This window comes from Drosophila obscura, unplaced genomic scaffold, assembly GCF_018151105.1.
Source record: "Drosophila obscura isolate BZ-5 IFL unplaced genomic scaffold, ASM1815110v1 contig_75, whole genome shotgun sequence".
Taxonomy (NCBI): Eukaryota; Metazoa; Arthropoda; class Insecta; order Diptera; family Drosophilidae; genus Drosophila; species Drosophila obscura.
In genome coordinates this window covers 258,826-330,914 of record NW_024542867.1, presented here as the reverse complement: position 1 = coordinate 330,914, position 72,089 = coordinate 258,826, and the positions used below count along the sequence as shown (strand labels likewise).

General features: G+C 44.3%; 2 protein-coding genes across 2 annotated transcripts; one reads left to right on the top strand and one right to left on the bottom strand.

Moving 5' to 3' along the window:
• The first annotated feature begins 32,672 nt into the window (after positions 1 to 32,672).
• LOC121405150 (putative leucine-rich repeat-containing protein DDB_G0290503) lies at positions 32,673 to 34,235 on the top strand. The gene is made up of 2 exons (XM_041595756.1): positions 32,673 to 33,014; positions 33,297 to 34,235. The coding sequence occupies exons 1-2, from the start codon at positions 32,673 to 32,675 to the stop codon at positions 34,233 to 34,235; spliced, it is 1,281 nt and encodes a 426-aa protein (XP_041451690.1).
• A 135-nt stretch (positions 34,236 to 34,370) lies between these two features.
• On the bottom strand, positions 34,371 to 35,099 carry LOC121405134. Its single transcript, XM_041595743.1, has 2 exons — positions 35,011 to 35,099; positions 34,371 to 34,953 (listed from the first exon to the last, which is right to left on the bottom strand). Exon 2 carries the CDS (start codon positions 34,945 to 34,947, stop codon positions 34,423 to 34,425), a length of 525 nt encoding a protein of 174 aa, XP_041451677.1. The 5' UTR covers positions 34,948 to 34,953; positions 35,011 to 35,099; the 3' UTR covers positions 34,371 to 34,422.
• Between the last annotated feature and the right edge of the window lie 36,990 nt (positions 35,100 to 72,089).

The following is a 72,089-nucleotide window of genomic DNA, read 5'->3' as shown; positions in this document are numbered from 1 at the left end:
TTATCGTATCTTTAAAACTGTGCCTGCCACAGATTTTTCGTTCTTTGTGTGGGCGGAAGGGGGCGGGGCGAAATTTTGAAATACACTTGTAGCAGTGTGATATCACATGAGTCTGGAAACCAAATTTGGTTTCTCTAGCTCTTATAGTCTCTGAGATCCAGGCGCTCATCAAGACGGACAGACGGACGGACAGACGGACGGACAGACGGACGGACAGACGGACATGGCTATATAGACTCGGCTATTGATGCTGATCAAGAATATATATACTTTATGGGGTCGGAAACGTTTCCTTCTCTGCGTTGCACACATCCACTTTTACCACAAATCTAATATACCCCTTAACTCTTTTTTGAGTACGGGTATAAAAACCTCCTACAGCTCCGGATTTCCGCGAGGAAGCGCTTCATCGTCGAACACGGAAAATAAGGGTGAGTGAAATCGGCAGAATATGCAAATTTAAATTGTGAAAAAGAAAAGCTCAGAGCAGCACCCCAGCACTCTCCGTCGAACTTTTCGGCTCTCTCACATTCTGCCTTGTCCGATGATTCGCAGTGCACGCGAAGAAGATCCATCTCAGTTCGTTTTATTAGCCATTTTTTTTAGACATTTAAAATTATTTATTTCTTTTACATAGTTTACGTTAATTTATTTATTATTCTTCTCAATGTTCATTTTCGGAATTAGTTTGTTGGTCGGAATTTTATGTTCAGGTTAATAAATTTTAGAATGTTTTAATTTCCCTATTTGTTTTGCCTTCGGCTAGCTGATGTCCCCATAGGAGCTCTCGGAAAGCCATGGGGTCATTCTGGCCAGGTTAGGTGATTCGGGAATGACCAAGGAAGGGAGGGTAGATACCCGTCATGAGACCTGAGGGGGGAAGAAAGGCATTCCGAGAGCAACCGAGAGAGTCATACGTTGTGTGTTTTTGGTAATGTTAGGTCCCCGTATTATTTCGTCGCAGCACGCACACATTTTAGCTTTCGCAATGAGGAGAATAGGCACACAATGGGGGAGGGCAAGATCACCACCCCACTTGCCGACGAGCCTCCCAGACGGGACTAGAAGCGTGCGCCCTTCTCCCATCTTATTCCATCGCGCCTGAATCGTTACACTGGCCAGAACTGGTACAACAATCCCCCTTCTCCATGATAAGGAGGATATTCGTATGCCAATGGCCACCTGCAAGCTCAAAATAAAAGAACATTTTAAGAAACTAATAAATGACAGATGGCAAACAGTGCCGCTATGTCGCATAACTCGGCAAACATGGCCTAACATTACTAGGAAGCGCACCGATGAGCTTTGTAGGAGCAGGTGCAGCTCAGTCATACGCTCCCTTCCGGGACATTGGCTAATAGGCACCCATGCTAACAGGCTGAGTGCCCCCTATAACGACTTCTGTCGGAGCTGTAGAGATGAGGACGAGGAGGAGACTGTGGAACACCTGTTCTGCTCCTGTCCGGCTCTCTGTAGAAGGAGACTTCAATACTTGGGTGCACCTTTCCTAATTGACATTTCGGACATGTCTACAATCAGTCCCAGACGGATCGCAGGCTTCATAAGGGCATCCGGATGGGACAACGGATAACATAGTGTCTCACGAGGGAACGATCGATGCGGTATTACAACGGGCCGAAGCCGGTGTGTCGGGTTTCTGACGATCCCGACAGCCGCCTTAACCTAACCTAACCTAAATGCACAGCCGAGAAATCTCTTAAAAAGGTCCCACGCTGACAGATGTCTGTGATGCGTTAGTCGCCGATGTCACACCAATTGTACACACATGTGTTATGTTATTTTGTTACCAGAGCTCCAGTGTGCTCACACACAAACACATACCACTGCGTTGGCACTAGACCTAAGCCTAGTTTTTGCTTCACAGTAGAGCTACCTAATCTCATACAATGTTAATAAAGATCCAGTTTTAATATTGAACTCAACAAATGTAATGTAGATCCAACTGCGAGGACGAACCACAAAAAGCGAAGCAACACGCATCACCAAAAGGGTCGTGTGCTCAGAATTGGCCCAAATCTTTGACCCACTGGGTCTCTTTGCCCCAGTGATAGTCAAGGCAAAAATATTTATGCAACAGCTGTGGGAGATTAAACTCGATTGGGACGATGAACTGCCATTACAACTCCAAAACGAATGGATGGAGTACCGGGAGGACCTACAATCATTAAACTCAATGGAGATTCCCCGGCACGTATATGATGGAAAAGTGCCAGTCATCCAGGATCTACATACCTTTGTAGACGCATCGGAACGAGCCTATGGCGCGGCAGTGTACGTACGAGAAACCTACAAAAACAATCAGGTCTCTGTACGACTATTATGCTCAAAGTCTCGAGTAGCACCCACCGCCAAACAATCCCTATCACTTCTAGAACTGTGCGCTACAGTTTTAGGTGCCGAACTCACCAATCGAGTTAGAAGGGATCTCCATATGAATCTTGACACAGTATCAGGAAGCTTCTGGACTGACTCCACCGTTGTACAGTCCTGGATTAACGCATCGGCGTCCGCATACCACACCTTTGTGGCAAATCGAATCGGCATTGACTAACCAATTACAATGGCGTCATGTTTCATCAGCCAACAACGCAGCAGATGTCCTTTCAAGAGGAATCCTAGCAAGCAAGCTAAGGGATCATAGTCTATGGCTATACGGACCATTATTCTTGCACGGATCACGAGATAAATCTTTTGGGTATTTGCGATCATATATTTTATCTAAAAAACCCCCTACAGCTCCGGATTTCCGCGAGGAAGCGCTTCATCGTCGAACACGGAAAATAAGGGTGAGTGAAATCGGCAGAATATGCAAATTTAAATTGTGAAAAAGAAAAGCTCAGAGCAGCACCCCAGCACTCTCCGTCGAACTTTTCGGCTCTCTCACATTCTGCCTTGTCCGATGATTCGCAGTGCACGCGAAGAAGATCCATCTCAGTTCGTTTTATTAGCCATTTTTTTTAGACATTTAAAATTATTTATTTCTTTTACATAGTTTACGTTAATTTATTTATTATTCTTCTCAATGTTCATTTTCGGAATTAGTTTGTTGGTCGGAATTTTATGTTCAGGTTAATAAATTTTAGAATGTTTTAATTTCCCTATTTGTTTTGCCTTCGGCTAGCTGATGTCCCCATAGGAGCTCTCGGAAAGCCATGGGGTCATTCTGGCCAGGTTAGGTGATTCGGGAATGACCAAGGAAGGGAGGGTAGATACCCGTCATGAGACCTGAGGGGGGAAGAAAGGCATTCCGAGAGCAACCGAGAGAGTCATACGTTGTGTGTTTTTGGTAATGTTAGGTCCCCGTATTATTTCGTCGCAGCACGCACACATTTTAGCTTTCGCAATGAGGAGAATAGGCACACAATGGGGGAGGGCAAGATCACCACCCCACTTGCCGACGAGCCTCCCAGACGGGACTAGAAGCGTGCGCCCTTCTCCCATCTTATTCCATCGCGCCTGAATCGTTACACTGGCCAGAACTGGTACAACAATCCCCCTTCTCCATGATAAGGAGGATATTCGTATGCCAATGGCCACCTGCAAGCTCAAAATAAAAGAACATTTTAAGAAACTAATAAATGACAGATGGCAAACAGTGCCGCTATGTCGCATAACTCGGCAAACATGGCCTAACATTACTAGGAAGCGCACCGATGAGCTTTGTAGGAGCAGGTGCAGCTCAGTCATACGCTCCCTTCCGGGACATTGGCTAATAGGCACCCATGCTAACAGGCTGAGTGCCCCCTATAACGACTTCTGTCGGAGCTGTAGAGATGAGGACGAGGAGGAGACTGTGGAACACCTGTTCTGCTCCTGTCCGGCTCTCTGTAGAAGGAGACTTCAATACTTGGGTGCACCTTTCCTAATTGACATTTCGGACATGTCTACAATCAGTCCCAGACGGATCGCAGGCTTCATAAGGGCATCCGGATGGGACAACGGATAACATAGTGTCTCACGAGGGAACGATCGATGCGGTATTACAACGGGCCGAAGCCGGTGTGTCGGGTTTCTGACGATCCCGACAGCCGCCTTAACCTAACCTAACCTAAATGCACAGCCGAGAAATCTCTTAAAAAGGTCCCACGCTGACAGATGTCTGTGATGCGTTAGTCGCCGATGTCACACCAATTGTACACACATGTGTTATGTTATTTTGTTACCAGAGCTCCAGTGTGCTCACACACAAACACATACCACTGCGTTGGCACTAGACCTAAGCCTAGTTTTTGCTTCACAGTAGAGCTACCTAATCTCATACAATGTTAATAAAGATCCAGTTTTAATATTGAACTCAACAAATGTAATGTAGATCCAACTGCGAGGACGAACCACAAAAAGCGAAGCAACACGCATCACCAAAAGGGTCGTGTGCTCAGAATTGGCCCAAATCTTTGACCCACTGGGTCTCTTTGCCCCAGTGATAGTCAAGGCAAAAATATTTATGCAACAGCTGTGGGAGATTAAACTCGATTGGGACGATGAACTGCCATTACAACTCCAAAACGAATGGATGGAGTACCGGGAGGACCTACAATCATTAAACTCAATGGAGATTCCCCGGCACGTATATGATGGAAAAGTGCCAGTCATCCAGGATCTACATACCTTTGTAGACGCATCGGAACGAGCCTATGGCGCGGCAGTGTACGTACGAGAAACCTACAAAAACAATCAGGTCTCTGTACGACTATTATGCTCAAAGTCTCGAGTAGCACCCACCGCCAAACAATCCCTATCACTTCTAGAACTGTGCGCTGCAGTTTTAGGTGCCGAACTCACCAATCGAGTTAGAAGGGATCTCCATATGAATCTTGACACAGTATCAGGAAGCTTCTGGACTGACTCCACCGTTGTACAGTCCTGGATTAACGCATCGGCGTCCGCATACCACACCTTTGTGGCAAATCGAATCGGCAAAATCCAGGCATTGACTAACCAATTACAATGGCGTCATGTTTCATCAGCCAACAACGCAGCAGATGTCCTTTCAAGAGGAATCCTAGCAAGCAAGCTAAGGGATCATAGTCTATGGCTATACGGACCATTATTCTTGCACGGATCACGAGATAAATCTTTTGGGTATTTGCGATCATATATCAAATTTGCGATCAAAATCAAGAGTGCTAAAAGTGAGCAAACCGGAGAAACCACTAGCAGCGAGAGGAAAGAAAAATTGGAAGTGTAAAGTGCCAATTCCCAGCAGAGGTAAGCTCGGGACGACAAGATTGTGATGCAGCCCGTTAAATGCCACTTTTCGTCCCGCAGAGGGTGCGGCTTTGGAGCAGCTCGAGCTGCGGAAGGAGGAGCGGAAAAAAAAAACGGAGATCGGCCATCCGAGTGCATTCAAAGCCCGGCTGGGGGCAGCGAGGCCCAAAAGGAGTATCTGGAGGGAAAACAGCCTCAACAAGGGGTCAGGGAAGATTGGGAAAAAATAACAGCAAAAATATAGAATTATTGGATTGATGCCTTAGCGAAGAAAAAACAGGCGAAGAGTGCGACGATCGCAGCGTCATTTTGGTGCTTTCCTACGTTTTCGTTTTAGTTAAAGTAGTAGAAAATGCAGCAGAAAAGGTAGCAGCAGGGGCCGTAACGAAAGCAGCCAAAGGAGACTCACTCGTAATCGTCGATTTGTGGGATGGGGAAATTCTTGGTTATTGGGGGTGAAAAAATATGAATTAAGGGAGGAAGAAATTTAGGTTTAAAGAAAAATATGTTTTAAAGTCTAAGATACGTGAATAAGTGCCGTCTAACCGTTTTGTGTAGAGCGTGAGTGTCGGTGAGCAGGGAAGAAGGAGAGAGAGGAAAAAGTTGACATTTTTTTCTATGGAGATCTTTTGGGTATTTGCGATCATATATTTTATCTAAACGAGAAGGAACGTGTGAGTCGCTTCTGGGGACGCGACTCTACTTATACCCGTACTCAGTCAGTATATACATTTTTGAGCATGATTTTTTAGAATTTTAGAATTAAAAAAAAAATTTTACATTTTACATTTTTTTGCTACATTTGTTATCTACATCTCATCTACAATGTCTATTCTACATCTAACATGTAGATTGTACATTTACCATTTAGATTCTACATCTCCTCCGCTAGGGGTTGCTCGCGCACTGAACGCGGCAGAGTGTGCGAGCGAGAAGGAAAATGAGTTGCGTTGTCGTTTGTGGAGGAGGGGGAGGGGAAGCAACTGAAAATGAATTTCTTCATTCTGGCTATAATTATGATCCGATCTAATTCAGATTCGGCAATCTGGTAGATATGGGCATTTTCTACGATACTGCGCTTTTAGTTTTATCGTATCTTTAAAACTGTGCCTGCCACAGATTTTCGTTCTTTGTGTGGGCGGAAGGGGGCGGGGCGAAATTTTGAAATACACTTGTAGCAGTGTGATATCACATGAGTCTGGAAACCAAATTTGGTTTCTCTAGCTCTTATAGTCTCTGAGATCCAGGCGCTCATCAAGACGGACAGACGGACGGACAGACGGACATGGCTATATAGACTCGGCTATTGATGCTGATCAAGAATATATATACTTTATGGGGTCGGAAACGTTTCCTTCTCTGCGTTGCACACATCCACTTTTACCACAAATCTAATATACCCCTTAACTCTTTTTTGAGTACGGGTATAAAAACCTCCTACAGCTCCGGATTTCCGCGAGGAAGCGCTTCATCGTCGAACACGGAAAATAAGGGTGAGTGAAATCGGCAGAATATGCAAATTTAAATTGTGAAAAAGAAAAGCTCAGAGCAGCACCCCAGCACTCTCCGTCGAACTTTTCGGCTCTCTCACATTCTGCCTTGTCCGATGATTCGCAGTGCACGCGAAGAAGATCCATCTCAGTTCGTTTTATTAGCCATTTTTTTTAGACATTTAAAATTATTTATTTCTTTTACATAGTTTACGTTAATTTATTTATTATTCTTCTCAATGTTCATTTTCGGAATTAGTTTGTTGGTCGGAATTTTATGTTCAGGTTAATAAATTTTAGAATGTTTTAATTTCCCTATTTGTTTTGCCTTCGGCTAGCTGATGTCCCCATAGGAGCTCTCGGAAAGCCATGGGGTCATTCTGGCCAGGTTAGGTGATTCGGGAATGACCAAGGAAGGGAGGGTAGATACCCGTCATGAGACCTGAGGGGGGAAGAAAGGCATTCCGAGAGCAACCGAGAGAGTCATACGTTGTGTGTTTTTGGTAATGTTAGGTCCCCGTATTATTTCGTCGCAGCACGCACACATTTTAGCTTTCGCAATGAGGAGAATAGGCACACAATGGGGAAGGGCAAGATCACCACCCCACTTGCCGACGAGCCTCCCAGACGGGACTAGAAGCGTGCGCCCTTCTCCCATCCTTATTCCATCGCGCCTGAATCGTTACACTGGCCAGAACTGGTACAACAATCCCCCTTCTCCATGATAAGGAGGATATTCGTATGCCAATGGCCACCTGCAAGCTCAAAATAAAAGAACATTTTAAGAAACTAATAAATGACAGATGGCAAACAGTGCCGCTATGTCGCATAACTCGGCAAACATGGCCTAACATTACTAGGAAGCGCACCGATGAGCTTTGTAGGAGCAGGTGCAGCTCAGTCATACGCTCCCTTCCGGGACATTGGCTAATAGGCACCCATGCTAACAGGCTGAGTGCCCCCTATAACGACTTCTGTCGGAGCTGTAGAGATGAGGACGAGGAGGAGACTGTGGAACACCTGTTCTGCTCCTGTCCGGCTCTCTGTAGAAGGAGACTTCAATACTTGGGTGCACCTTTCCTAATTGACATTTCGGACATGTCTACAATCAGTCCCAGACGGATCGCAGGCTTCATAAGGGCATCCGGATGGGACAACGGATAACATAGTGTCTCACGAGGGAACGATCGATGCGGTATCACAACGGGCCGAAGCCGGCCTAGGTGTGTCGGGTTTCTGACGATCCCGACAGCCGCCTTAACCTAACCTAACCTAAATGCACAGCCGAGAAATCTCTTAAAAAGGTCCCACGCTGACAGATGTCTGTGATGCGTTAGTCGCCGATGTCACACCAATTGTACACACATGTGTTATGTTATTTTGTTACCAGAGCTCCAGTGTGCTCACACACAAACACATACCACTGCGTTGGCACTAGACCTAAGCCTAGTTTTTGCTTCACAGTAGAGCTACCTAATCTCATACAATGTTAATAAAGATCCAGTTTTAATATTGAACTCAACAAATGTAATGTAGATCCAACTGCGAGGACGAACCACAAAAAGCGAAGCAACACGCATCACCAAAAGGGTCGTGTGCTCAGAATTGGCCCAAATCTTTGACCCACTGGGTCTCTTTGCCCCAGTGATAGTCAAGGCAAAAATATTTATGCAACAGCTGTGGGAGATTAAACTCGATTGGGACGATGAACTGCCATTACAACTCCAAAACGAATGGATGGAGTACCGGGAGGACCTACAATCATTAAACTCAATGGAGATTCCCCGGCACGTATATGATGGAAAAGTGCCAGTCATCCAGGATCTACATACCTTTGTAGACGCATCGGAACGAGCCTATGGCGCGGCAGTGTACGTACGAGAAACCTACAAAAACAATCAGGTCTCTGTACGACTATTATGCTCAAAGTCTCGAGTAGCACCCACCGCCAAACAATCCCTATCACTTCTAGAACTGTGCGCTGCAGTTTTAGGTGCCGAACTCACCAATCGAGTTAGAAGGGATCTCCATATGAATCTTGACACAGTATCAGGAAGCTTCTGGACTGACTCCACCGTTGTACAGTCCTGGATTAACGCATCGGCGTCCGCATACCACACCTTTGTGGCAAATCGAATCGGCAAAATCCAGGCATTGACTAACCAATTACAATGGCGTCATGTTTCATCAGCCAACAACGCAGCAGATGTCCTTTCAAGAGGAATCCTAGCAAGCAAGCTAAGGGATCATAGTCTATGGCTATACGGACCATTATTCTTGCACGGATCACGAGATAAATCTTTTGGGTATTTGCGATCATATATTTTATCTAAAAAACCCCCTACAGCTCCGGATTTCCGCGAGGAAGCGCTTCATCGTCGAACACGGAAAATAAGGGTGAGTGAAATCGGCAGAATATGCAAATTTAAATTGTGAAAAAGAAAAGCTCAGAGCAGCACCCCAGCACTCTCCGTCGAACTTTTCGGCTCTCTCACATTCTGCCTTGTCCGATGATTCGCAGTGCACGCGAAGAAGATCCATCTCAGTTCGTTTTATTAGCCATTTTTTTTAGACATTTAAAATTATTTATTTCTTTTACATAGTTTACGTTAATTTATTTATTATTCTTCTCAATGTTCATTTTCGGAATTAGTTTGTTGGTCGGAATTTTATGTTCAGGTTAATAAATTTTAGAATGTTTTAATTTCCCTATTTGTTTTGCCTTCGGCTAGCTGATGTCCCCATAGGAGCTCTCGGAAAGCCATGGGGTCATTCTGGCCAGGTTAGGTGATTCGGGAATGACCAAGGAAGGGAGGGTAGATACCCGTCATGAGACCTGAGGGGGGAAGAAAGGCATTCCGAGAGCAACCGAGAGAGTTATACGTTGTGTGTTTTTGGTAATGTTAGGTCCCCGTATTATTTCGTCGCAGCACGCACACATTTTAGCTTTCGCAATGAGGAGAATAGGCACACAATGGGGGAGGGCAAGATCACCACCCCACTTGCCGACGAGCCTCCCAGACGGGACTAGAAGCGTGCGCCCTTCTCCCATCTTATTCCATCGCGCCTGAATCGTTACACTGGCCAGAACTGGTACAACAATCCCCCTTCTCCATGATAAGGAGGATATTCGTATGCCAATGGCCACCTGCAAGCTCAAAATAAAAGAACATTTTAAGAAACTAATAAATGACAGATGGCAAACAGTGCCGCTATGTCGCATAACTCGGCAAACATGGCCTAACATTACTAGGAAGCGCACCGATGAGCTTTGTAGGAGCAGGTGCAGCTCAGTCATACGCTCCCTTCCGGGACATTGGCTAATAGGCACCCATGCTAACAGGCTGAGTGCCCCCTATAACGACTTCTGTCGGAGCTGTAGAGATGAGGACGAGGAGGAGACTGTGGAACACCTGTTCTGCTCCTGTCCGGCTCTCTGTAGAAGGAGACTTCAATACTTGGGTGCACCTTTCCTAATTGACATTTCGGACATGTCTACAATCAGTCCCAGACGGATCGCAGGCTTCATAAGGGCATCCGGATGGGACAACGGATAACATAGTGTCTCACGAGGGAACGATCGATGCGGTATCACAACGGGCCGAAGCCGGCCTAGGTGTGTCGGGTTTCTGACGATCCCGACAGCCGCCTTAACCTAACCTAACCTAAATGCACAGCCGAGAAATCTCTTAAAAAGGTCCCACGCTGACAGATGTCTGTGATGCGTTAGTCGCCGATGTCACACCAATTGTACACACATGTGTTATGTTATTTTGTTACCAGAGCTCCAGTGTGCTCACACACAAACACATACCACTGCGTTGGCACTAGACCTAAGCCTAGTTTTTGCTTCACAGTAGAGCTACCTAATCTCATACAATGTTAATAAAGATCCAGTTTTAATATTGAACTCAACAAATGTAATGTAGATCCAACTGCGAGGACGAACCACAAAAAGCGAAGCAACACGCATCACCAAAAGGGTCGTGTGCTCAGAATTGGCCCAAATCTTTGACCCACTGGGTCTCTTTGCCCCAGTGATAGTCAAGGCAAAAATATTTATGCAACAGCTGTGGGAGATTAAACTCGATTGGGACGATGAACTGCCATTACAACTCCAAAACGAATGGATGGAGTACCGGGAGGACCTACAATCATTAAACTCAATGGAGATTCCCCGGCACGTATATGATGGAAAAGTGCCAGTCATCCAGGATCTACATACCTTTGTAGACGCATCGGAACGAGCCTATGGCGCGGCAGTGTACGTACGAGAAACCTACAAAAACAATCAGGTCTCTGTACGACTATTATGCTCAAAGTCTCGAGTAGCACCCACCGCCAAACAATCCCTATCACTTCTAGAACTGTGCGCTGCAGTTTTAGGTGCCGAACTCACCAATCGAGTTAGAAGGGATCTCCATATGAATCTTGACACAGTATCAGGAAGCTTCTGGACTGACTCCACCGTTGTACAGTCCTGGATTAACGCATCGGCGTCCGCATACCACACCTTTGTGGCAAATCGAATCGGCAAAATCCAGGCATTGACTAACCAATTACAATGGCGTCATGTTTCATCAGCCAACAACGCAGCAGATGTCCTTTCAAGAGGAATCCTAGCAAGCAAGCTAAGGGATCATAGTCTATGGCTATACGGACCATTATTCTTGCACGGATCACGAGATAAATCTTTTGGGTATTTGCGATCATATATTTTATCTAAAAAACCCCCTACAGCTCCGGATTTCCGCGAGGAAGCGCTTCATCGTCGAACACGGAAAATAAGGGTGAGTGAAATCGGCAGAATATGCAAATTTAAATTGTGAAAAAGAAAAGCTCAGAGCAGCACCCCAGCACTCTCCGTCGAACTTTTCGGCTCTCTCACATTCTGCCTTGTCCGATGATTCGCAGTGCACGCGAAGAAGATCCATCTCAGTTCGTTTTATTAGCCATTTTTTTTAGACATTTAAAATTATTTATTTCTTTTACATAGTTTACGTTAATTTATTTATTATTCTTCTCAATGTTCATTTTCGGAATTAGTTTGTTGGTCGGAATTTTATGTTCAGGTTAATAAATTTTAGAATGTTTTAATTTCCCTATTTGTTTTGCCTTCGGCTAGCTGATGTCCCCATAGGAGCTCTCGGAAAGCCATGGGGTCATTCTGGCCAGGTTAGGTGATTCGGGAATGACCAAGGAAGGGAGGGTAGATACCCGTCATGAGACCTGAGGGGGGAAGAAAGGCATTCCGAGAGCAACCGAGAGAGTCATACGTTGTGTGTTTTTGGTAATGTTAGGTCCCCGTATTATTTCGTCGCAGCACGCACACATTTTAGCTTTCGCAATGAGGAGAATAGGCACACAATGGGGGAGGGCAAGATCACCACCCCACTTGCCGACGAGCCTCCCAGACGGGACTAGAAGCGTGCGCCCTTCTCCCATCTTATTCCATCGCGCCTGAATCGTTACACTGGCCAGAACTGGTACAACAATCCCCCTTCTCCATGATAAGGAGGATATTCGTATGCCAATGGCCACCTGCAAGCTCAAAATAAAAGAACATTTTAAGAAACTAATAAATGACAGATGGCAAACAGTGCCGCTATGTCGCATAACTCGGCAAACATGGCCTAACATTACTAGGAAGCGCACCGATGAGCTTTGTAGGAGCAGGTGCAGCTCAGTCATACGCTCCCTTCCGGGACATTGGCTAATAGGCACCCATGCTAACAGGCTGAGTGCCCCCTATAACGACTTCTGTCGGAGCTGTAGAGATGAGGACGAGGAGGAGACTGTGGAACACCTGTTCTGCTCCTGTCCGGCTCTCTGTAGAAGGAGACTTCAATACTTGGGTGCACCTTTCCTAATTGACATTTCGGACATGTCTACAATCAGTCCCAGACGGATCGCAGGCTTCATAAGGGCATCCGGATGGGACAACGGATAACATAGTGTCTCACGAGGGAACGATCGATGCGGTATTACAACGGGCCGAAGCCGGTGTGTCGGGTTTCTGACGATCCCGACAGCCGCCTTAACCTAACCTAACCTAAATGCACAGCCGAGAAATCTCTTAAAAAGGTCCCACGCTGACAGATGTCTGTGATGCGTTAGTCGCCGATGTCACACCAATTGTACACACATGTGTTATGTTATTTTGTTACCAGAGCTCCAGTGTGCTCACACACAAACACATACCACTGCGTTGGCACTAGACCTAAGCCTAGTTTTTGCTTCACAGTAGAGCTACCTAATCTCATACAATGTTAATAAAGATCCAGTTTTAATATTGAACTCAACAAATGTAATGTAGATCCAACTGCGAGGACGAACCACAAAAAGCGAAGCAACACGCATCACCAAAAGGGTCGTGTGCTCAGAATTGGCCCAAATCTTTGACCCACTGGGTCTCTTGCCCCAGTGATAGTCAAGGCAAAAATATTTATGCAACAGCTGTGGGAGATTAAACTCGATTGGGACGATGAACTGCCATTACAACTCCAAAACGAATGGATGGAGTACCGGGAGGACCTACAATCATTAAACTCAATGGAGATTCCCCGGCACGTATATGATGGAAAAGTGCCAGTCATCCAGGATCTACATACCTTTGTAGACGCATCGGAACGAGCCTATGGCGCGGCAGTGTACGTACGAGAAACCTACAAAAACAATCAGGTCTCTGTACGACTATTATGCTCAAAGTCTCGAGTAGCACCCACCGCCAAACAATCCCTATCACTTCTAGAACTGTGCGCTGCAGTTTTAGGTGCCGAACTCACCAATCGAGTTAGAAGGGATCTCCATATGAATCTTGACACAGTATCAGGAAGCTTCTGGACTGACTCCACCGTTGTACAGTCCTGGATTAACGCATCGGCGTCCGCATACCACACCTTTGTGGCAAATCGAATCGGCATTGACTAACCAATTACAATGGCGTCATGTTTCATCAGCCAACAACGCAGCAGATGTCCTTTCAAGAGGAATCCTAGCAAGCAAGCTAAGGGATCATAGTCTATGGCTATACGGACCATTATTCTTGCACGGATCACGAGATAAATCTTTTGGGTATTTGCGATCATATATTTTATCTAAAAAACCCCCTACAGCTCCGGATTTCCGCGAGGAAGCGCTTCATCGTCGAACACGGAAAATAAGGGTGAGTGAAATCGGCAGAATATGCAAATTTAAATTGTGAAAAAGAAAAGCTCAGAGCAGCACCCCAGCACTCTCCGTCGAACTTTTCGGCTCTCTCACATTCTGCCTTGTCCGATGATTCGCAGTGCACGCGAAGAAGATCCATCTCAGTTCGTTTTATTAGCCATTTTTTTTAGACATTTAAAATTATTTATTTCTTTTACATAGTTTACGTTAATTTATTTATTATTCTTCTCAATGTTCATTTTCGGAATTAGTTTGTTGGTCGGAATTTTATGTTCAGGTTAATAAATTTTAGAATGTTTTAATTTCCCTATTTGTTTTGCCTTCGGCTAGCTGATGTCCCCATAGGAGCTCTCGGAAAGCCATGGGGTCATTCTGGCCAGGTTAGGTGATTCGGGAATGACCAAGGAAGGGAGGGTAGATACCCGTCATGAGACCTGAGGGGGAAGAAAGGCATTCCGAGAGCAACCGAGAGAGTCATACGTTGTGTGTTTTTGGTAATGTTAGGTCCCCGTATTATTTCGTCGCAGCACGCACACATTTTAGCTTTCGCAATGAGGAGAATAGGCACACAATGGGGGAGGGCAAGATCACCACCCCACTTGCCGACGAGCCTCCCAGACGGGACTAGAAGCGTGCGCCCTTCTCCCATCTTATTCCATCGCGCCTGAATCGTTACACTGGCCAGAACTGGTACAACAATCCCCCTTCTCCATGATAAGGAGGATATTCGTATGCCAATGGCCACCTGCAAGCTCAAAATAAAAGAACATTTTAAGAAACTAATAAATGACAGATGGCAAACAGTGCCGCTATGTCGCATAACTCGGCAAACATGGCCTAACATTACTAGGAAGCGCACCGATGAGCTTTGTAGGAGCAGGTGCAGCTCAGTCATACGCTCCCTTCCGGGACATTGGCTAATAGGCACCCATGCTAACAGGCTGAGTGCCCCCTATAACGACTTCTGTCGGAGCTGTAGAGATGAGGACGAGGAGGAGACTGTGGAACACCTGTTCTGCTCCTGTCCGGCTCTCTGTAGAAGGAGACTTCAATACTTGGGTGCACCTTTCCTAATTGACATTTCGGACATGTCTACAATCAGTCCCAGACGGATCGCAGGCTTCATAAGGGCATCCGGATGGGACAACGGATAACATAGTGTCTCACGAGGGAACGATCGATGCGGTATTACAACGGGCCGAAGCCGGTGTGTCGGGTTTCTGACGATCCCGACAGCCGCCTTAACCTAACCTAACCTAAATGCACAGCCGAGAAATCTCTTAAAAAGGTCCCCACGCTGACAGATGTCTGTGATGCGTTAGTCGCCGATGTCACACCAATTGTACACACATGTGTTATGTTATTTTGTTACCAGAGCTCCAGTGTGCTCACACACAAACACATACCACTGCGTTGGCACTAGACCTAAGCCTAGTTTTTGCTTCACAGTAGAGCTACCTAATCTCATACAATGTTAATAAAGATCCAGTTTTAATATTGAACTCAACAAATGTAATGTAGATCCAACTGCGAGGACGAACCACAAAAAGCGAAGCAACACGCATCACCAAAAGGGTCGTGTGCTCAGAATTGGCCCAAATCTTTGACCCACTGGGTCTCTTTGCCCCAGTGATAGTCAAGGCAAAAATATTTATGCAACAGCTGTGGGAGATTAAACTCGATTGGGACGATGAACTGCCATTACAACTCCAAAACGAATGGATGGAGTACCGGGAGGACCTACAATCATTAAACTCAATGGAGATTCCCCGGCACGTATATGATGGAAAAGTGCCAGTCATCCAGGATCTACATACCTTTGTAGACGCATCGGAACGAGCCTATGGCGCGGCAGTGTACGTACGAGAAACCTACAAAAACAATCAGGTCTCTGTACGACTATTATGCTCAAAGTCTCGAGTAGCACCCACCGCCAAACAATCCCTATCACTTCTAGAACTGTGCGCTGCAGTTTTAGGTGCCGAACTCACCAATCGAGTTAGAAGGGATCTCCATATGAATCTTGACACAGTATCAGGAAGCTTCTGGACTGACTCCACCGTTGTACAGTCCTGGATTAACGCATCGGCGTCCGCATACCACACCTTTGTGGCAAATCGAATCGGCAAAATCCAGGCATTGACTAACCAATTACAATGGCGTCATGTTTCATCAGCCAACAACGCAGCAGATGTCCTTTCAAGAGGAATCCTAGCAAGCAAGCTAAGGGATCATAGTCTATGGCTATACGGACCATTATTCTTGCACGGATCACGAGATAAATGGACAAAACCACCCATCATTGAGCCCAGCAATCTCGAGAGAAAGGCTAAGCGTGTTAGCTTGCCAATCGCATCTAGCTCTCTCGGAGAAGAGTTATACACATGCAGACATAGCAACTCGTTCAACAAACTACAACGTATTGTACCGTACATGTTTCGCTTCTGCTACAAAACTAATAGAGCACCTACAACGACACTCTGCGCAGGAGAACTAAGGCGTGCTCGCACTATGATCCTACGAACGATTCAACAAGTTGAGTTCACAGCGGATTTAAAACAGTTAAAACGCTATAAAACAGTGGATAAAAAGAGTTCGATCAGTTCGTTATCTCCCTTACTAGGAGATGATGAGCTCATCCGAGTTTGCGGAAGACTCGAAGAAGCTCAAATTCCGTTCAACGCAAAACATCCAATCCTGCTACCGTACAACGACCCAATAGTCAAAATGATTATGCGAGAGCTTCATGAGGAAAATCTGCATTGCGGTGCCCAAGCATTAAGGGCAATCGCAAGACAACAATATTGGATTATCAACGACAAGACGATGGCTAGAAGCATCATACATAGCTGTATTAGATGCACCAGAGCCAGACCAAAGCTGATGCACCAGATCATGGGCAATCTTCCAGCACAAAGAGTAACGCAAGCACGCCCTTTTCCAATTATGATCCACCATAAAATCCGAGGAAAACGGCCAGATAAGGCGACAACGCAACAAATTTCGTCGGCGCAAATAACAAGCTAAAGGAATTGAAAGAAGCAATATTTAGCGAAAAGGCATATGCTCTGATCACAAATCATTGCAACAAAAAACAAGTGGATTTTAAATTCATTCCTCCTCGGGCCCCATCGTTTGGCGGCCTCTGGGAAGCTGCGGTAAAATCAGCGAAAAGGCTGCTAGTTACAATCACAGAAACAGCATCCTTCACGTTTGAGGAGCTGAACACAGTCATAATCGAAATTGAAGCAATTCTCAACTTCCGACCCATAACTCCAATGTCAAATGATCCAACGGATACAAGTGCGCTTACTCCAGGGCATTTCCTGATCGGTGAACCTTTGACCGCAGCACCTGACGTCAACACCGATCGTCAAGAGAAAACTCTGGTTAAGCGCTGGGAATTGGTTTCACGCTTAAAACATGCATTTTGGAAACAATGGTCTACGGAATACCTCCACGAACTACAAACTCGGCATAAATGGAAAACCACCGCTCCAAACGTGACCGAAGGATTATTAGTTTTGGTGAAGGAAGACAACCTTCCAGTAATGAAGTGGCCAATAGGTCGCATCATCAAAACTTATCCTGGGCAAGACAACCATGTACGAGTGGTTGATGTCAAAACATCGTCCGTTGTATACAAACGCCCCTTCAGTCGTCTCGCCCCATTATTCTCAGAGGAGGTAGCAACAAAACGCTCCAAAAATGCTATTCAAGATATTGCTGAAACAGAGGAGCCACCAACACAGCGAAAAAGGTTATCATTACCTACACTAACATCCACATTGTTAGTGTTACTTCTCATGCTGCCAATAGCATTTTCACAATCAATAAATGTGACGCAATTTGCAAACAAGCCTGGAATATTCTATGAGAAACTTGGAACCTCAAGAATGACCACTTCCGAATGGACCATGATTGTATACTACGACTTGAATCCATATTGGAAGGATATGCAAGTCATGTCAACCGGAATGTCCGAACTAAGACACATGTGCCCTGATCTAAAAAATGTTCCAGCGTGCAACTCCATATTTCAACACTTTCAACATTTGTACAAAGAACTACAAACAGGAAATATGCTAATGAAGGCCTCTCGACAACGCAGATCACCGCTGGATTTAGTAGGAAACGTGTCACACCAGCTTTTCGGTGTACTTGACTCTACATATGCTGAGAAAATGGCCAAAGTAATCGAAAAGGTACTGTTTAAGCCGCAAAGTAGGCACCGATGCAGCCCATAGGCTGCAAGCTCATGCTCCCGAAGCATGAAAGCTTTTGGAGCGGCCTCTTCAGTGCTCATTAGATTTAAGCTTAATCATACCAGAGTTAGTTGAAATCAGACCTTGGAATAAAGCACAACGCGCACGCGCATCATTTTCCGCAAATACCTACATCTTCTTCTTATTGTTTGGGCACCTAAATCCCACGAGCCACCAGAAGTGAAGGACGAGAAAAGCAGGCAAGGATCTCCCACTACAATCATTGGTCCTTCGAGCCGGATCCTCATCATTGGATTTTTTATTTTTCACCGAAAAATCACGGAGATCATCCCCCCAATCCGCTCGCCCCAGCTTGCTCAAGAGGAATTGCCAGCTAAGTATATAAAAACGTCCAATTTGCAACCAAAAAGGTTCTGTGCAGTGTATAGTGTGTGGAGAAACTCCATAGTGAGGAAGTGCAAGTGAAGACGAAAAAAACCGCTATTTGTTTCCCTTTTTTTTTCTTTCCAAACGTACCTGGCATATGTACATAACGGCCTATTTCCATATATATAACCTCGCCATCTTTTTTTCCGCCAAAAATCGGACAAGTGCAACGACCCATCAGGCGCACATATGTACGTACTTATATACATAGGCACACGCTGATCTCCGCTAATTCCATTCCGCTTAGAGAAGCACTGCATCGAACCTAGTGCATCGAACATGTTGGATCGCGACTAGGGTGGCGAACATACATATGCACATACATACGGTTTTTTTTCTTTGGCGCTCTCGTCTCTTGCACTGTACACACATATGCATAATCCGCACAAATTATTTTAAATAAGAACCAAACAAAAAAAAAAATTCATAAAATAAAATAACGTTTAAGTGCATGTACATAGTACCACCTTTTTTGTAGGTGTACTTTATGTTTTTGTTCCTTTTCCTCCGCCAAAACTAACTCCATTCACCCAATCACCTTATATTATTTAAGTGCATGCTACATCCATTTAATACTTCAGCAATTTTGAACCATCCGCAGCCTGCAATAAAATAAAATATACACAGCGCTTTTCCTCTATTAAAACAACGCATATCCACACAGTACGGGACCAGCCTCAAGCATTTACATACGTACATACATACATACCGCGAGCTTAGCTTACAGCAGCTGCTCCATTCCTCTTTGTGCTTATGGTGATACCCTGTACGACGCGGGTATATAGTTTTCATGAAAAGGTACGGCACTTGGGACATTTCCAAATATTTTTTATTTTTTTTTTTTAAATGAATTTTGTTGCCAATCGTGTACCTCTTTGAACGTTCGATTCCACTGTTCCGGAAGGAATAATAATACGAAATCAAAGAGGGCTTTCGGAAAAAAAAAAAGAACTAAACTAAAACTTTGTGCCAAGTACTTTTGGGTGACACTCCATAAATCTCTCACTCGAACGGTACATGTTCCATTCCATCGTTCCAGAATTTTTGGTACATATACAATATAAATACAAAACATAATTGTAACATAATAACCTCTCGTTTTTCCAAATTATTGCTCATACCATCTCCGTTTCGTTTCCACCGTTCCACTTTCATACGCGTCGCGGATAGCTTATTATGTCCAGTGAGCGCGACGCGAAGAAACGCCTCACAGTTCCAAGCACGCGACCATCGCCACATTCCAAGACTCCATCGTCCTCCGTTAGGAAAGATCCTTCGGGTTCATCGAAAGACGAATCCAAACTTACTCCAGTCAGCATTACTCGCGCCCTGGGACAAAGACTTGCGGAGGTCAAGAGAATGGCATTAGCGGACTTTATAGCGGCATCAGACCGACTCGGCAGTTTCGAGGCGAGGCTCGCTACTCCATCCTCTGTGGTGGTGTCCACGTTTACCCTTAAGATCCGCCTAGACGAAGTGAGGACCTTGTGGGAAAAGGTACGGCTAGAGTGCGAGCGTTGCACCAAGGCTCTCAGTGAAACTGAACCCGATGGTGATGCTATGCAATCCATGCAAGCCAAATATGAGCATTGCTACTCAGTATATGAGAGGTGCGCTACAAGCCTACAGGAGCAAATCGAGAGCGCTTCGGCTCCCCCCCCGTTATCCACCCCTAGCGCTCATCAAGGAGGCTATAGTCGTCTGCCCCCAATTGAAATCGAGGTATTCCACGGCGATTATCTAAAGTGGCCCACTTTCCGCGATCTTTTTTCCGCAATCTACATAAGCAATCCAAGACTGACTCAAGTGGAGATGCTATATCACCTCTGCCACAAGACTCGGGGTGAAGCCAAAGTCATTGTTGAAAAAGCTCCGCTGACGAACGAGGGTTTCAATTCCGCATGGACCGCCCTGAAAGAACGTTTCGAGAACAAGAGAACTCTTGTCAACAGCCAACTAAGAATCCTATTTAGTTTCTCCCCTATCCAAAATGAATCCGGGGCCGCTTTAAAAGAGCTCCAAAGTGCCATCCAGGGATGCCTCACGGCCTTAGAACACTCAGAGGTGCCCATTGATAATCGGTTCGCGGACGGCGTTCTGGTGTTTCTGGTTTCCTCAAAGTTGCCGAAAGTGACCTTGTCTCTTCGGGAACAGTCACTTCCGAGCAAGAGCGAGATACCGTCATGGAGCGCCATGAACAAATTCCTGAGTGAGCGATATTTATCTCTCGAAGCAATGGAGAACGCGAATGCCTCCATGCAAGCGCTTTCCAGGCCCGAAAGAAGGGAAAAGAACGAAAAAAAGGTTAATTCTTTTGAGGCAAAAGTAAGCGCCGACCTCCGCCAAAGCTCCGTCAAGATTCGCACCTGCAGTCTTTGTTCCAAAGAAAACCACCCGGTGCGCCAATGTCCACGCTTTCTAAAAATGTCTGCTCATGATAGAGCCAACTACATAAAGCAACAAAAGTTGTGTATGAACTGCTTCGCTAGAGGGCACCAAATCAAAGATTGCACGAGTCAACATAATTGTTTTACGTGCAAACGTCGCCACCACACGCTTCTGCACCGTGGTAACCCACATCCAGAGCCCTCTGCAACAGTTCCTTCCATTCCAAACCCAATTCAAGACATACAGTCCGCTTCATCCTCCAATGTCCAAAGCTACTACACAGCGAACACACAGGGTGTTTTGCTAGGCACGGCTATGATAAACATATGCCACTTGGGCACCAGTTTTAAAGCACGTGCATTGATCGATTCTGGATCGGAAGCAACGTTCATCTCCGAACGTCTGTTCAGAATTATCAAGCTTCCTTTCCAACCAGTTCAGGTTCAAGTAACGGGCTTGAGCCAAGCAATTTCAGCCAGGCCTCAGAAGATATGCCACTTCCAAATAGGCTCACCATCAAAACCGAGGATCCACATAGAAACCTCGGCCTACGTACTCCCAAATGTGGCAGGCACCTTACCTTCGTACCCAGTTCCTCAAGGTTTTGTAAAGGACCTGGCAAACATTCCTCTTGCTGACCCTTCTTTCTATAAGAGCTCGCAGATAGATGTGCTCTTAGGTGCAGATATCCTTCCATCAATTTTACTAGGCGGCTCCCAACCCAACATTTGCGGCTCGTTACTCGGTCAGGAGACCATATTTGGATGGATCCTCACAGGACCAGTAGCTGAGTCAACTCGCCCCTCAATTTCTTCCTTTGCTACAAGGGTAAAGGTCAGTACAGAACAGCGTTTAGAAAACCTTCTAACGAAGTTTTGGGAGGTGGAGGATCTTCCAGCCGTGAGGGCAGAAGAGTCTTCTGATTCCGTCTGTGAAGACAATTTCATTCAAACTACTCGTAGAGATTCAAGTGGCAGATATATGGTGTCATTACCCTTTCGAAATCCTGAGTGTGTCGACTTAGGCCATTCTAGATCAATCGCGCTGGCTCAGTTCCTCAAAAATGAAGGCCGTTTACAACGGAACCCACCTTTAAAAGAGCAGTACGACAGTGTCCTCCAGGAGTATGTAGACTTAGGTCACATGCGACGAGTACCTCCAAGCAATGACTCTGACAACTTCTATCTGCCCCATCATTCTGTCCTTAAACCAGACAGCACCACTACAAAGTTACGGGTAGTATTTAACGCCTCCAGTCCATCTTCAAATGGCAAGAGTCTTAACGACATCCTACATCCAGGACCGGTTCTCCAATCAGATCTGACCATTCAGATACTGAAATGGCGTTTCTTCCAATTCGTTTTTAATGCTGACATCACAAAGATGTATAGGCAAATCACCCTCGAGCCAACGCAGACAAGGTTCCAAAGAATCCTTTTCCGGAACAAAGAGGGCGAGCTCGGGGACTATGAACTTACAACTGTCACTTTCGGTGTGAATTGCGCACCGTACTTAGCTATTCGCGTGCTCAAGAAACTTGCTCAAGATGTGCGGGAGATATACCCACTGGCAAGCGACATCATATCCGATTCCATGTATGTTGACGATGTACTTGCTGGTGCGCACACAGAGCAGACGGCCATTGCAGCGATCAAAGAGCTTCGCTCCGCTCTAGATAGTGCCGGGTTTCCGTTGAGGAAGTGGACCTCTAACTCGAAGCAAGTCCTTCAGGACATTCCTACGGACCATTTGCTGTGCGCCGATTTCCTTGAAATGGAGGATTCCAGCTCTGCAAAAACATTAGGTATCCGGTGGCAGGCTCAGAGTGACGTTTGTGGCTAACCGAGTGACTAAGATCACGCAGTCCGTCAGCCCGGGGAAATGGTCTCACGTAAGATCGGAGCACAATCCGGCTGACTTAGCGAGCAGAGGGGTTTCCGCCCAAGATCTGGCTAGCAGCGATCTATGGTGGCACGGGCCAGAATGGTTGCAGTTGAGCCCAGACCAATGGCCCATCCCCGTCGAACCTCTGCAAGAGACAGACGTAGAACAACGTCCTGTCAAGTGCAACCTGTCTCAGTCACCACCAGATTCCAGTTTTTTAGCCCGCTTCTCAGAGTTCGGAAAGGCCCTGAGAGTCCTGTCCTATGTTTTTAGATTCCTCAAGCGTTGTCAGAAGCCGGACACCCAATTTCCAGACGAGCTCAGTAGCAACGAGCTATCCGATACACAAGAGCGTATGATCATCCATACTCAGCGCTTAGAATATTCCAACGAATTCCGGCACTTGCTAAAAAAGCAGCCTCTTCCTACGTCTAGCTGCATCATTAACTTGAATCCATTTATCGACCAACACGGGGTCATAAGAGCATGCGGTCGTGTGAGAACATCGAAGTCCCTAAGCTATGATGAGAAGCACCCGATCATTCTCCCGTATTCAAGCGCATTTACACGTCTCCTCGTTCGGTTCACTCATCGCATCGCATTGCATGGGGGGAACCAATTAGTGATGCGGCTCATCCGATCCAAATACTGGGTTCCGAAACTACGGACCTTAGTCAAAACAACGATAAACTCCTGTAAGGTCTGTGTGGTCCATCGCAGAAAGTTGCAAACCCAGCTTATGGGAGACTTGCCCGAAGAGAGGACAACGTTCTCTCGTCCATTCACTCGTACAGGTGTCGACTTCGCTGGACCATTCGAGATCAAGACGTACGCAGGTCGAGCTTGCCGCATCACCAAAGGGTATGTGTGTGTCTTCGTGTGCTTCAGCACGAAGGCGATCCATTTGGAAGCAACCTCTGATCTCACAACCGAAAAGTTCCTTGCAGCTTTTAATCGGTTCGTAGCAAGGCGAGGTTGCCCTCAGAAAATGTGTTCCGATAATGGGAAGACGTTTGTCGGAGCTGAAAAAGCCCTTTCCCACGATTTTCTGGTCGCCACCAGAGCAAGTGTTCTTGCAACATATCCGCAGCAGCACCTCACGTGGCACTTTAATCCTCCAAGCGCACCTCACATGGGTGGCCTGTGGGAAGCGGGTGTGAAAAGTTTCAAGACGCTTTTCTACAAGTCCACCTCAACATGGAAGTATACTTTCGAAGAACTGTCGACCCTCCTTTCCAAAATCGAAGCGTGCTTGAATTCGCGGCCCATTTCCCCTATGTCAGAAGATCCAACTGACCTTCTAGCCCTAAGTCCAGGCCACTTTTTGATTGGCGGCCCGCTGGTTTCAATTGCGGAGCCAGAAATAAAAGAGAACGCAGAGTCCATCATCAACCGATGGCAGCGTCTAAAGGCCCTTAATCAACAGTTCTGTTTCCGTTGGAAGGAAGAATATCTGAAAGAGTTGCACAAACGAAATAAGTGGCAACTTCCAACTCGAAACCTCCAAACAGGCGATATGGTTGTTGTAAAGGAAGATAACCTGCAGCTTAGTGAATGGCGCCTAGGAAGGATTGAACGAACCTATCCCGGGGTCGATGGCATGGTCCGCGTGGTCGATGTGTTAACTGTCCGTGGGACCATTAAGCGGCCAGTAGCAAAGCTCATCCTTCTTCCTGTAGAGAGCAATGTCCACGTCCAAGTATCCAATTAGCTAATGTGTCGTTTGTTGGCCGGTGCGTAAGATCCAACCACTAATCTTCCACATCTCTTTTTTTCCAAGCATGACTCCTCGTCGTCGTCCATTAACGCGCAGCCAGCCCAGAGGATCGGACTGTTTTCGCTGTCGGGTCTGCCGTGGAGTCCACGCTCTACGCAAATGCCAGCGGTTCCTCACGCTAAGTGCCGAAAAGCGTTTGCGGGCAGTGATCATCAATAAGTACTGCCACAATTGCCTGGCCCACCAACACTCAGGGAGCTCATGCCGAAGCGGCGACACGTGCCGGGTTTGCGGGAAGAACCACCACACTCTCCTCCACCTAGAGGGATCACAGCGGACTCCACGTCCCAAGGCTCGCTCGACTGTGCCGAAGGCAAGCTCGCCCACAGCGAGATCGCGCTCCAGATCCGCTGCTCCTCCAACGACGCTGACATCGCTCCTTCAGTCCAGGAGCACTAGCGTCCTCCCAACAGCAGTGGTTGTGATCGACACGGGTCTCAAGACGTTCGAAGTGGGCGCTCTAATTGATCCGTGCAGTCCAGTCAGCCGCATCAACGCATCCTTGGCAACGGCCTTCGGGCTTTCCGTCACTCGCGTTGGTGCGGAAGGTGCTTGCACCACCTTCATCCTTTCTAAGGTGAAGAGCGATGTCAGGCTAGAGGTGGTCCTGACGGTGGAGCCTCAGCTCCAAATACGAACACCGACGAGACCCCTGGGAGACCACGTAAAGGAGCACTTCGCCAACATGGACCTGGCGGATGCTCAATTCCATCGGCCATGTACCATTTCCTTGGTACTCGGAGCCGACGTATATCCAAAGGTGATTCTGCCAGGAGTGGTCCCAAGCACGGACGGCTTCCCAGTTGCGCAGAACACTGTGTTCGGGTGGACTCTCTCTGGCACTTGCAACACCGTGTGAACAGAGAAAGGCGGCCCTTCCCCGTTCCTATTTTTTCTTTGCAACTATATTGCAAGGGGGGGAGGATGTTTAAGCCGCAAAGTAGGCACCGATGCAGCCCATAGGCTGCAAGCTCATGCTCCCGAAGCATGAAAGCTTTTGGAGCGGCCTCTTCAGTGCTCATTAGATTTAAGCTTAATCATACCAGAGTTAGTTGAAATCAGACCTTGGAATAAAGCACAACGCGCACGCGCATCATTTTCCGCAAATACCTACATCTTCTTCTTATTGTTTGGGCACCTAAATCCCACGAGCCACCAGAAGTGAAGGACGAGAAAAGCAGGCAAGGATCTCCCACTACAATCAGGTACAAACCAAAGAAGACTTTATGCTACATCTACTACGAAATCAAACGTCAATTGTCGACTCCACAATGAACGTGATTAGGAAGGATAAGTCAGCCATGGACAACCGCCTAAAGGTATTGGAACAACAAGTGGCAACCATCAGCCGAGAAAGAGGAACATATCACGGCGATCATCTAATTCAGTCATACCTAGGGCTCACAGCACAACTAACTCTGCTGACAACGAGTCTTCAACGTATGCAGTCTGAACTAGCAACTAGACCAAATCCGGGATCACTTGCCAGCTGATCAAATGCTGCCTGTCACAACACAAAATGTGATACAATTATACAGGCTCATGCGAGCCGAAGGAACTCTGACTGCCACACACGTCATTTTCAAGGTGACACTACCGTTAGTTTCACCAGTTCAGCTCGAAGTTTTCAGTATCATGCCGATTCCGGTCTGGGACTCAAAAAGTTGGAGCTTGTTCAATCTCAAAACGACCATAATCACTGTGAACACTCACCGAGATCAATTCATGGGATTTACTCCAGAAGAATTTCGACGATGCTTTAAACTACTCAACGCAGAATACATCTGCTTTGATCATCAAACAGTCTTCAATGTCGACAATCGCTGTGAGTTTCAGTTGTTTAACAATAAAACAGCACCTTTATGTGAAGTGGCCCACACGAAGGCGGACATGGTGTGGTCCAAAACTCAGCAAGCAAATAAATGGATTTTTGCAACACACTCTACAATGAGAGGCAACGGGTCTCCGTCAACCATACAACTGGAAGGAACTGGCTTGCTCTCATTGTCACCTGGATGCACTGCTCTCAATACAGAAATAAGCATCAGTACCTTCAGCACAACAATCAGTGAAGTTAAATAAACCTACACTCGATTTGGGGACATACGCTTACCAACGACACCCCCTTCGCCAGCAACTGTACAATTGGAGAACCAGACATCAGACTATCTTCAAGAATTGGAAGATTTTCGCATGCAATTAGTGGCAATCAATCAACAAAGGCTGCCACACCATCTCAACACAGTTCAGCATCATCAAATAGCTACTTATGCTGCCCTAGCAATATCAATGCTATTGATTATTGCGTTCATTCTCCGGAAGAAGTATCAATCATGGAACCCAAGGCCGTCAACAATCAACCAAGCAGAGCCACGCGGATCATCACCCCCGATCCCCATTCCACACCGCTTTTCAGTCGACTTGGGCGATGGTTGAATACCAGTTCAACGGCCGGGAGAATGTTCAGTCGCATATTTATGCATTAATTAATATTACATAATATACACTTATCGAATAAGTCAGGTCGACCCATGTAACGGGAGACATAATAACAAACGACAAAGCATTGTAGCTGAGTCAACAATAACCGCTTCTGCAGCAATTTCTGCCAACGATGCGATTGCTCTTCAGAGGGCAAAAACACTGTCACACACATTGCTGACTATCACAATTGCCCAATAACATAATATCATATTAAATCCAAATTAATTCAATATTAATTCCAATTCCCTTTTACCATATTCTTACTAGACTCAGCACTTTCTGTACCTTTTGTTACCTATAAATAGAAATTAAGTTTGTTGAATAAAATCAGTATCAGAAACAGTACCATCACTGCCTGTTCACTCATTCTCTACAACTGCAATCAACAGAGGCTGTCGCCGTGTCTTCAGACCCTCATTTGCTCGACGTAGGAAACCCTCTCCGCAGTCCAACTGGTTCAAGTTCTAGTTGCGACGACAAATTTGTAGACGGTTTATGAACCGTATGCATACCAAAACACACACACAAACACACATTAACAGATATAAAATAGACATGGTAGATGTAGATGTGGATAGCAGATGTAGCAAAAAAAATTTAAAATGTAAATTTTTTTTTTTTATTCTAATATCCTTAAAATTATATGCTCAAAAATGTAAATACTGACTGAGTATGGGTATAAATAGAGTCGCGTCCCCAGAAACGACTCACACGTTCCTTCTCGTTTCTATCTATTATCGTGTGCCTTAAAGAAGTTTGCATGCAAAACTGGTGCCGTTCCATTGCCAATGTCACTGGTCTCTGGTCTCTGTCTCTGGTTAAGCGCTGGGAATTGGTTTCACGCTTAAAACATGCATTTTGGAAACAATGGTCTACGGAATACCTCCACGAACTACAAACTCGGCATAAATGGAAAACCACCGCTCCAAACGTGACCGAAGGATTATTAGTTTTGGTGAAGGAAGACAACCTTCCAGTAATGAAGTGGCCAATAGGTCGCATCATCAAAACTTATCCTGGGCAAGACAACCATGTACGAGTGGTTGATGTCAAAACATCGTCCGTTGTATACAAACGCCCCTTCAGTCGTCTCGCCCCATTATTCTCAGAGGAGGTAGCAACAAAACGCTCCAAAAATGCTATTCAAGATATTGCTGAAACAGAGGAGCCACCAACACAGCGAAAAAGGTTATCATTACCTACACTAACATCCACATTGTTAGTGTTACTTCTCATGCTGCCAATAGCATTTTCACAATCAATAAATGTGACGCAATTTGCAAACAAGCCTGGAATATTCTATGAGAAACTTGGAACCTCAAGAATGACCACTTCCGAATGGACCATGATTGTATACTACGACTTGAATCCATATTGGAAGGATATGCAAGTCATGTCAACCGGAATGTCCGAACTAAGACACATGTGCCCTGATCTAAAAAATGTTCCAGCGTGCAACTCCATATTTCAACACTTTCAACATTTGTACAAAGAACTACAAACAGGAAATATGCTAATGAAGGCCTCTCGACAACGCAGATCACCGCTGGATTTAGTAGGAAACGTGTCACACCAGCTTTTCGGTGTACTTGACTCTACATATGCTGAGAAAATGGCCAAAGTAATCGAAAAGGTACAAACCAAAGAAGACTTTATGCTACATCTACTACGAAATCAAACGTCAATTGTCGACTCCACAATGAACGTGATTAGGAAGGATAAGTCAGCCATGGACAACCGCCTAAAGGTATTGGAACAACAAGTGGCAACCATCAGCCGAGAAAGAGGAACATATCACGGCGATCATCTAATTCAGTCATACCTAGGGCTCACAGCACAACTAAGTCTGCTGACAACGAGTCTTCAAGGTATGCAGTCTGAACTAGCAACTAGACCAAATCCGGGATCACTTGCCAGCTGATCAAATGCTGCCTGTCACAACACAAAATGTGATACAATTATACAGGCTCATGCGAGCCGAAGGAACTCTGACTGCCACACACGTCATTTTCAAGGTGACACTACCGTTAGTTTCACCAGTTCAGCTCGAAGTTTTCAGTATCATGCCGATTCCGGTCTGGGACTCAACAAGTTGGAGCTTGTTCAATCTCAAAACGACCATAATCACTGTGAACACTCACCGAGATCAATTCATGGGATTTACTCCAGAAGAATTTCAACGATGCTTTAAACTACTCAACGCAGAATACATCTGCTTTGATCATCAAACAGTCTTCAATGTCGACAATCGCTGTGAGTTTCAGTTGTTTAACAATAAAACAGCACCTTTATGTGAAATGACCCACACGAAGGCGGACATGGTGTGGTCCAAAACTCAGCAAGCAAATAAATGGATTTTTGCAACACACTCTACAATGAGAGGCAACGGGTCTCCGTCAACCATACAACTGGAAGGAACTGGCTTGCTCTCATTGTCACCTGGATGCACTGCTCTCAATACAGAAATAAGCATCAGTACCTTCAGCACAACAATCAGTGAAGTTAAATCAACCTACACTCGATTTGGGGACATACGCTTACCAACGACACCCCCTTCGCCAGCAACTGTACAATTGGAGAACCAGACATCAGACTATCTTCAAGAATTGGAAGATTTTCGCATGCAATTAGTGGCAATCAATCAACAAAGGCTGCCACACCATCTCAACACAGTTCAGCATCATCAAATAGCTACTTATGCTGCCCTAGCAATATCAATGCTATTGATTATTGCGTTCATTCTCCGGAAGAAGTATCAATCATGGAACCCAAGGCCGTCAACAATCAACCAAGCAGAGCCACGCGGATCATCACCCCCGATCCCCATTCCACACCGCTTTTCAGTCGACTTGGGCGATGGTTGAATACCAGTTCAACGGCCGGGAGAATGTTCAGTCGCATATTTATGCATTAATTAATATTACATAATATACACTTATCGAATAAGTCAGGTCGACCCATGTAACGGGAGACATAATAACAAACGACAAAGCATTGTAGCTGAGTCAACAATAACCGCTTCTGCAGCAATTTCTGCCAACGATGCGATTGCTCTTCAGAGGGCAAAAACACTGTCACACACATTGCTGACTATCACAATTGCCCAATAACATAATATCATATTAAATCCAAATTAATTCAATATTAATTCCAATTCCCTTTTACCATATTCTTACTAGACTCAGCACTTTCTGTACCTTTTGTTACCTATAAATAGAAATTAAGTTTGTTGAATAAAATCAGTATCAGAAACAGTACCATCACTGCCTGTTCACTCATTCTCTACAACTGCAATCAACAGAGGCTGTCGCCGTGTCTTCAGACCCTCATTTGCTCGACGTAGGAAACCCTCTCCGCAGTCCAACTGGTTCAAGTTCTAGTTGCGACGACAAATTTGTAGACGGTTTATGAACCGTATGCATACCAAAACACACACACAAACACACATTAACAGATATAAAATAGACATGGTAGATGTAGATGTGGATAGCAGATGTAGCAAAAAAAATTTAAAATGTAAATTTTTTTTTTTATTCTAATATCCTTAAAATTATATGCTCAAAAATGTAAATACTGACTGAGTACGGGTATAAATAGAGTCGCGTCCCCAGAAACGACTCACACGTTCCTTCTCGTTTCTATCTATTATCGTGTGCCTTAAAGAAGTTTGCATGCAAAACTGGTGCCGTTCCATTGCCAATGTCAATTTGCATACCAATTGCAGCCCTCACCCCCCGAATGTCAAAAAATGTGAAAGTTTAATATTGTAGTGAACCCATGCGTGTACATATGTAACACTCTGTTATATATATAAATACATATGAGCAGTGACATAAACAACTTATGTTTATGTTACGCATTCCTTTTGCACAGCAACGATCTACGACTTAAACGCAGATAGGTCAGCTACCAAAACTGCTGAGCAGGCATTTACCCGAACTCAGGCAGAACCCAAACGACTTAACACTGAGGCGATGGGTATCCCTCTCAAAAGCCCCTTAACGCTGATCATGCATTTCCATTAGACTCAGGCAGAGACCACGCGCACTAATACTTATGCGGTGGTACTCTTTTCATATAATGCATGGGATAACTCTCGCTCTCCGTTATACATAAGAACGATTGTACCCTAGGATAAGAACCAAATTATATTCAATTAACATTCTCAATCAATCAACCAAATGAAGCAGTCGTGCTTGCTCTGTGTACTTCTAATATAACAATGGAAAACTAACATAACATGGCGACCGTGACAAATTCGACACTGCTCGATTAAAACAACTTAATAATTTTAACATCTTAACCAAATCATATTAAAGGCTGTGGTGTGACTGCTGCATAAATACAATGATGAATAACTGGCCCTAAAATAATGTGTTGACCTCGTCATTTGAGAGCTTTGGTTAATTGGTTTTGCTGTGGTGGGGGCCGGTTATATAATTTTGGCCCGCGCTTTTCCGTCGATTGGCCGCGCGTGTGCTGAGTTCTCGGTTTTCTTTCTTTCTTCGGTCGATGTCTTTCGATCCGTGCTGCGTCTTCGGATTTGTTGGTGTTGATATATTCTCCTTGGTGTATCGTTGGTGGCTCCGACTGCTTCTGACGAACCATGGGATCCAACGTTCGTTACAACATGCATATGTGAAGAGGGTCTAATGTGTGTGTTAAACTTTGTTATGCCTTTCAGGCCTTGCTTAATAATTAAACAATAAAGACACATACACACTTAAATGTGACAAAAGTTGAGAAACTTTTACTGGCTTTTTGCCTCTGGCTCTGGCTGTGGCGGTGGTTCACTTTTAATTAGAAATAGAATCGAATCCGCAAGCTGTCGAAATTTTATCTATGCCCTGATATCCCTGTCTACAGCGGGCATGGGGGCCCCCCATCTGGGGGCTACAGATGAGGGCTCCAGTGAGTGGCTCCAGTGGGTGGCTCCAGTGGGTGGCTCCAGTGGGTGCCTACAGCGGGGGGAATGGCCTGCTGCACTGCCAGCACAGAGCCCAGAGCCCATCCCTAGAATGTCGACTTGGATATGGACTTCCTGCTCCTGCTGCTGCTCCCCACCAGGGAAAAGTTTATGCAACGTTTGGCCGTCGGCAAGTGGATGAGGGTGGTGGGAAGTGAGTGAGAGTCGGAAGCGGAAAGCTGAGACTCAAAAAAGGAGTTGCAGCTCGTAATGCTTCCGGTCCGTTGCCTTATATCTTTTGCCATCAAGTTATCATTCTCAAACTTTATCGATATCGATAACGATGCTGCAATGAGCTGTCACCTGCTCCTGCCACCATACCTGACTTCAAGTCCACTCTAGACTGCAAGATCTGCAAGACTGCAGGATGAGAATGAAGACTGTTGAGGCCGCAGAGGTGTATAGCGGGTGGGCGTGGCATCACTACTGGCGCCCTGCTTCTCCTGCTGCTTTATAAACGCCTTGAATTGCTCGGCATTCCCCTTGACCCCCGTGAGCAGACTCTGCTGCGTGGTGGAAATGTCCACAGTTGGGGTGCGGGCGCAGAGGCTTTGCAGCGTGAGGCAGAAAATTAATCCGTTGATAGCCGTTGATAGAAGGCCGACAGCCAGCTGAAGAGTATTCAATTGGACATGCTGCAATTGAGCGAGGACAAGAATCTCAAACAGGAATGTGATCGGCTGAAGGAGGACAACTGGTGCATGTCCACGAAACGGGAGACAGCGGATGCGATCCGCCTGGAGCTGGATCGGCACCAAGGCCTCTTGGTGGCTGCCCAAACGGAGGTGGATCGACTGACCCAACCGCAAGCAGAGACCTCACACGAGAAGGATGTGCTCAGCTACGAGCTGCAGCAGCAGCGCGAACAATTCGCCAAGCTCAAGCAAAGTCTACAGAGCGTCCAGTTCAATGCAGAGCAGCAGGCCAAAAGGCTGGCGTCGGAGAAGAACAGTCCTTGTTCACATCCACATAGTGTTCCTTTAGGATTTTCGCATGCCTCTTATTGATCTTCTGCAGCCTGCTCATTTGAATCTCAGCACTGCGAATTTCAGCCAACTTCTCCGCATAGCTACTGCAGTTCTCTGGCTCACATTTCGCCTGCAACTGCCGCAGCTCGCTCTGCAACTGAGAGGGCCTCTTCTTCTTAGAGCTGAGAGGGTCAACTAGCTAGTAATATTAAACTGAGTATCAAAATCATGGATTACGATTTCAATCAATAAAATAGAACGTAATTTAACATATTTTACGCATTACAGGTGATGGATGTCGGCAGCAATCGAAGGATCTACCGGACACTGCGCGAGGAGAAGAAGTGGGCGGAGCAGTGGAATTCCCAGCTGGAGTCCAAGCTGAAGCAGCTGCTCCAGTGCAAGCAGCTCAATGAAAAATACGCCCATAGCGGCGAGCTGCTGTATAGGAAACAGATCGACTTCGACAAAATCACAAAGCGATACAACGCCCTGGAGTCGGACTTTGAGGTCATGCTGCTGGAGAAGGAGGTCAAGATACATGAGCTGAAGGGCTCGGTCGAACTGGCCCAGAGTCAGTACATCAAGCTGCCGGAGGCCAGGCGGGCGACTTTGGAGCACAGCAATGCCCAGCTGAATAGCCACATGGAGGGGACCCTGGCTGAGCTCAGTTCGCTCGATGATCTTTTGCTCAAGATTAATATGACTCGCGTGGGCCTCAGTCGCGCTGATCGCAATGGCCAACTCAATGAGGAGCTGCCTCGGGCTATGGGCAGTCCCGAAAGCCAGACAGATGATTTTATCAATCTGCAGAAGCAACTGGACGAGCGGAAGAAGGAACTGCTCCTGCTGCGTGAGCAGGAGCAGGAGGCACTACGTACCGTGGCTACATTGAGTGAGGAGAAAACGCGACTGCAGCTGCGCCTTGTGCAAATAGAACAGAAATGGGGCGCAGTGAAACAAAATTTGGCCACAAGCTATTCGCAGCTACAGCTGAAAATTAATCTGTTGAAAGCCGAACGGGATCGCCGCCAGAAGGCCGACAGCCAGCTGAAGAGTATTCAACTGGACATGCTGCAATTGAGCGAGGACAAGAATCTCAAACAGGAATGTGATCGGCTGAAGGACAACTGGCGAATGTCCACGAAGTGGGAGACAGCGGATGCGCTCCGCCTGGAGCTGGATCGGCACCAAGGCCTCTTGGTGGCAGCGCGAACAATTCGCTAAGCTCAAGCAAAGTCTACAGAGCGTCCAGTTCAATGCAGAGCAGCAGGCCAAAAGGCTGGCGTCGGAAAAGAACAGTCTGCAGAGCGAGCTGCAGCAGCTACAGTCTACTTTCAAACGAAGTAAACTAAACAGCTTGAAAAACTCGAAAAAGCGTAAAATATAATCTAAAACCTGCAACAAGATGAAGTTACGCTACAACAAAAACCGGACTGTATCTCCATTCTCGCAATCCTCTGTGCCCATTGTTTAAGTGGTGTCGGATATCAAGCATCCAGCCTCCATCGAAGAAATTTTTGATGTGATTAACTTGAAGTATAAGCACATGACTAACGATTTTCACTTTTCGCGCAGTGTCCGGTAGATCCTTCGATTGCTGCTTCTCCTGACAGGCTCGCTTCAGCTGCTGCTCCATGCTGACGCACGTTTCTGCTCCTCCTCCAGCTTCTTGCGTGTTTCTGCGGCCTGCTGGGCCATGTTGTCCTGCTCGGGCGACTTCGATTTTACCATCTTCTTGAACTTGTGTATCTGTGCCTGCTGCTGGAATCCCTGGAATATCCGACAGCGAATTGCTTATCGAATAGCTGGTGGTCCCCTCTTCTTCATCCTCCAAGTCAAAGAAAATGGCCTTGATCCCTTCATCCAGCAACTCGCTGCCTTCTGTCTTAGCCTTGGGCGCCGCACTCTTGTCCGGTTGTCCGCTCGTGTCGCTCATTTGCTACTAAAGTGTTAAAATTATTTAGTACGAATTTAATCTTATTTTAAATTTATTTCGTACCGCTTCAATTTTGTAGTGTGTAGTTGACTCTAGGTTGTGGATTCGGTCAACGAATCTGACTAACCGAATATTCTCAGTCGAATTTGTTGCTCAAGGCTACTGGCCAGCCTGCTGGGTTTCCTCTGCTAAACGTATAAAAAGTGTAGCCAAGTAAGTCGTTGATGTGGATATTTTTTTTTTTTTAGGTTCCAATTATCACAGACAATAAAGTACAATTACTTAACGTACTGTTACTGTTGATTAGCAACTTTTGGTAAGGGTCAAGGATTTCTTTTACTATTTGAAAAATCCGGAATGGTTTTCCCGGAACGATACTGTGGGAATGACGCCGGTCCAGCAGCTCTAGGTGTGGTGCCATTCAGACAGCCATTCTTCTTAAATCCGTTTAATGCACTGGTCGCAGCCAGCGATGCCAACGTTCGCCCCAGTTCAGAAGGGAGCCGATCGAACGATCGTAACAGCGACTGAGCGTAACAATCCAATAACTCTTATACTATGCTATTCTATGCTATACTATGCTATGCTATGCTATTTTGCTGCTGCTGCTCCAACATTCCGGCCCCGTTGAAGGCCTCCGGCGCTTCAACCATCCATTGGCAATTTTGCCAGTTTTTGTATTGCGCGTTTAATAACGCCTGCGGAAGTCCGCACCTCTGCCACGCGCACTCTCCTACCACCGCCGTCGTTGCCACCACTCCCCCTGTGGTCCACTTCTGAGGCGGTGTGTTGTCCTCGTGGACGAGCACTAGGCATCCTGCCTCGAGGTTCGGTCCTTCGGTAGACCTCTGCTGCCGCTGCTGCAGGCTGGCCAGGTAGTCCTTGGACCAGCCCTGCCAAAACTGCTGCTTGAGCGCGGACAGCATGCGCCACCGCTGCATTTGGCGCCTTGCTCGGATTCGGGCGGCAGCGAAAGAAACGGCTGCCCGATGAGCAGGTGTCCTGGTGTCAGGGCTTCTCCATCGCTGGGGTCGTTACCTGGCGAAGCGATTGGCCGGGAGTTGAGGATGGCCTCTACCTCGACCAGGTGGGTGCTTAGCTCGTCCGCGGTGAGCTTGGCGTTGCCAACTCCTCGTATCAGCCGTTGTTTGGCTGCCTTGACTGCCGCCTCCCAAAGCCCTCCGAAGTGCGGTGCTCTCGGTGGTATGAAACACCACTCGACGCCGTGCTGTGCTGCGTACGTCCTGAGCCGATCCTGATCCCTCTGAAATGCTGCGTGAAGCTCTTCCATTACTCGGCTCGCGCCCACGAAGTTGGTGGCGTTGTCGCTGTAGACCTTCTCCGGAAGGCCTCTCCTCCCGACGAACCTTTTGAAAACACACAAAAAACTGTCAGTTGATAGGTCGACTACTAATTCGAGGTGAACAGCCTTTGAAGCGAAGCACACGAACACGGCTACATAGGTCTTAATGGGGGGCCTGCCTCGAATTTTGAGGGACACCTGAAACGGACCACAGAAATCTACCCCACAAATCAGAAAGGGGCGAGCTCTTCGCACTCGGTCAGCTGGCAGGTTTCCCATGATCTGTCCCATAAGGATGGGCTTGTATCGGAAACAGTGCACACAATTCCTCACGATTCTTGTGCATGCTTCTCGGGCGTTCAATAGCCAAATCTGCTGCCTTAGAAGGGAAACCATTACTTTTGCACCTGCATGATAATGAGCACGATGCAAATGGCGTAGAAACAGTATCACGAACTGCGACTTTTGCGACAGCAGTAGAGGAAACTTCGCATCGTATGGAATTTCTGCGTGCAGCAATCTTCCCCCAACACGAATCAGTGGGAAGGTGACTCCGCCGAGTTCGCTCGTGTGTATGAACGGGCTGAGTCGTTGAAGATGTGGAGACAAAATTTCCGACCTATCCAGTTTGAGGAATTCCGACCCAAGCTCACATCTTTGGACTACCTGTACCAGCCTAAGAAATGAGACCTTCAGCTCCTTAGCTGACACAACCACATCTCGACTGCGATTGCCACCTTGAATGAACCGATTCACATACGCCATTATCCGAAGCAACTTCTGAAACGACGAGCATCTTCCAATCAGCTCGATGACCTCATTAGTCTGATCCTTTGCCACAGAATGTGCTGCCACACTTTTCTTGTTTTCGGACTTTTCCATTTCTGGGGACAACTCAACCTGATGAAGACGCGGCCAATTCTCAGGACCACTAAGAAGAAAATGCGGCCCATTAGTCCACAATGAGCACATTACACTAAGGACACTAAGTCTGCTGGGTTTTGATCGGTGTGAACGTGACGCCAAATCACACCACTGGACAACTCCTGGATTTCAGCAACCCTATTGGCCACAAACGTTGCTAGCGTGGCTGGGTCCGTTTCCAGCCAATACAAGGTGACCTGGGAGTCCGACCAAAAGTTCACGCTTTCAATTACAAACTTGTCTAGCAGCAGTCGAACTTGAAACCATAGCGTGGATAGAAGAAGCGCTGCACACAATTCTTTGCTGTAAGAAGTCGGGATAAAATTTTTAGCGTCCTCGGTACGGACGTAAATACAGCATCCGTACGCATCACGCAAGGAATCAAAGGAGTCGTCCAGCTGATGGTGAAACAAATCAGTTTGCGGATTCCAACGAATTCCGAAGTTTTTAATGGAAGCGGAAGGGTCAAACTGAAGAGACTTTTCCTGGCCACTATCGGACAGCAGATGGGGATGATTTGACGCCCATTTGGCCAACATGAAACCCCCCGCTTCCAGGACCTCACTCACTTCCTGCCGAATTCTTCCCAGTTCTTCCAGACTATTTGCTCCTGTCAGCATATCATCAACGTAAAAGTCATTTGCTATGACTTGCGAGGCCACAGGATGGGACTTAGCATAGACTTTTGCTAGCTCAACGAGACAGCGGATGGCTTTCTGTTGAAAGCCGAACGGGATCGCCGCCAGAAGGCCGACAGCCAGCTGAAGAGTATTCAACTGGACATGCTGCAATTGAGCGAGGACAAGAATCTCAAACAGGAATGTGATCGGCTGAAGGACAACTGGCGAATGTCCACGAAGTGGGAGACAGCGGATGCGCTCCGCCTGGAGCTGGATCGGCACCAAGGCCTCTTGGTGGCAGCGCGAACAATTCGCTAAGCTCAAGCAAAGTCTACAGAGCGTCCAGTTCAATGCAGAGCAGCAGGCCAAAAGGCTGGCGTCGGAAAAGAACAGTCTGCAGAGCGAGCTGCAGCAGCTACAGTCTACTTTCAAACGAAGTAAACTAAACAGCTTGAAAAACTCGAAAAAGCGTAAAACATAATCTAAAACCTGCAACAAGATGAAGTTACGCTACAACAAAAACCGGACTGTATCTCCATTCTCGCAATCCTCTGTGCCCATTGTTTAAGTGGTGTCGGATATCAAGCATCCAGCCTCCATCGAAGAAATTTTTGATGTGATTAACTTGAAGTATAAGCACATGACTAACGATTTTCACTTTTCGCGCAGTGTCCGGTAGATCCTTCGATTGCTGCTTCTCCTGACAGGCTCGCTTCAGCTGCTGCTCCATGCTGACGCACGTTTCTGCTCCTCCTCCAGCTTCTTGCGTGTTTCTGCGGCCTGCTGGGCCATGTTGTCCTGCTCGGGCGACTTCGATTTTACCATCTTCTTGAGCTTGTGTATCTGTGCCTGCTGCTGGAATCCCTGGAATATCCGACAGCGAATTGCTTATCGAATAGCTGGTGGTTCCCTCTTCTTCATCCTCCAAGTCAAAGAAAATGGCCTTGATCCCTTCATCCAGCAACTCGCTGCCTTCTGTCTTAGCCTTGGGCGCCACACTCTTGTCCGGTTGTCCGCTCGTGTCGCTCATTTGCTACTAAAGTGTTAAAATTATTTAGTACGAATTTAATCTTATTTTAAATTTATTTCGTACCGCTTCAATTTTGTAGTGTGTAGTTGACTCTAGGTTGTGGATTCGGTCAACGAATCTGACTAACCGAATATTCTCAGTCGAATTTGTTGCTCAAGGCTACTGGCCAGCCTGCTGGGTTTCCTCTGCTAAACGTATAAAAAGTGTAGCCAAGTAAGTCGTTGATGTGGATATTTTTTTTTTTTTAGGTTCCAATTATCACAGACAATAAAGTACAATTACTTAACGTACTGTTACTGTTGATTAGCAACTTTTGGTAAGGGTCAAGGATTTCTTTTACTATTTGAAAAATCCGGAATGGTTTTCCCGGAACGATACTGTGGGAATGACGCCGGTCCAGCAGCTCTAGGTGTGGTGCCATTCAGACAGCCATTCTTCTTAAATCCGTTTAATGCACTGGTCGCAGCCAGCGATGCCAACGTTCGCCCCAGTTCAGAAGGGAGCCGATCGAACGATCGTAACAGCGACTGAGCGTAACAATCCAATAACTCTTATACTGATGCTATTCTATGCTATACTATCTGCTATGCTATTTTGCTGCTGCTGCTCCAACATTCCGGCCCCGTTGAAGGCCTCCGGCGCTTCAACCATCCATCGGCAATTTTGCCAGTTTTTGTATTGCGCGTTTAATAACGCCTGCGGAAGTCCGCACCTCTGCCACGCGCACTCTCCTACCACCGCCGTCGTTGCCACCACTCCCCCTGTGGTCCACTTCTGAGGCGGTGTGTTGTCCTCGTGGACGAGCACTAGGCATCCTGCCTCGAGGTTCGGTCCTTCGGTAGACCTCTGCTGCCGCTGCTGCAGGCTGGCCAGGTAGTCCTTGGACCAGCCCTGCCAAAACTGCTGCTTGAGCGCGGACAGCATGCGCCACCGCTGCATTTGGCGCCTTGCTCGGATTCGGGCGGCAGCGAAAGAAACGGCTGCCCGATGAGCAGGTGTCCTGGTGTCAGGGCTTCTCCATCGCTGGGGTCGTTACCTGGCGAAGCGATTGCCGGGAGTTGAGGATGGCCTCTACCTCGACCAGGTGGGTGCTTAGCTCGTCCGCGGTGAGCTTGGCGTTGCCAACTCCGCGTATCAGTCGTTGTTTGGCTGCCTTGACTGCCGCCTCCCAAAGCCCTCCGAAGTGCGGTGCTCTCGGTGGTATGAAACACCACTCGACGCCGTGCTGTGTTGTGTACGTCCTGAGCCGATCCTGATCCCTCTGAAATGCTGCGTGAAGCTCTTCCATTACTCGGCTCGCGCCCACGAAGTTGGTGGCGTTGTCGCTGTAGACCTTCTCCGGAAGGCCTCTCCTCCCGACGAACCTTTTGAAAACACACAAAAAACTGTCAGTTGATAGGTCGACTACTAATTCGAGGTGAACAGTCTTTGAAGCAAAACACACGAACACGGCTACATAGGTCTTAATGGGGGGCCTGCCTCGAATTTTGAGGGACACCTGAAACGGACCACAGAAATCTACCCCACAAATCAGAAAGGGGCGAGCTCTTCGCACTCGGTCAGCTGGCAGGTTTCCCATGATCTGTCCCATAAGGATGGGCTTGTATCGGAAACAGTGCACACAATTCCTCACGATTCTTGTGCATGCTTCTCGGGCGTTCAATAGCCAAATCTGCTGCCTTAGAAGGGAAACCATTACTTTTGCACCTGCATGATAATGAGCACGATGCAAATGGCGTAGAAACAGTATCACGAACTGCGACTTTTGCGACAGCAGTAGAGGAAACTTCGCATCGTATGGAATTTCTGCGTGCAGCAATCTTCCCCCAACACGAATCAGTCGGAAGGTGACTCCGCCGAGTTCGCTCGTGTGTATGAACGGGCTGAGTCGTTGAAGATGTGGAGACAAAATTTCCGACCTATCCAGTTTGAGGAATTCCGACCCAAGCTCACATCTTTGGACTACCTGTACCAGCCTAAGAAATGAGACCTTCAGCTCCTTAGCTGACACAACCACATCTCGACTGCGATTGCCACCTTGAATGAACCGATTCACATACGCCATTATCCGAAGCAACTTCTGAAACGACGAGCATCTTCCAATCAGCTCGATGACCTCATTAGTCTGATCCTTTGCCACAGAATGTGCTGCCACACTTTTCTTGTTTTCGGACTTTTCCATTTCTGGGGACAACTCAACCTGATGAAGACGCGGCCAATTCTCAGGACCACTAAGAAGAAAATGCGGCCCATTAGTCCACAATGAGCACATTACACTAAGGACACTAAGTCTGCTGGGTTTTGATCGGTGTGAACGTGACGCCAAATCACACCACTGGACAACTCCTGGATTTCAGCAACCCTATTGGCCACAAACGTTGCTAGCGTGGCTGGGTCCCTTTCCAGCCAATACAAGGTGACCTGGGAGTCCGACCAAAAGTTCACGCTTTCAATTACAAACTTGTCTAGCAGCAGTCGAACTTGAAACCATAGCGTGGATAGAAGAAGCGCTGCACACAATTCTTTGCTGTAAGAAGTCGGGATAAAATATTTTTAGCGTCCTCGGTACGGACGTAAATACAGCATCCGTACGCATCACGCAAGGAATCAAAGGAGTCGTCCAGCTGATAGTGAAACAAATCAGTTTGCGGATTCCAACGAATTCCGAGTGTTTTAATGGAAGCGGAAGGGTCAAACTGAAGAGACTTTTCCTGGCCACTATCGGACAGCAGATGGGGATGATTTGACGCCCATTTGGCCAACATGAAACCCCCCGCTTCCAGGACCTCACTCACTTCCTGCCGAATTCTTCCCAGTTCTTCCAGACTATTTGCTCCTGTCAGCATATCATCAACGTAAAAGTCATTTGCTATGACTTGCGAGGCCACAGGATGGGACTTAGCATAGACTTTTGCTAGCTCAACGAGACAGCGGATGGCCAAAAATGGAGCTGAAGCTGTCCCATACGTCACCGTATTCAGGCGATAAGTTTGCACATAAATATTTGCTTTCTCCCTCCAAAGAATCAATTGGAAATTTCGATCTTCTTCAGCAACCTGCACTTGCCTATACATCTTGGAGATATCCGCTGTAAGGCAAAACGGTTTAATCGAAATCGTGCTGCACTATTCGTGCAGCTCCCTCTGAATAGTGGCTCCCACCTTCAAAGTCTCGTTTAAACTCGTTTTAGTCTAACACCTATCTTTCCTGCATGCTCGCGATCGGTTCGGTAACACGCGTCGCGCGTCATGCGGCAGCGCCCCTCGGTCGGTTGGGCGGGAGGAGGGCTGCGTTTCTGCCTGGGTTCCGCGCGTAACAGGCTTCGGCTTGGTGTCACATGGGCCACTTGATGGTGCAGTCATTGCATATCAACGTCCAGACATGAAAAAAAAAAAAAAAGAGGTTGAAGTTGAAGTTTTACTCGATGCATCAAACACTACGCGGAGCTTGGTGGTGCTACTATCAGGTCTCAGGACACATTGATGCGGAATATAGTAATGGTGTCCTGGAGGAGTGCCTGGAAGCAATGACATGTGACCAAGGTTGAGATACTCTTTCATAAACTCCATATACATGTCATGCAGGTACTGATCACTCGCGATTCTGCGTTCCAGGGATAGAAAGCGGCGTTTGGCCGTCTCGAAAGAGGAACCCAAGACCTTGGGATTCACTTTAAATGGCAACTTAACTTCGAATCGACCCGACTCAAGCCTGCGTGATGTCTGCTTGAAGTTGCGTTCGCAAGCCAACTGTTCAGCTGTATGTACTGCCTTCGACTTCTCTGGGACATGTTCCAATTCCCAAAAGCGCTCCACCAGAGAGTCGAGAGAACACGTATCGCTACCAACAGCGTTATTGCATACAACATCCTGTTTTGATGCAGTATATTTTCCCGAAACAATCCAGCCCAACAACGTTTTTTGGATTGATGGATGTTCGGAACTTGGCTTTATTTGGCCCACACATATCAATTCGAAGAAGGTTTCTGCCCCTAGCAGTAAGTCGACCTTAGCAGGCTTGAAAAAATGTGGGTCTGCTAGCTCAAGGTTTGCTGGAATATTCCACTGGGCGAAATTTACTACATGGTCGGGTTGGTATGTGGAGATTGAACGTAATACCCAAAATCGGTTGCAAAATTATGAGCGTTGACACGAGATTGGACGGACGTGTGAACCTTGTTCTTTACGACGGACGAACTTTTTCCAACAGTTGTGATACTAATGCATGACTCGTCACGGTGCAGTCTTAGGCGCTGTGCGAGATATTCGGAAATAAAATGTATCTGGGAGCCGGAATCTAGCAGTGCCCTAGCATATTGGAACTGTCCAAACCGATCTTTCACCTTTACTACTGCCGTCGCGAGAATCACTTGGTCAGTACTCGCCACATGACTCGAGTAGGCTGTTGGGTTTTCAGAAACTGAGGGCTGTTCTACAGGAGCCGAACCAGACGTACTTTGCTGTGACTCTACCCCGTATCGGTGAAGCAGCGTGTTATGGGACTTGGAGCACACTCGACATTTTGCTGTCTTGCACTTCGTAACTGTATGACCTGGCTTCAAACAATTTATACACAAGCGAAGTTGCTTGGTGATATTAAAACGTTGAAGAACAGGAAGAGCACTAAACGCTTGACAACTGCTTATGATATGATTGCTCGCTGAACAATAGCTACACTTCGACTCGGCGCGCCGATCTGACTTTGCACAGGAAAAGGAAGACTTCGTGTGTCCTTTGCCTATTCCCTTACTCTTTGTTGACTCTTCAGCTGCCAGATGGTGATAGCGCCGATTCAGCTGGGATGCGCAATCGGACCACGACAGCAATTTGTCGTAATCCAATTGCTCTTCGAAGCGCGATTTTGTGGTATGATCTACTTTGGACATTGCTATGTGAATCAACATTGCACTATTTATGTCCTTCTCACTTCCTAACGACTGCAGAGAGGAGTAGAGGGCAGACACCGTGTCAATGAGGGACCTCAGGCATGCAGCAGAGGGTTATTTGGGGAATGTCGAACAACTGCGAGATGGTGTCGAGAAAGATTAAACACTTATTGTCGTAAACATTCTTTAAGCTCTCCAGAGCCTTTTCATAATTGGTCTCAGAGATTTGGAACGCCTTCACTGTGCCCAATGCAGCATCAGTAAGACAAGCCAGCAAGTGGTTACACTTTTCCACGTTCGTTAACGATGGGTCGCTATGCACCAAACTCTCAAACAGGCTTATGAAGTTTTTAAATTCGAAATGTTTTCCACTAAACTTAGGCAAATTCATTTTTGGCAGGTGTGACGAATGACGCTGATCGTCTCGATCGTTATTATGTGCACGCTGACTCTCAGGTACGTTTACTGCGGACATATACATAGCCCTCGTAGTAATACACACATCCTCGACCATTGACCTTAAATCGTTGCTGGGATTCAACGAATCCACATCTGCCTGAATGTCCATTAACTTGTCGCAATAATTTTCGATCAGTTCTAACCTGCACTTAATTTGAAGAGGGTCAAACGAAATTGTCTTTTCCTCAAAAGCCGTTTTCTGTCGCCTAATGTCGTTCATCACCTTATCGTGTTTCTGCATTGGGGTCAGTAACTTTTGGCTGAGCTTGGACCCTACTTCCTTGGCCGCGAATTCCTTTTCTTTTTCACTCATTTTTGACACAATTACTCAAATTACTACAGTCGAAAGCTAATGCGCAGGTTTTCGCACGGTTCAAAAAAGCTGATATGAGGGTGACTACGCTGTATTCAACGAACTGTTTTCAAACAAACACCAAAACAAAAAAAGAAGTTCCCCAAAACTCTCTATTGGCGGGTTAAAACAGCGATAGCAACGTTACCGCGTTGCAGAATTATGATGCCAACTCACACAGCCGAAACCGCCACAGTTAATTATCCACAATTAATCACAACAACACCGACAACAGAAATGTCTAAAGACTATGTATCAGCTTTAATGGGTTAATGCGGCGACAGCAAGAGCGACGAGAAAAATTATGCTCTCAGCGCACACAACCAAACGCCGCCAAACTATGTACAATTTTGCGCAACTATAGCATTACCGAAGCCAACAGACCACCAAGAAGCGGTACTTGATAAAAGATAATTGACAATAGAGGCAATGACCATTCCGTTGCTTTTGATTAGCGAGTACAGCCGGACCTCAATATGATGTACACTTTTTTATTGAGTTTCCACACATAAATTTTATTTGGGTTATGTTTTATTAAATTGGTATTCCAATTCATGCAGTGCCAGAAAATGAGGACACCGGCTATGATGCTATAATAGGCACACACAATTCACAAAATGGTGGCTTGATTGCACTCAATTTTTGACACTAGAATACCTGTAGATTCAGCATTGAATTTTCCGAAGAACTTTCCTTAATGTGATGTCGCAGACCAGCCAGCTAGAGCTTTATTCGCACAAAGACTAAAAACCAGTAACTTGTGCCGAGACGACGAAAGTGCACTGTTAACTGTTTTTGTCTTGCGAATTTCCACGAAAATGCTGATAACCGATGTCCCTGCTCGGGCGCCAATGAAAAATCCGGAATGGTTTTCCCGGAACGATATTGTGGGAATGACGCCGGTCCAGCAGCTCTAGGTGTGGTGCTTCGAAAATGGTGGTATGCGGTGTCAGCGAAAGAGACGAGAAAAATACAGCCGTTCAATTTAAATCCGTTTAATGCACTGGTCGCAGCCAGCGATGCCAACGTTCGCCCAGTCCAGAAGGGAGCCGATCGAACGATCGTAACAGCGACTGAGCGTAACAATCCAATAACTCTTATACTATGCTATTCTATGCTATACTATGCTATGCTATGCTATTTTGCTGCTGCTGTTCCAACACAATTTTAAGTTAAATGCGGGACCAACGGACGAAAACGAAGATTTTGCAACAATAATTTATATGTTTATATGTAAATCGGACGGATGGATGCGGTTTAGCCTTCCCCTGGTTCTGCTCCCTACCAATCTTGTAGCGAGGACGTTCGGGTGGCTCCTTAATTTGGTCAAGTATCTTGTGGCTTGTTCGTTAATAATGTCACCGACTGAGGGGACTCCAAGGTCTTTGGCGATGTCTCTATTACGGACATACCATTCAGTCCCACAGATATTTCGGAGGGTCTTGTTCTGAAACACCCTGATCTTGTCCAGGTTCGTTTTCGCTGCGATACCATTGACCTGGATGCCATACCTCCATGCAGGCGCCAGGATTATATATGCGGATCAGATCCGAATAAAAGAAAATGAATTCCAGTGGCTGAATCTTTGACGCTCACAGCGCCTGCTGTCTCTCTCGCTCTTCCCTGATCAGTGTGCGTGCGCCCCCTGGCAGAGTGAGCGAGATCGCATGCTGATTCCTTTTGTTGGTAAGGGTCAAACAAAGAGCCGTAGAGGTAGCTAATAAATATTCAAAAGTTCTAATCGAATCAGTTGCGTGGAATGAGTACGAACCAAGCTTAACCAGCGCTCTCTGTGTCACCCATCTGCGTTGTTTCTGCTGAGATGCGAAGTCTACTTTGTCCCTGTTCCAGCACAATCAACAGTGTGCTCTGCCCGCATATGTAAATTGATTCTCTGTTGCAAGCAGCTAGACAGCTACTTCGATTCGAGGTTTGTGTCGTTCTGAATACTCTGATTGAATGAAACTGACTGAAGAGGAAGGACCAATCTCAGTCACAAGAGCAGCCTCAGCCTCCTAGATATATTTCTTGCAGTATCCATTTCCGAAGCAGCTGGCAATGATTTTCCTTTCATTTGAGAGACATTTAATTTCTGTCGAACGTCTTGGCAATGACTCCGAGCCCCTGTCTGTGCCTGTTCCCATGCCCATGCCAGAGCCCTTGCGCTCCTAATATTTGAAGTGGCTTGTAGCGTCGAACGTATTAAGCTTCCACCCGAAAGCAGGCTACAGGACCAGTACCCAAAATGTATCTCAAATTGGGGAGAGAGAGAACGGTTGGGCTCAAGAGCAGCGAGCGGGAGTTCGGCCACCAAAAGAACCAGCATGGCGAGGGACACTTCGTGTTCGAATTGGGGAGAGTGGGTCTCAGGAGCCGGGCAGAAAATATTGCTCCAAGTCGGGAAGTGCATACAATATAAATATCGCTGTACATAAGCGGAGAAAAAAAAACTCGTGTGTTTGTGCCAGATTCGGTAGGACTAAAGCCAAAAAAGTGTGAGTTCCCGATCCTCCGCTACTTAACGTCGAGCCAGGGGTGAGTGAAGTAAATGGGCTGTGCATGAGTATGTGAGCTTATATAGTCTGTATGTGCTTGCACAGTGGTGCCGTCAGCGACGAACATGCACCGAAATTTGGCTTGAAATCGTTTTATGTTTATGTTTGTGCTTGCGGGAGGGGAATAAATAATCAATTAATTGCAAGCGCACACCCAATCGCTTTTGGCTCTGTTTGTAGTATAAGTTTAAAAATGTTTAGCTATAAGAAGCCAGATTTAAAATTGTTTGTTTTAGTAATATAATGAATTGCTAGCGTCCTTATATTCGGGGACCATGCTGGGAAGAATGTTCCTTTTGTTATGAAACAATAAAATAAAAAGTTTAAGCCCGATTGGAATACGTATAGAGGTGCAGACTTGAGGTCAAAGTTAAAAAAAATACGATATTTTGACAATGTTTGTATGGAAGCTATACCTTATATCGCTCTGTTCGGACTGATTTTTGTATATGATTTAAAATATGAGAATATAACTCTTCTCCAAAAATTTCAGCTCAACTGGTTAATATTTAAGCCCACAAAAAATAGTTAAGGCACGAAATGTGTACACCTAGCGACAAAAAACAGCCGCTCCGGGATATTTAATGCATTTGTGACTTCTCTAGCCGGTGGTTTTGAAAAATGTTATCCTATTCCTTTAATTTTTATTTCTTTTGGTTGCTAAATCATTTTAAAACGAAAGTCTATACTAAGTTTATTATTTCATGGTCATATACTTAAAAAAAATGATTTTTAGTATCACATGTTGTTGAACAGAGTTTGACCAATGCCGTGGAAATTTATATTTGAACAGAAAAAAGGTAGCCGTTGCGTTCGTTCATTTGCAATGTTTATTTGTGACTGACTGAGAAGTTCTGCTCGCAGGCAGATGGAAACCAAACAAGAAAACAAAAAGTAACGAGAAGGAACGTGCGAGTCGCTTCTAAAGACGCGACTTTACTTATACCCGTACTCAGTCACTATATAAATTTTTGAGCATATAATTTTTTAGAATTTTAGAATTAAAAAAAAAAATTTTACATTCTACATTTTTTTGCTACATCTGTTATCTACATCTACATATATTATGTATATTCTACATCTAACATGTAGATTCTACATGTACCATTTATATTCTACATCTTCTCCGCTAGGGGTTGCTCGCGCACTGAACGCTGCAGAGTGTGCGAGCGAGAAGGAAAATGAGTTGCGTTGTCGTTGTCAGGAGTGGGCAGGGGAGCCAACTGAAAATTAATTTCTTCATTCTGGCTATAATTATGATCCGATCTGATTCAGATTCGGCAGTCTGGTAGATATGGTCATTCTCTACGACAATGCATCTTTAATTTTATCGTATCTTTAAAAATGAGCCTGCCACAGATTTTCGTCCTTTGTGTGGGCGGAAGGGGGCGGGGCGAAATTTTGAAATACACTTGTAGCAGTGTGATATCACATGAGTCTGGAAACCAAATTTGGTTGCCCTAGCTCTTATAGTCTTTGAGGTCCAGGCGTCAAACAAGACGGACAGACAGACAGACAGACATGGCTACATCGACTCGGCTATTGATGCTGATAAAGAATACAGCACGTTACACACATCCACTTTTACTACAAATCTAATATACCCCTTAACTCTTTTTTGAGTACGGGTATAAAAAGAAGATAAGAAGATGTTGCTTCGACACATCTCTCACTCATACATGTAAATATACATATGTGTGTCAATACATGCGTGCATTGATAGCAATGGTAATTTTCACCACCCTTGCTCAATGCGAGCATGCTTACAAATTCATTTAATTCAATTTAAACTTTTAGTAAATTCAACATACTTTCTCTTAGGGAGATTCTTGGTCAAGACATCAGCAATCAGCAATATCGTTTGTACAAGCATACTGTAAGTTAACTTGACCCTCTTCTACAACCTGACGAACGAAATGGTATCTTATATCAATATGCTTGGTCCTTGAGTGATGAACTGGGTTCTTAGCCATACAGGGTAGTTGCTGTAGTTTTATCTCCACAACCGATTTCGATAATCAAGCGACGTAAGAATATGTATTCCTTACACGCAGCCGATTGTGCCATGTATTCTGCTTCCGTGCTGCTAAGTGCCACGCTTCGTTGTTTCTGGGATCGCCAAGAAGTTGGACCACCTGCCACAAAATAAACGTAGCCCGTATAGGACATCCGGTTAGTTCGGTCTCCGCCCCAATCCGCATCCACATATCCAGTCATAGGCTGATGACACTCTTTGTAGTGTAATTTTAAATTGACCGTTGCTCCTAGGTACCTTAGAACGTGTTTTACGCCAGACAGATGCTCAGCGTGCGGATCTTGGTTTCTCCGAGCCAACTTTGCAACTGAATGCAAAATGTCTGATCTGGTTGTGAGTGCCAGCCACATCAGCTCACCAGTCATGGATTGATACTTGACAGGATCAACTCTTTGACACTGCCCATCAGTACAATCTACCTGGAAACCCGCATCCAACGGAGCTTGCAATAGTTCCTTGATATATTGCGAATGGCCTATGGTGATAGGCCCAAGCTCACCTTCACGGTGTACCTCCATTCTCAAAAACAGCTCTGGAACACCTTTGTCAACGCATTCGAACGAATTGGAAATAGTCGATTTAATACTGAGCAAGTCTTCTTTGGATTGGCATGCTATAAGTAAATCGTCAACATATACCAGGATTAACGATAAGATACCTTTTCCTATTTGCTGGTAGAGACAATTTAATAAGGACACCATTTAATTTAGCATTCCATTCCCTTCCTGATTGCTTCAATCCATATATTGCCTTTTTAAGCAACAAAGCCTTTGTCGTTACACCATAGAATAATAGTCAATAAGTAGAAAGCAATGAAGTTATGTATGGAATGTAATGTAGTTCGTAAGGTTACGGCATGAAGTCCCGCAACTGTAAGTCCAAGCAACATGTAACTACACGCCCGCAGCATAGCCGACAAGCGATGCGTGGGAATAAAGCACTCGTAAATTGAACTTCGTTTCGCACGGTTTATTTTTTGATCGCCCTTTATCGCCGCCCACAGCTCTGGTCTGTACTGCTAGTTCCCGCGTCTCAAGCCTAAGTAAAGGCATCAAACAAACAAACAAAAATAGTTTCGAATTTTCTACATGGCGCCCGAGCAGGGACTTTGGGATTAGTTTTCGTTTTTAAATTAATCGTTGTTCGACCAGAACGCTGTTCGCGAGTTAAAGCCGCGAAAAAACCGCCGAGCCAACAATCGACAATCCAGAAGGAAGATCACGGAATCCACGGAAGACCACATTGGAGACCGCCATCCACACCTACAACCGAAGCAGAACATGGACATTGAGTTGCCAACGCCCAGGGAAGTGGATTCATCCGACGACCAGGTAACAATGCCAAAGCAATAGCGGCTAAAATAATAGCATTTAATACCTATTGGCTTGGCATTGAACAGTATTGTACATACATTCACCTACCGTTTAACTATTCGTGATAGCTGGGTAGTTCGGGAAGAGTATTAGAAGGCGCCAACGACATAGTTTACCGCTCATTTCGCATTTGGTAGCATTATTTCGCATTTCGTTTCGTTCGCTGAGAAAACATTGACCCTTGCAGCGGTAAACTAATTTTCGCGCTCTTTAATGTACAGCATACGGTTCTCTTAAGTTTACGTTCGTGCAGTACCCTCGTCGTAACTTTGCTCCCGCAGCTTCGTGGTTATCCAACTCTCTAACTGGTGTCGCCCAGCTTGTCCTTTGTGACGAGAGCTGATCATCCGCTCTTATATTGAGCCAATCAATTGAAACATCGTTCGCCACTTCGTTTTTGGGTCGAACGCTGTTCTAATTTAGGTATTTGTGTGCGCTTGACATCTAATTTTCTAGCTGGTGTCGCCGAGCTTGTCGTATGCGCCAGAGAGCTGATCATCCGCTCTTATATTGCGCCACTCAATTAAACATCGTTCGCCACTTAGTTTTCGGGTCGAACGCTGTTCTAATTTGGGAGTCGAGTGCGTTGCGCGCATTAGAATTGCGTTGGCTTATTGGTTCGAACTTGGTTCGAGCTCAGTGTGTCGAGCCAAACTTGGTGTTGGTTGCGTACGCTTCGCTTAGCGTTGCGCGCATTGGAACTTCAGACGTCCGTTTCGTAGGGGATCGAACGTGGGTCGAGTTTGGTTCGCCGTGACAGAGCTCGGTTGCGTTTGTTGCGTTTTTGTCTGTTCTAACTGTTGCAGTCGTTGTCGCATCGAACCTAATACGTTTATACGTGGGTACTTGAATACTTTTGCCGTACTGTCAAACATTGTTCTCATTGAACGCAGTGCATTTCCTCAGGTTATCGTCGCCTTCGCTTAGCAAGTTTGAAGTTAGAAGTTAGGAACAGCCAACGTTGGTAATTTAATCAACATGTCTAAAGATCATGATGAAGAGAAGGGAAGGAAGCACAAAGCCACAAAACAACTGGGACCCAAATGAGGTTGGAGAAGATAAGCGAAGATAATTGATTTGGGTATCCCATTCCCACAAATCCAATGTCGTTTGGAAATATTGAACTCCTATATTGAAAAAGCAATGGCCCTGCAGTCCGAGAGTAGTGTAATAATGCGGGTTCTGAATCAAGAGGTGTTGACAGGTGGGGGGGGGGGGTGGGGGGGGGGTTAACACAAAAAAAGGGGGGGGGGGGATGATTAATGGGCCATTAATCACAATTAAGGGGGTGGGAGGGTAATTAAGGGGTAATAAATCATAATAAGGGGGTGAGAGTTGACCTAATTAGGTAAAAAGGGGGGGTGAGAGTTGACCTAGTTACGTTAATGAGGGTGAAAGTTGACCTAATTAGGTAAAAAGTGGGGGTGAGAGTTGACCTAGTTACGTTAATGAGGGTGAAATTGAGGGATGTGCGCTCATGCGTGAGGGTTGGTTGGTTGCAGCTGCGTACATGTATGCTCATGCGTGACGGTGGTTGCTTGCACATGCGTATGGGGTTGAAGGGTGTGGTCTCATGCGTGACGGTGGTTGAATTTGATTGGTCGGGTAGGTTGCACATGCGTACAGTTGCTGGCGAAGGGAGTGTTATAGGGTGAGGGAGTGATCCTAGGAAGGGTGAGTTCTCGTTAGCCGTAATGAAGTTGTATACACCCTCCCTACTCTCTGACACCTGTTTAAGTCGGGGGTGGGGAGTGCGTGCGTTTGCGTACAGCTCAATCCGAGGTTAATTTTTAATTGTCTGTATTGTTAACTTCTACTAATTTAAGGGTCGCTGCCACAACAACTAGTCAGATCATGGCAGTTGACCTAGTTTCCTTAATGAGGGTGCTACTTAGGGGTGTGCTCTCATGCGTGAGGGGTGGTGGTGGTGATATACTAATTAAAGGGTCGCTGCCACAACAACAAGTCAGATCATGTCTGTTATGTTATGTTCTGTTCTGTTCGGTTAATGACCTGTGACCTGTTGACCTAGTGACCGATATTTGCCCCCCTCATTTACCCTGCAGACCAGGTGCTCAGGTGTACAGTTGACATATGTATGGTACCGCACCTCAAACACCACTACCACTACCACCCGCATATGCGGGTACCCTAATATATTAATTTTGAGTCTAAGGGTGTGTGCGAACAATGCAGTCAGAGAGATCTACCCATGCAGCCCTTCGGTTTGAGCATGGTTTTTGTCAACCTGTTTTTAGGGTACCTGTACCTGCTACCTGCTAAAACTAGTCTGTTTCTTTAAAAGGTGAACGTTCGAAAGAAAATATTTTAGTTTCAAAACCGTCTTCATACAAACGAACGTGTTCCTTGTCCTCCGAGCATCCCGGTACTGAAAAATACTCATCGTCAATATCTACTACCGTCATCATAGTGCTGCTCATCAACCGCTGCTCATCATCTCATCTCATCTCATCTTGGCAATCGTATCCCATTCAAACAAAAATGTCGAGTAACAACTTTGACAAGAATTTGTGGAAAGCACTTAATAATTATGTTTACAAAAGGACGATGGAGCGCGTTGAGCGTAATCTATCGCGTAATCTGTCGCGGAATCATGCTCCAAATGAGATCATGGATGTGTTGAGTGACCATGATAATGATAAGGATGAGGATGAGGAAGATGAGAATACAATACAACAATACTACCAATAATAATGCATATAATTTGAATTAATTGTATTTGATTTTATTTTATTTTGTATTCTGTATTACTTTTACATTTTGTATTCTGTATTACTTTTACATTTTCATTCATTAAAATAAAAAATACTATTCTCATATTATATTGTTTTTTAAATCATTCGCTTTTCTAAGTTGTAGTATTTGTACATAATTTCTTTAGCCTCTGCTTGACTTCTGGAAATGTGATGGCAGCTGCAGGTGTCCGGTCCTTCCCTCGCATTGTCATGACTCCATGGGCAGGACGTTAAGTGTCCACCATAACGAGAAGTTATGTACAGTTGACTTTCACATTTACTCAAAAAGTAGTGTATATCGAGTAATTTTCTGACATGTTCATTGAAAATTACTCCCTCGAACAAGTTTAAAAATTGTTCTATCTCCGCTGACATCATCATCATCATCATCGTAATTAATACGCAAGTGAATGAGGTTTTCAGTATGCCTCTCGACTCTCGACTGAACCACCTTATATTCAATTTTTAATTAGACTCCTAGAAGACCCTCCCCAATTTTTGTAAACCAATGAAAATAGTTTCATCCCCTTTTATTTTTGGAATAAATAAAAACAAACGTTTTTTGGGGTTGCTAATGATAATTTTCTTTATTCAGGTTGTTGTTGTTTGTTTTGTTTTTCATATTGTTGTGAAATAGGATATATGATGAAATTATTTTTCTAACTGCATGCAACCGAAGTACGTAGTGAAAGCAGGCACATGTTTCAACGTCATCATATGAATGTTTACAGAATTTGATGTGTTCTCCGTGGAATGTTTTTGTGAAATCGTTTGCTCCTCGACGTATAAACATATCTCTTGATTCCATAAGAAACAGTAGATGTCCGCTAAATATCTCATCTCCAAATTGTTCAATAAATAAATTAATTTTATGTATTACTGCTGAATAATCCTTTAGGTTGTACTTGAGCTCGTCAAAGTTTTTATTTTCGTTCTGATTTTCACTCATTATACGTACTGTCTCCCTTCACACTCAAAATATGAATGAATGAAATCAGCTTGATTAATTAATTAATTAAGAACACCCTTGTAATAATTTAAAATTTTGTGTGCATTGTTGAGAGCACAAACACCATTCAATTTGATGCATTGAGCAAAATGGGTGCTCACTAGCATCCATTGTTTTTAGTTTGGGGCATCCACATTCCTCAACATTGAGTATATTTGTTGTTCTTAAGAAGTTTTTCAAAAAATATTTCTTCTCAATACCTTTACACAATACAATATCCTTTCCAGCAGTTATTTTCCTCAAATATTTTTGTGTTTGTGTAAAGTAATGTATACCATCATACCAACTAATCTTATGATGATGTTTACGCAGCCAATCAACAGTTTTTCGATCCTTCTTATTTAATGTCGAAATATTATAAGGAGGATGTATAATGAAATGATCATTTAATTTAGGATCTTTTCAAATACTACCCCAATTTCCTTTAGAATAAATTTTTCATGTCCAATAAATCCTTGAATGTCGATTGCAACAATATCTTCACTCATTTTATGTATATGCTTGTGTGTGTGTGAGTGCGTAGACCGTTAGACAATACGATGAACTAAACCTTTCAATGGATTATATTCAACTAATCGTTCATGTATGAGGAGGCAGTATGCCTGTGTATCTGGTTTACTATTATTTTTCAACTCTATCGAAATTCTCACATCAATCGGCTCCGATTTAACCGTTTCATTCTGATAAGATAGATCTATTACACTAATCGGAGCCTTAGAATAGAAATCATTTGGACTCAATAGTGTGAATGACTCACGATTGTAGTACCTAGACTGAAAATTAGAGTACATGTCATAGAGATGAGCATACCGATATGTGGTGAAATCAATATTTAAATCATCATACGGAAATGATTCAGAATTCAAATGCACTTTCAGGTTTAATAAATCGTTTGAAATAAACACTCCCTTTTGTCTAAATGTTATAAGCGCAAATCGAGGTCGTTCCCTATTAGCTGCTAACTTAACATTCCAAACATGATGTGTACCCTCAGAAAGTTTCGGATTAATATACGTATCCCAACTACGGAATGCTATTGGTATATTAACGCCACTTTTTATGATAACATACATTTTTATCTTAGCAGTATCACTGGGTGTTATGTGAGGAATTTTCCAGGCTATATTTGTAATTTATAAATGGTATTCTTTTCCAGAGGTGTCTTTTTTGAGATATACATCTTCCAAATTTTTAGAAACTAACAGAATGAGTTCATGTTTACAGTTTAACAAAACCTTCTTATAGTCCTCTGCAAATCCCATTAAACATTTCAAGGGTAGTGAAAAATTAAATTTGCTAGCTACCACAAAATTACCAGAACTACTCCAACCCGAATTGTACATTTTCTTGTTCTCAGGTAGAATTAGAGAGACAAAGTTTTTTAATGTTGAAGTAACACCAAGAAATCTTGTTTTATCGATTTCACAAGCATTGATTTCGTATCTTATTTCATCAAATAGGTATGCCATACAGTTATTTTTAAATGTTGCTTGTAGATCAGACGGAGTACTAAGTGTCCTATCAGCATTTACAATGCTAAATACACCTTGAATATTAAGCATACTCTCATGCGGCAGTACATATAGATCCTGATTTTGAATTGTAATTCGAATTTCATCATTTGCATTGAATGAATGCTGATATGGTAAGTATGTGTGAAATTCCTTCTTTGAGATACTTTCATCTGAGAAAGGTTTATCTCGCACATTTAAAATTTCATTCATTTTATTTATTTATTTATTTATTTCTTGTTTTATACTCGAAGTTTGAATCCCAACGATATTAAGAATGCTCTATTTTTCAATGTAAGTCTGTTGCTGGTGCCCTTTGTTTTTGAACCTCTTCCCACAGCTTTACAAATATTAGTGTGAGGATCCGTGTGAAAATTTGTTCTTTTATTGTATATAATCATTCTGTCATTCGTAAATGTATACGAATTGTTATATTCTCACCACGCACGTTTACCAAGTCACCGTTCTGATCTGTTATTCGCATAGATATAGTACTTATTTGCTTAGTGTTCACTGGAGCCGCTAACAATATTACACTCTACACGTAGTGTATTTATTCTTAAAATGTTCACTGGTTGATCAGATACATAAGTTGTTGTTTTACTCGGATTGAGTATCTTTCTATCGAAACCAAATAATGATCCAATTGTTCGCTCTTTATTAAAGTATACTGCATGGTCACTAGTAAAAAGTTCAACTTGTAGCGTATTGTTATTACTCTCCAGTTTAAATGTATTCTCAGTTTTATATTCTTTCAATTTATGATGAATAAACTGTTCAATGTCTATGAGCTCATACGAACCTATGGGAATCGTTATCACATAATTTCCAATATGAAACAGATTATTTGTTTCGTCAACATTGGGAATCGAATTGTACATGTAATAGTCAATGAGTGCACATTCATAATCGCCTTTCAGCAATTCGATTGGTGGAAAATAATTTGTTTCTATTGTGGAAGTGTTTCCATTTAATGATAACATTAATGATCTTGACATTTTGAACTCTCTTCTTAAACTGGTATAGATGGTAACACACCATTTGATTTAAATAACTATAAACTGATCGAAACCTTTTCTGTATCGACCCTTTTCAATGTCATCATCTTTGCTAACTAATAAGAAACCGTATTTATCTTCCCAACATTTTCGACAAAGTTTCATAAATGTATCGTAGTTCATGTCGGTATTAATATGATCACGATATATATGTCGCATATTTAGGTCATCTTGTTTAAACATTATAATCATGTTTGCATTGTCACGTATAAGATGTTTTGGGATATGTGTATATGTTTGACACAAATAGAAGGAATCAATATTCTTGTGACGACCCATACAGAAATACGAACGAATATTGTCTTGTTTTTCACAAGCAACATCGTCAAAAATCATTATAGAGTTCTGCTTAGCTTCACCGGGTGCTAATACTGATTCATTCTGTGAGAATGTATGATAGCCCATCCCTTTAATTGGTTTGATTAACTTTTCCAGGTACTCGTATTTAGGTTGGAATAGGCTCTTTGAAAAAACGTAAATATTCTCAAACTTTAATCCATTTGGACTCTCAATTAGACTCAGCATAATGTTTGTCTTCCCACAGTTGGAGGGGCCAACAACGAGAGCTCTTATTGTATGGTTGTATGGTGGTAGCTGACATGAATCAGTTTCAGCACCCTCAATATCTCTAATACGAATATTTTGCTTTTGTCTTATTAAACGCATATTGACCACACAATGTAGTTCATTCACTGAGAAATACTCATTGATTAAACATTGCATAAAATGGGTGTACGTTTTTATAATTATTCCAGTCGTAAATCAAACAGTAAACATACTGATGGTGGTGGTCTTGTAAACAGATTAATTAATATACTACCATTTGAAGCACACATTCCTGGCTATAATTTCTGTGGACAGGGAACAAAATTAGAAAAACGATTAGAGCGTGGCGATCGTGGTATAAATCCATTGGACGAGGCTTGTCGAGTGCATGATATTGCGTATGCAAAGAACAACGATTTAAGTGAACGTCATAGGGCAGATACTGTTTTACTTAATAGAGCGTGGGAACGTGTGCGGGCACCAGATAGCAATTTTCGTGAGAAAGCATCTGCCTATTTTGTAACCAATATGATGAAGGCGAAGAAAAAATTCGGTATGGGTGTAAGAAAGCGAAAGGGTACGAAGAAATCAAACAAGAAGAAGAAGAAGAAGAAGAGTAGGAAGGTGTTAAAGGGATTGTCACATGTCATTAGAGCAAGTACTCAAGCCCTAAAAAACAAAAACCGTTGGACATAATGAGTGCTATTAAGGTTGCACAGAAAGCAATAAAAAACTCAATTGGAGGTAACAGAAAAAATGTAAAAATTCCTCGTGTAATAAATGTGCCCAAGATTGGTGGTTTTCTCCCTCTTGTACCTATCCTCACTGCACTCAGCACTCTGGGTACTATTGCTTCAAGTGGTGCGACCATTGCAAGGTTAATTTCCAATGCAAGGTCGGCCAAGCAAAAACTGGATACATCAAATGATAAGAGTACACAACAACAACAACAAGGTGTTAGTGTGGGAGAGGGTCTGCATTTAAAACCGTATGGAAAGGGATATGGTTTGTATCTCACGTCATATGGAAATAGGAACCGAAAAAACTAATTAGTTTGCTACCCAAAAGAGCATTAACAAATTTCGATATTCAGTCATTTGCTCAAAAATATATTAATAATTTTCGAGGGGTGTTTATGAGAGATACACTTCCGAAAACACCACCCCGTATGCGTGAGTGTGGAATTATTAATTTAGATGACTCATCGTCAGGGGGTACTCATTGGGTAGCATATAATAAAGACAAAAAGACAATACAATACTTTGATAGTTTTGGAAATTTACAACCACCAAAAGAAGTAGTCAGATACTTGGGTAAGAACATCCAATACAACTACAAGAGAGTGCAACGCTTTAATACATTCAACTGCGGACATCTGGCTCTCAATTTTTTACTCTCCCTGTCTCCCGCCACCCCCTCAAAAAAGAAAGAGAGGGGCGAAACGTTAGTTTTCCACATCCCTCTAAGCCCCCCCTCTCGTTCTCTGGGTGAAATGTACCGATCAGTGAACACAACAGGGGTGGTGCACCCACCACTTGTTCTCCATACGCACGCATGGGTGCACCCACCACCACCACCACCACCACCACCACATACTGTTAAGGGTGATATAGGGATGGATGTGGAAAACTCTCCCTCAAATTAAATGAGAACGGTACCTATGGAACGGAACAGGTATTCTATAAAACCTCATTGTTCTTGAAAGTAAGTGACATACATATAAAGTTATCAGCTAGACACAACAACAACAACAACAGCCCCAGAAACAGAACCAGTTCCAGCACCTCTACCTGTTCCCGTACCTGTTCCAGTACCTGTTCCAGTAACAGCACCAACACCTCTACCGTTTCCAGTACCAACACCAGTTCCAACACCTCTACCCATCAACCCATCATGAATCAACAAAAGGAGCAGGGTAGCGATCAGGTACTCAAGGAATTCAATGGAATTCATAAGCCCTTGCTAACCAAAATGAAAATGTGTTGGGATGTTGGCTTCCCAATTCTTAAAGCCGATCGGAAGAAGACTAGGATTGGTGACTCCCTTGCACTGGAACTGGAGGATTTCATTTTATACCTACCAGAGAGGTATACTAATTTGAGTGATGATGCAATAGGTGCATTGAAAAATAAGCAGTATCGTATAGTTAAGAAGAGCGAAGATGACAAACTTCATTTGGAAATAAATAAATAAAATATATACTTTTTTAAACCAAACCCAACCTTGTCTTTATTATTATTATTATTACTATTTTTGAAGGGATATACATATAAATATTAATTCATTTTATCAACATAGCAGTATAACTTTTGAGTCGGCTGTTGGTAGACCTAACAATGAGTCGAATTATTTTAGAGCAGTTGACTAAGACACGAAACGTCTTGAAGAGAAAATACGATGACCTTAAACAAATTAAGAATGAAATGCAATTCAATGGGAAGAAAGTTTAAAACCGATTACAGATCCCTTACACAACTCGTTAGTAAGAATAACGAGAAGGAACGTGTGAGTCGTTTCTGGGGACACGACTCTACTTTTACCCGTACTCAGTCAATATATACATTTATGAGCTTATGATTTTATAGAATTAAAAAAAAAAAAAATTTTACATTTTACATTTTTTTGCTACATCTGTTATCTACATCTACATATACAATGTCTATTCTACATCTAACATATAGATTGTACATTTTCCATTCATATTCTACATCTCCTCCGCTAGGGGTTGCTCGCGCACTGAACGCGGCAGAGTGTGCGAGCGAGAAAGAGAATCAGTAGCGTCAGCAGCGCTGGAGAAGGAGAGGGAACCAACAGAAAATTCATTTCTTCATTCTGGCTATAATTATGATCCGATCTGATTCAGATTCGGCAATCTGGTAGATATGGGCATTCTCTACGATACTGCGTTTTTAGTTTTATCGTATCTTTAAAAATGTGCCTGCCACAGATTTTCGTCCTTTGTTGTGGTGGAAGGGGGCGGGGCAGATTTTTGAAATACACTTGTAGCAGTGGGATATCACATGAGTCTGGAAACCAAACTTGGTGGCCCTAGCTCTTATAGTCTCTGAGATCTAGGCGCTCATCGAGACAGACAGACAGACAGACAGACAGACAGACATAGCTATATCGACTCGGCTATTGATGCTGATCAAGAATATATATACTTTATGGGGTCGGAAACGTGTGAGTCGCTTCTGGGGACGCGACTCTACTTATACCCGTACTCAGTCTGTATATACATTTTTCGGCTAATGATTTTTTATAATTAAAAAAAAAAAAAATTTAAAATTTTGTTGCTACATCTGTTATCTACATCTACATCTACAATGTATATTCCACATCTAACATGTAGATTGTACATGTACCATTTATATTCTACATCTCCTCCGCTAGGGGTTGCTCGCGCACTGAACGCGGCAGAGTGTGCGAGCGAGAAAGAGAATCAGTAGCGTCAGCAGCGCTGGAGAAGGAGAGGGAACCAACAGAAAATTCATTTCTTCATTCTGGCTATAATTATGATCCGATCTGATTCAGATTCGGCAATCTGGTAGATATGGGCATTCTCTACGATACTGCGTTTTTAGTTTTATCGTATCTTTAAAAATGTGCCTGCCACAGATTTTCGTTCTTTATGGGGGCGGAAGGGGGCGGGGCGAAATTTTGAAAGACACTTGTAGCAGTGGGATATCACATGAGTCTGAAAACCAAATTTGGTTGCCCTAGCTTTTATAGTCTCTGAGATCTAGGCGCTCATCGAGACAGACAGACAGACAGACAGACAGACGGACAGACAGACATAGCTATATCGACTCGGCTATTGATGCTGATCAAGAATATATATACTTTATGGGGTCGGAAAATTTTCCTTCTCTGCGTTACACACATCCACTTTTACCACAAATCTAATATACCCCTTAACTCTTTTTTGAGTACGGGTATAAAAATAAAAAAATTGAATTATCAAGTGGAAACACTTGGACCTTATCACCGGGTCTATATTCATTGATGTTTCATAGTAAACCAAATGGATACTCTGAAAATGAATTAGAGTCATACAAAAAAAATTTTACTTGAGACGAATGTATATAGACGAAATTACAGTCCAAATGATCAAATAAAAGGAAGTCGAGCAGAGAAATATTTAAAAATAATAAAGCCATTGTTGGCGTCGTCGTCGTCGTCAACAGCAACAGCAACATCTACAACAAGAACAAAGCCCTCGGCTATGACTACTCCATTGCGATCAAAGAGAGGGGAAGGGTACATGAAAATAATGCAAACAAAACCGAATTATGTGTATTGGAATGATGTAAATGAATTAGTACAACGCCCACAAATATTAATTGCATCACAAACTGCTGGTAATAATAATCATAACAATGAGATTATGTCAATAGTAGAGCAGTTGCGGGAATCACAAGTTATATACTAATTGTTAGGTATTATGTTAAGAGCAATTTACGGTCACACCTAACATATAAGAGTAGAGTTTAAGGAGATGAGAAAGACATTCAATAAAAGAGACTTGAAATGAACGCATGTCTATTGAACTGCTAGTGTCAATACATTACATAATTGGCGATGAGGAAATAAAAACGTATTAATATACAAAGAAGTGCATACTCGTATAATATACGAACACGCAATGACGAATAATACAGCTCCAACATTTTATCAAACGGCAGCAATTGCTGAGTTTTCGCCACATCAAGAAACCTTCTGCATTTGGAAAGAAAAATTCGACATACATTTGTCCGAATTGAATGTGAAAGAGGAAAACACAAACGAGAAGGAACGTGTGAGTCGCTTCTGGGGACGCGACTCTACTTATACCCCGTACTCAGTCTGTATATACATTTTTGAGCTAATGATATTTTAGAATTAAAAAAAAAAAACATTTTACATTTTACATTTTTTTGCTACATCTGTTATCTACATCTACATCTACAATGTATATTCCACATCTAACATGTAGATTGTACATGTACCATTTATATTCTACATCTCCTCCATTAGGTGTTGCTCGCGCACTGAACGCGGCAGAGTGTGCGAGCGAGAAAGAGAATCAGAAGCGTCAGCAGCGCTGGAGAAGGAGAGGGAACCAACAGAAAATTAATTTCTTCATTCTGGCTATGTTTATGATCCGATCTGATTCAGATTAGGCAATCTGGTAGATATGGGCATTTTCTACGATACTGCGTTTTTAGTTTTATCGTATCTTTAAAATTGTGCCTGCCACATATTTTCGTCTTTTATGGTGGCGGAAGGGGGCGGGGCGAAATTTTGAAATACACTTGTAGCAGTGTGATATTACATGAGTCTGGAAACAAAATTTCGTTGCTCTAGCTCTTATAGTCTCTGAGATCTAGGCGCTCATCAAGACGGACAGACGGACGGACGGACGGACAGACGGACATGGCTATATCGACTCGGCTATTGATGCTGATCAAGAATATATATACTTTATGGGGTCGGAAACGTTTCCTTCTCTGCGTTACACACATCCACTTTTACCACAAATCTAATATACCCCTTAACTCTTTTTTGAGTACGGGTATAAAAAGGCAGTTTTGTTGAAGTCGATCGGTACAGCGGCTTACACTGTACTACATAGTTTGTGTAGTCCGGAATCACCTGTGTCCAAAACATACAAAGAACTATGTGCAATTTTAAAGACACACTACACACCACCTACACTCAAATTTAGAGAGCGTAGGTGGTTCACGTGTCCACTAAAAGTGAAGATGAGACTGTAGCGGAGTGGTATGCTCGAGTTAAACAATTGGCATTGCAGTGTAAATTTGGAGTAAATCTAGAAGCATTTGTGTTAAACCAATTTGTAATGAGTCTCCCAAACACCATATACGAAAGAATGTGCGAAGAAGACGAAAAACTAACTCTTGCTGATGCACTTAAGAAGGCAATGATACTGGAGACAAAGATGAGCATAAAGAAGACTGAACACAACGTCAACTACGTGTACCAAAAGAACGGGACTAGTCACTGGCATAAGCAAAGGAGCGACAATAGAGATCAACCGATAAGCAACGGCAGAAGTCATTTCAAGGGCAACCGAAATGCTGGTTCCAGAAGCGGCAGAGGCGAAGGTGACGGTGACGGTGACTGCGGCTCTGGCAGAGAAAAGAAGCAGCAGCCATGAACACATTGTGGCTGGCGGAATCATGTATCAAATAACTGCAAGTATAAGGCGTGCAAATGTCACAGCTGTGGTAAAATAGGTCACTTAGCGAGTATATGTAAAAATAAAGTAAAGAAATCAGTAAATTATGTATCTCAAACAAATTATAACGCATATTCTGATAATAATTTTGATAATGATAAATATGATTTTTCCGTATATAGCGTTGGTACGACCTCAACTGGTGGAGTTTATTATTTACCTGTAAATATTGATGGAGCATATATGAAAATTGCTTGCGACACTGGTGCACCTTGCACATTGGTTCCAAAATCATTTTATGAATGTCATAATAACTACAGACCACTTAGAAAATGCGTAATTCCATATGTAGATTACAATGGAGATTCTATTAAAGCAATTGGTGAGTACGATGCAGCAATCGAATATCGAGGTATAAAAAAAGAAATTTTTGTTGTTGTAACGAATACAGTGAGTCCACCTTTACTTGGAAGAACATTTCTGAGAGCTTTTAATTTTGAGTTAATGCAAGTGAACAATGTAAATGAAAACAAAAATAATTCTGTAATTATAGAACAGATTAGATCGGAATTTTATGATGTTTTTGAGCCCTGTTTAGGTTCATATAACATGAACACGGTATCGTTATTGTTGAAAGAAGAAGCAAAACCAGTTTTTTTCAAGCCTAGACCATTACCATTAGCGTGGAAGAAAAACTCAACTGCGAAAATACATAGAAGATGGAATTTTAGAGCAGGTTATTAGTTCTGAATGGGGAACACCTTTGGTACCAATTTTAAAACCAAACGGTGACATTCGAATTTGTGGTGACTACAAGGTTACATTAAACAAATCCTTAGTCGATGTAACGTATCCACTTCCTCGAATAGACGACATTTTTGCAGCGCTTGAAGGGGGTACCTTGTATTCCAAGCTAGATTTGTCAAATGCTTACAATCAGCTAAATTTAGATGAGCAATCTCAAATGTTGTGCACTTGGAGCACACATATTGGGCTATTAAAAGTAAAACGCTTACCATTTGGTATAAAAACAGCGGCAGCTATTTTTCAGAAAACAATGGAAGGATTGTTTCAGGGTATGCGAGGAGTTGTCGTTTATCAAGATGACATAACAGTTACAGGAAGAGATCTTCAGGAACACATTTCAAACTTAAAAGCAGTACTAAGCAAACTGAAATCAGTTGGATTAAAATTAAATGACAAGAAATGTGAGTTCTTCAAATCCAAAATTTGTTACCTGGGATTTTCAATTGACAAAATAGGACTGAGCAAAAATAATGACAGAGTTTCGAGTGTTTTGTTTGCACCGACTCCAGAAAATGTATCTGAGCTGAGAGCTTTCATAGGCATGGTAAATTATTATTCAAAATTTGTCAATAATTTCGCCCAAATAATGAGTCCTTTATATGCATTGCTAAAGAAAAACACGAAATTTAATTGGACAAGGAATGTCAAAGTGCATATAAGGATATTAAGGCAGAGATAACTTCTGAACAAGTTTTAGTTCATTATAACCCAGATTTACCTATAGTTTTAACAACTGATGCAAGCAGCCATGCAGTCTCAGGTGTTTTATCACATAAATGCAATGAAGATATCAAACCAATAGCATTTGTATCGAGAGCCTTGTCCAAAAGCGAGTATAATTACAGTACTCTTGAGAAAGATGCACTGGCCATAGTTTTTTGCGTGACTAAGTTAAAACAGTATCTTTTGGGAAACAAGTTCATTCTTCGAACTGATCACAAACCATTATTAAGTATATTCGGTGATATGAAAGGACTTCCACTGATGGCATCTGCAAGAATGCAAAGATGGGCACTGACATTGTCAGGTTTTCAATACACAGTCGAGCACATTAAGAACAGACGGACTTTCTAGAATGCCTCAATGGAAAACGGCAGTACCAAACGAAGAGTACAACTACATAAATTTTATACAGTCCGATAAGGCGTTTTAAATAGGTTTCAAAGAAATAGCAAGAGAAACACGACGCGACCCTATATTATCAAAAGTTTGTGATGCAATTAAAAATGGTTCGATGTCAAGATTAAAAGGCAGCGAATATTCTAGTTACATTTGCAGATCAAATGAACTTTCTGTGGAATACGATTGTATCTTATGGGGGTATAGAGTAGTACTTCCAACCAAGCTGAGACGAGTTATTCTAGCGGAGTTTCATGCATCGCATTTGGGAATAGTAAAAACGAAAATGTTAGCACGTTCTTATGTGTGGTGGCCTGGTATGGATTCTGAGATTGAGAAGTTAATTCGAGAATGTATTCCTTGTCAAGAACTACAATCAAGTCCAGAAAAGAGTTTATTAATTCCATGGAAATCTACAGGAAAGGTATGGAGTCGAATACACATTGATTTTGCAGAACCAATCAAAGGTTTTTATTTGTTGGTTATAATAGATTCATATTCGAAATGGGTAGAAGTATTCAAAATGAAAGACATAACTTCATCGTTTACAATCAACAAGCTTAGAGAAGTATTTTGCAGATATGGTTTACCGGACGTTTTAGTTAGTGACAACGGGCGACAGTTTACTTCTGATGATTTTCAAACGTTTATGAAAAACAATGGTGTTAATCACATTTTTACAGCACCAGGACATCCAGCAACAAATGGTCAAGCAGAAAATTTCGTAAAGACGGTTAAGAAATCATTATACGCAAATATGAAATTCAATGAAAGGCAAGAATTTGACACAATATTGAATAGATTTTTGATAGATTACAGAAACACGATTCATTGTACTACGGGAGAGCCTCCTGCTAAGTTATTTTTTGGTCGGACACTAAAAACAAGATTTTCTTTGTTAAACCCACCTTCGGTAGAAAACATAATAAATAGAAAACAGAATGGAAGTATCCTTAATCATATAGGCAGACGAAGCACAGAATTTTTAAAGGGCCAGAACGTCATGGTTAGGGACTATAAAAATCCTAACAAGGCAAGCTGGACTCAGGCAACTGTTAAACAACAACTGGGCCCTCGTTCGTATTGTTGTATTTTGGCGAATAATAATCGGGAAATAAAACGTCATTTGGATCAAATTAGAGATCAAGGCACTGACAATCTTACATCACCTAAAGTGAAGGAACCTGATGTCAAAGGCAATTGTTCAGTAAATGTAAATTCTAACAATAAAAATGAACAAATTGTTTCTCCTCAACTAACACCAACCAGACGAGAGTTAAGACCACGTATGGAAGGGAAAGTAGTAAAGCGTATTTAAAAATTAAATAAAATAAAATTGACTTGTCAAATATGAAAGTAAATGAAGTTAAAAAATACAGTCGTAAACATTGAAACAAAAATGAAATATATATATATTGATTGTATATAGATTAATTAAAATAGAAATTGTAATAAAATTATCATAAGAAAACTTGTCACATTAATCATGTACATATTAAAAGTCTAAGGAGAGGCGTGTTAGGTATTATGTTAAGAGCAATTTACGGTCACACCTAACATATAAGAGTAGAGTTTAAGGAGATGAGAAAGACATTCAATAAAAGAGACTTGAAATGAACGCATGTCTATTGAACTGCTAGTGTCAATACATTACACTAATAAATATGATAAGCACTCGAAATTTGCATACATATTCAAAATGTCTCTCGACAAGTTTGGACACTATTCAAATGATAAGAGGTGTTCAGAGCCCATGAAAAGATAGATTAAATACGTATCGGGGTTATACCTTGATTCAGATGGTCATCTAAATGCTCTGAAAAAACGAATTAAGAACTCCTCGAAACCGGTAAATAGTAATGATTTGGTTGTGAAGCAATATGTTGATGACAAATTAACAGAAATGAAAACTAGACAAACTGCAACTATTTCAGAAGCGCATGACCAGCGAAATGCTAAAGTAACAGAATTGGAGAAACAAGTAAAAGATTTTATAAAACTCATTGATACTGTTAATGGAATAATCAATGAGGTTATTAGACGAGTAAATAATCTTAATAGTTTTGTTCTGGAAAACTGTAATATTCCAAAGACACAAAATATAGAAATAGATGTAACGAAGTTTAGGAAAAGTCCGTTTGCACATCGAGAATAAATATACTGCACACCCAATATTAAACTTATATTCATCATGTCACTTGACAAGTTTGGACATTACTTCAGTGATAAACAGCAGCAGCAGCAGCATCAACTACACTTTGGACAATTTAAAACAGATGTCAAAAGTATAAAAGGTTTTCATATTGATGCGGACGGACATCTAAATGTAGAAGGAAAACGAATTAAAAATTGTCTAATTCCGACAAATGCTGATGATTTGATTACAAAAGAATATTTAGATAATAGAATATATGAGGTGGAACTAGAAATAGCCAATACACTTTGGAAAATAGTTCGAAAACGAAATCCAAAAGTAACCCATCTACAAAATATCATAAAACAGCTTATAGAGCGTGTAGAGAATATCAAAAAAACCATTCTAGATGAAAATATGCCCAAATTAGATACTATAGAAGATTACCTTATTAAATATGTTCCAACAGCCTCATCAATACCAACAGAATTAACGGGTGATACCTCTTTAATTGGTATAACCAGTTTAAAAATAGAAGAGATATCCATTATAATAAATCAAGTGAGAACATGAGTAAGCGAGATATTGTTAATGAACTGCATGCACCCTCATACAAGAATTTTCGACGGCGAAGAGTTGTTATGAAGGGTATAAATGATTTGTGGCAGGCTGATTTAGTAGAAATGGGGGTGTACGCATCAACTAATAACGGATATAGATATTTGCTCACAGTAATAGATACTTTTTCTAAATATGCATTGGGAGAGGCGGTAAAGTCGAAGAGTGCATTAGATGTCTCTCAAGCGATGGAGAAAATATTTAAATCAGGTCGCGGAGTACCCAAGAACATACAAACTGATGATGGAACTGAATTCTTTAATAAACAATTCAAGGCGCTAATGAAACGACATGATATTAATCATTACTCAACATTCAGTAGTTTAAAGGCCTCAATTGTGGAACGATTCAATAGAACCTTAAAGGAAATGATCCCCCTCGGAGAACTACCATCTTGCCGCGATGAGGGGGCTTAGTAAGCGTAAGGAACCCAAGAGCTTTACTGGCGGTAGCGTAATGCTGCCAGAAGGGCCACCCAAGCCAGGCAGGTCTTGGGGGAGCGCCGAAGCTAAAAGTAGTTCACCCTGGCGGTAGGGATAAAACGCATCCGTTATGGGGGAATGTCCAGTAACGAAGAACCAGTTAAGGTGCAGGGAGTCGGAGACCCAGTACCGGCGGTGATTGGGGGTGCGAGCGCAGGCCCCCCGGCGTCGATATCCTGTGACTGCAGGAAACCCGAGATGGCAGTGGAGTGCTTGGCTGCCAAATCGTGTAATGCCACAAGCAACAGAAGGATCCGCAGGCAGAAAGGGACGATAGAGGATCTGGAACCGGGAACCACAGACGGAAGCTTCGTCTTCACTGGTCCCTCAGTGTCAGAGGCAGAGTTGGCTACCGCCTTCTCTCGACTCGGATACAACGAGGAGCCGCAGAAGGCGGAGCCACAAGTCACGGCTCCCAATATCCAGGTCGACTCGGGTCCACTACCTGTGACGGATGAGAAGACGGAGGCTGAGACCCTACGCAAACGGCTGTCGGGATACAGGGCATCGGCAAAATACCTCCGTGGTATTAGCCAAAGACCCCCCGATACGCTGACGGCGAGGGAAAGGAGCCTCAAGAAGAAGCACGAGCAAAACGTGCGGAGGTACGAGCGGCTTAACGGAGTCGCTCCTACCAACGGAGACAAAGCCCCCCCAAGCGCACACGCGGCGGTGACTGAGGACCCCAAACCGTCGACTTCATCGTCAGCATCAGCTGGCACGAAGACGAAGGTGGACCAACCCTCAACGTCATCGTCTGCGAACGCGCGAGGGAGAAAGGGGAAAAAGTTGTCCGGGAAGCAGAGGGGGAAGACCACACCTCTGACGCAGAACACGGCGAGTGCCAAGGCACCACCAACGCCCTCTGTACAGAAGGCACCGGTGGAACCGACTGGTCGAGAGCCAAGGTTCAAGCGACAGAGAACGGACGACTCCACAAAAGCTTCCGAGTCGAAGAAGGCGAAACCAGAGGACATTCTGGCCAGCCTAGGATCGCCAGCCGAGCTGCAGGTAGCCATTATCGACCAAAGTCACCCAGAGGGAAGATATCGGACGTAAATTGGCTGAAGGCAGAATCGGAGATCCTGACCGCCATGAAGGATGCCATTGTGCGCGCAGATAACCCGTTTGTCTGCGAGTTCAAGGGTATCAAGTGGTATAAGGGAGCCAAAGCAGTGGCCTGTGGCAATGCAGAAACTCTTGAGTTTCTCAAAACCACGGTCCAAGGTTTTGGTGAACTTTGGCCAGGAGCGGCACTCCGCGTGGTCCCGACGGATCAGATTCCCAGGAGAACGATAATGAAGGTGTGGATTCCTCCCCCGATTAAGGCGGATGAGGACACACTCGTTCTGATCAAGGCACAGAACCGGATCCTGGAGACATCGGACTGGACCATCACAAGAGCGATAGCGCGAGACAAGGGGAACGGCAAGGAACTCTGGATCAGCATTGGTCAAGAAAGCCTTGCAACGGACTGCCGCATATCCTTTGGTATGGGCACCCTGGCGGTAGCAGTACCGCGACACCCCAGGTCCGCTGAACAGCATGAAGGTGGTGCAGATTAATCTGCATCACTCAAGTGTACCATCGGCGGACCTGCTGCGGTTTATGGAGGAGAAGGCGGTGGACGTGGCCCTCATCCAAGAGCCCTGGATCGTAAGTGAAAGGGTTCGGGGACTGAACGGTCGCGGATACCGCCTTCTCACGCCACACCCCGCGGGTAAGCCAAGAACCTGTATCGTGGTAAGGAACGAGCTTAATGTTCTGTTTTCTTCCAGGTACAGCACTCCGGACCTAACGGTGGCACTATGTGAGAGGGAGGACGGGAAAAACCTATACCTAGCCTCTGCATACCTGCCGTACGAAAGAGGAAGACCCACCCTCGGAGGATGTCAGGGCCCTGATCCACCAAGCGCGGAGGGAGGGACTTGATATTGTCTTAGGCTGTGACGCGAATGCCCATCACTCCCTCTGGGGAAGTACGGGCACAAATTCTAGAGGAGAGTCGCTGTTCGAGTACATTCTGTCCACAAATCTTGTTGTGTGCAACCGGGGAGACCACCCCACCTTCCGCAACAGGAACCGTGCAGAGGTTATAGATATAACACTGGCCTCGAATAGCGACTCCCTTACCATCGATGACTGGCACGTGTCCAGTGAGTGTTCCTTTTCGGACCACTACAGGATAGTGTACAGCATCAAATGGAACAAGGAGAGGCCCAAGGCCTACCGCAACCCCAAGCGGACAGACTGGAACCGCTTCTCCGCAACCGTACAGAAGGTGCTGCCTAACCCACCGGAAGGGGACATAATTCAAACGGAAGCACTAGAGAAAGCTACGCAGACCGTCACTAATGCTCTACAGATGGCGTTTCTCAAATCCTGCCCGATCAGCCGACCCCCAAAGTCCAATCACAACCCGTGGTGGACACGGGAGTTGAGCGAAGTCAGAAAGGAATCGAGGAAACTCTTCAATAAAGCAAAAGTGACAAACACACAGGAAAGTTGGGACGAGTATCGCCGCAGCTTCAATACCTACAAAAACACCTGTAGGAGGGCGAAAAGGGAATCATGGGCAGCCTTCTGCGGGACCGGATGATATCCGACCAGCCATGCTGCAAGCAACTTGCCTGCACCTACTACCATGGCTGAAGAAAATATTCGAAGGATGCCTCCTAACTGGGTACGTCCCCCATGGGTGGAGGGAGGTGAGAGTGGTCTTCATCCCCAAGGCCGGGAAGATAAACCACATCTCCCCAAAGGACTACAGACCCATCAGTCTGTCGTCATTTTTGCTTAAAACGATGGAGCGACTGATGGATCTATATATAAGAACCAAGCTAGACAAACAAGTGTTCAGTGGAGCTCAGCACGCCTACCTCAAAGGTAGATCAGTTGAGACCGCACTACACGAAGTTGTTGGGCATATCGAAAAGAGTCTAAGCTATAAGGAATATGCCTTGGCGGCCTTTCTAGATATAGAAGGGGCCTTCAACAACGTCAGGATCGAGTCAATAACGGCCGCACTGGCCAAGATTGGCACACACCCGACGGTAACCGGATGGCTAGACAGCGTTCTCAGAAGCAGAACGATAAGCGCCAATCTAGGCTCCTCCTCGTCAAGAAAGACGGTCACACGAGGTACTCCGCAAGGGGGAGTTATATCCCCTCTACTGTGGAACCTGGTCCTCAACGACCTCCTTCTTCAGCTGGGGAGGAGCGGATATAAGGTTACGGCCTATGCAGACGATTTAGTAATACTGGTAACGGGTAAATTTCTGCCCACAATCAGTGACCTTCTGGAATCTGCACTGGGCACTACCGCCAGCTGGGCACACCAGAACGGTTTGGGGGTCAATCCTCAAAAAACAGAACTGGTGCTGTT

Bases quoted from the DNA above. Each gene is read 5' to 3' on its own strand.
- LOC121405150 (XM_041595756.1), top strand. From the start codon at position 32,673: ATGCTGCAATTGAGCGAGGACAAGAATCTCAAACAGGAATGTGATCGG. The intron at 33,015-33,296 runs GTTCCTTTAGGA...TACGCATTACAG, and splicing joins CTTGTTCACATCCACATAGT to GTGATGGATGTCGGCAGCAA.
- LOC121405134 (XM_041595743.1), bottom strand. From the start codon at position 34,947: ATGAGCGACACGAGCGGACAACCGGACAAGAGTGCGGCGCCCAAGGCT.